The sequence below is a fragment of the Haliaeetus leucocephalus genome, unplaced genomic scaffold (assembly GCF_000737465.1).
Source record: "Haliaeetus leucocephalus isolate CR32 unplaced genomic scaffold, Haliaeetus_leucocephalus-4.0 Scaffold1, whole genome shotgun sequence".
NCBI classification, from domain to species: domain Eukaryota; kingdom Metazoa; phylum Chordata; class Aves; order Accipitriformes; family Accipitridae; genus Haliaeetus; species Haliaeetus leucocephalus.
Window position 1 is genome coordinate 24,107,264 of NW_010972437.1, and position 71,560 is coordinate 24,178,823.

Consider the following 71,560-nt stretch of genomic DNA (forward strand, 5'->3'; position numbering starts at 1 on the left):
TTTTCCAGCCACTTAACACTCAGCAGATTAAAATCAACATGCCATTGCTTACTTGGGAATAAGCATTTTCCTTCTCTTCTTTACACAGGAAGCAGAAAGCCTTAATAAGACAAAAAAGCCCAGCACGGAATGGTTGAGTCTTCAAAATTACCCAAGATTGAACATTCAGCTCCTAAAAATCAACAAGGCTTGTGGTCTGATGGGCTTTGCTGCACACAGAGATGTTCTAACCAGCGTTGAAGATAGGAACCTCTGTTTCTACTGATTATTTACTCCCACAGTAAGGAATTACATACCTCTGTACTGAGAGACGTAGGGTGAAGTTTCTACTGCATTAGTTACTGCAGAACTAACTGCCTTAATGTTTACAGTTGAGTTCTCCATAAACAGGTTTGCCACTGTTACACTCACTGGAAGAGAAGCTCTGCCTTCTTTTACAGGTCTGAAAAGTACAGATGATTGATAGCATCATTTTAAAGTCTCATATAATCCATATGGATAACAAGCTAGATGCACAGACAAGAGAAGATTTCTACCAAACCTCCCTCTCTCCCCTAGCTTCTGCCACCCCACAATGTAGGTAATTACTAAGACACCTGAAAATTAGTTCAAATCTTGCTTAGGAATACATTAATGGCCATCTTTCCAGTAGATCCAGATGTGAATAGGTAGCTGGTAAGCAAAGGCTGTTTGATTTAATGCTAACATCACTCCTTTGTGTGCTGTTGGCACGTAACTGGTATTTTTTTACTGGGCTAACCTCAAGCCATCTGCAGTGTGGAGGACCTTATCTGTTAGACCCTAACTTTTACATGTTCCTATCAGCCTGTGGTGTTATCCAGGCATGACATGGAGAACCCATCCTGAAGCATGGTGAGGATAATTCATGGTATGACCACAACGAATTCAGAAGGGTCTGTTTGCAATGTAGAGGTATCTATGCTAACTGCATCCTGGCTGGGTTGGGTTCAGCTGGACAGCAATCTCCCTGGGGTGAGGTGGAGAACAGCAGTGACTACCTTGTTCCTCAGCTGAACTTCGTGTTGCTGGGATATGCACACAAATACCTTTAAGTGCTAGATTGCGGTAGTGCCTTAAGATGTTACTGTGTCCCATGTGTTTGTCACAACCGCTCTGCTGGAAGTTACTGCCCTCACAACTCTGCTAGAACAACAGTCTGCTTAAGTGCTTAATCCATGGGGTTTGCTGAAAGGGTTTACACTGCTGTGTCTGCTAGCATGCCAGGTTTTGCTTGATGTGGGTTAGGGAGCACTCACAGAGAAGCTGGCAGAGCTCTGGGGACAGTAACGTAACAGATGTGGATGGGAAGAGAGGGATATCTTACAGTGTCTGCCTAGATCAGCAAAGGACCTATGCCTGCAGCTACAGTCACCATAGCCCATTCAATAACATCTTTGCTCAGCCTGCCACCAGGAGAGACCAGCAAATGCACAATGAGATGCAGTGGCCTTCTATAATGAGAGTGTTTCTTAAATTAAACTGGGACTCCAGGTTAGACCTGTTCACAGGAACCTCTGAGTTAACTGTTACAATTTCAGAGACATGTCAGATATCATAGGAACTGCTAGTTATAGCACAGTGCTATATCCTACGCAGTGCTAAAAGTGGGACATGCACTGTGGAGCTCTCTCAGCCATCCAAATTCACAGACATATTGGAAATCCAGGGGGTAAAAATGTCTTTAAAAATACGAAAAGAATGTCCTCCATTAGCAGGAGGCATACTGAACTGAACTCATCCCATATCCTTTCTTAGACTGAATACTCCATGGGAAACAGATTAAAATGGGGTGTGTGGGAAGCATGTACTGTGCAAAAACCAAACTGACAAACTTACTGAATTTCCACGATGACAGTCTGTTCAAAGCCTGCTAAATATTTGAAGGCATCCTTAAACTATAAAAGAGAAATGAATTGGAGTTAAAGGCAAGCAGAAACATAGACCAAAAGCATATGAACCACTGAGGCTTCAGCTGTAAAGTTTTAATCCAGAACATGCTACTATAGGCACAAATAAAGCAAGCTGATTTGTCACATCCACCGTGCAAGATATTGCAGAAGAGGAGCAGTGGGGTGGTGCTGCAGAACAGGGAATATGGGAGAGCAGTGGAGGAATGGAGAGACAAGAGTTGAATGGATGTCAGGCAGTGCATTAGGGTTGACTGGCTGGATAGCTACAGATACTCCCTTGTAGACTCATCGCTTAGAAGGGCGTCTCTGCGGTACCAGCTGTGGTGGTGCAGCACTCCCCAGGCCACATTGCAATGTCAGAACCAACCAACATTGTGTTCTTTTGCAGTGACTTGGGACAATCTGGTACTTTCTTACCCTGCCTATGGTACAGTGAATCAGGATGATTAGGCACTCCCTAATCATACCTGAAACTCCTGTTGCCTAGAACTGTACCTGAAACTCCTGCTGCTTCGATCATGGCCCGCCTTGGAGGGTGCCAGAATTGCCTGACAAGAATTGTGGCCAGAATGGAAATACACTGACCAAAGTCAATCATCTCGCAACCCTGTAAACAGTGATCGTAAGTGAGACCCTTTGAGCTCTCTGGGATCACTGCAGGCTGCGACTCAGTATCTCCCTCTGAGTTGGGATGCCTCTCAGGGTAGATTTCACAAGGATTTTTAAAAGTATATTTCCAGAGGATTTTAAGTAGTAGATGTCGTGAGGATTTCAAAGAGTAGAATTTGCAAGGATTTCTATGATTGTCTGCTGATAGATGCTGACAAAGAAGGGGTCAAATATCGTCTGCTGACAAATGTCGATGAAGGAAAATGGTGACTGATTCACTACAATTAGATTTCCTGAGGTTTTAAAGATCATTTGGTACTAATAATTTACTATAATTGGCCAAGAGAGAAAAATCTTGATTATAGGTTAACCTCTATATCTGTGTGTGTGTTTGTGTGTGCGTGCAATTTGATTTAGGAAACTTTGTAGTGCTGATAACAAACTTTATTAAATCACTCTGATAATTGGCAGATATTATATACTGATAAGTATTGTTAAAAATCATATAACCTAATCTTGTGATTTACTGTAATAGTGTTAATAAATCTTAAACTGCTGCTACCTCAAAGTAATGTAGGATCCATAATCACTCATTCCCTGACAAACTGGCATAGTAATTTAATGGGAGTTTTTCCTTACACTTTGTATCCCTTCTACTAGGCATAAACCGTTGTCCAAGTTGGATCTAGCTGCACCTAAGCTCCATCAGGAGTTTAGAAAGCAAGTGGGCCCATTCTGAACCTCATGATTCAATGGGATGGTCTCCCTTACCCTTCTGCATCTCCGCTCTCTGTGTAAATCATTCTAACTCAATTCTAATTTTATTTTACTTTGTATGTTTCTCCCATGTACTAAGTAATAGAGTAAACCTTGCTGTCAAACTTTGTAATGTCGCACTTTTACAAAGTCACATTAAGAAAATCACTTTTGCTAATATCTTTGATGGTGATTCTTTAAGTGATCTAAACCTCTCCTTTCGTGACACCGACCTATGTGTAACTAGAGGGAAGAGGGAGAATTAGGCATCCTTACAGATGTCATATGTCCCTAAGATGCAGTGAAGTAGGATCATCAGGGGTTGATCTTGTGGGGAGAAGCACAGCACTCCTGAAAGCACTGGGGCCTGGATGAGGTCAGTAGAAAAGTCACTGCTCTCCCTCAGCCTGTGTGAAGCAGGGAACAACTGGTGGAGGCAGCTGCCTCCAACTGCCACACAAGCAGGCGTCACCGTGAGAAAAGGATGAGATGTCTAAGTCAACTGAAATGAAAGATAAACTATCATTCTTTGTAATAAATATTGTTTTCTATGCAATTTTCACTTTTGCATGCTATTGCATATCTATTCTAGTGCTGCATATCATGCCCTTCTATAGCCATGTCATGAAAAGACGTTGGACAAAAAAATAGAGGAAAATATTTTTTAACATTCTGGAGAGGTAATTTTGGGTTATTTTCTGATAAAACATTCATAGGAAGCAATATAATAACATGAAGAATTTGATAACCATTTTTTATGAATTCTGATTAATATTTGGTGAATATATTTTGATCAGCTGTCTGGTAGAGTTGCATACCTCTTCTTCCTTACTTTCAGAAACCAACATAAGCAAATCCACTTGTTTCAACATGACAGTAAAAATTAAACTGTTCGTCTTATTTCTCCAGCAAATCCTTTACCAGATTTTTATCTATAATCATAGAATGCTCAAAATGTGTAATATCCATTTCAGTAATAGCATTAAAATACTAATCCTGGTATGCTTATGGAAGAGGCTTATTATTTAGGTATTTAGACACAGCTGGACAGCCATCCTGAAAAGTTTGTGCTGTGTGGAAACAATAGTTTTCATTAAAAAAAAAAAATAAAAATGTTAATTTTTACTCATACCACCGAGTATTACTGAGCCCCTAGCAAACAGCAGAGATCAGAAACTAAACGGGTTGGAAAACTTCACTCAGCCCCATGGTTTCTGGAGAGGGAATGGTGAAAGATACAGAGCAATTTATGTGAGAACTTCCCAGAATAGAATTGGCACTAAAAATGCATATATTCCTTATTTCAGGTACATCACTTCAGCAAGAGCCATGCATGTACTCATCTGAGGGCAAAAATCAAGTCTTTTATGAATAGGTCTAAACTATTGTGAAGCATTCGCTGAAAGAAGTAGATTTCTCAAGTGAAACCACATTAAAGGCAGCATGTATCCCCTCTGTCTGCATGACATTCAGGATAGCCTTAAATAAACAGAAAAAAACCAAAACATCGTCACTCACAAACTTTGTTGTATTTTGGAACACCTCTTCATACTGCATGGAATTTACAGTTTGAACGCTATCACTGTAAAATCCTTTCAGTTTAATGACCCCTGGGTATATTTTCCCTGGAATGAGAACAGAGAATATTAATTAATTAGAAAGCATTCAACTGAGTCGGGTTTCACCTTAGAGTTCTCCAGCTTTCAGAGATAGGGAAATACAATGCAGAAATCAATCAGTGCTATTTTTCATATACTGGAGGAATCAGTAGCAAACAAATATTTGCTCAATCAATCCAGTTACAATGGGGGATGTACTCTGGCTACCTGAGAAGCAGGCAGGATCCTGGGCTCAACCAAACTGGCCAAACTATGAAACTGAAAAACATCAAACTGTAAGCATGGCCTGAAGCTAACAAAAGACTCCATCTGAGGTGTTACAGCATTTAGTGAGAAAATACCTATATTAAGGACTCCAAAGTTGCAGCCACTAAGCAACTAACGTGGTTCACCGTATCTGAAAAAGCAATTCAGTGTCTACCTGCTTCTTTGGGCTCACAAGTAAATTTGAGAATCCTGCTTGTTGCCACTTAAAATAAGAAGCCTCATTGGTCACATGCTTGGCCTTCAGCGGTATCTCAGAGATGCGTTTCAGCAGGACTGTGATGAGTGTTCAGCAATAGGGAAAATCAAGCCGGTTGTTCATAGGTCTTCATGAGTTTGGGCTTTTTAAAATCCTGGCCACTGATATTGATGTCAGGTTTACGCTTGCATTTTTTTCTGCTTTTGACTCATTTTAATCTCCAGTACCCCTGACAGAGAACTCACCTTCTTTCCCTAGCACATAAATCTCTTTGGCTGTTACTTTTTTGTGAGATAACAATCTAGGTCATTGTAGCAGTGGCTGTCTGCAAAGCAAGGCATTATTCAGCAGTAACTTTCCCAGACTGATTATGTTTTCAGTTATGAGAACAAGGGATATGGGAAGAAAAATTCACCTGAGCAGTTATCTACGAACTAAAAATATAGATTGCCCTTCTGTAACTCACCTTTGTGACAATCCTTGTTTCTATAGTAGAATCCATATTGGCACAGGCAAGTAAAAGTGCTATATAAAGCAACACATTTAGCCAATTTTTCTCCACAAGAGTCTGGGTTGCACAAGTCCCCTGATACAAAGATGAAAGATAGTGACGTCAGGATTTCTATGAAATTGCAATAACCAGTTCATATATAAAGTAGTTCATATATTAAATAGTTCATATATACTTCTACTAAAGGAAACTACCAGGTATGTTTTATAGAGCAGAGATGCATTTAAAGAGCCCATGGCTATGTCTTGTTTGCTTAATGTCTGTATAGTAACTGTTTTCCCTACAGAGTCCAGCAGGATATCACAGTGAGGACACAGAGTAATGCTGAAATTCATTATCTGTCATACTGAGCATTCGCAATGGAACTCTACTTAATACAACTAAAACCAAAACAAACAAAGTATATTGAGGGTTCCCAAAATCAGTGATTAAGTTAGAAAAAGGCAAACTACAATAACCTGTGCATCTTTAATACTGCACTTGTATGTACTTGCATTATTATAATACAGTATCATGGTAGGCTCTTTTAACACAGACACATTAATAAAACAAAGGCTCGCAAATTAATCATTATAGTATACATAGCAGCATACTCTGATATCTATTGAGGTAAGGAATTTGTTGCAGAGCTTACAGCTGTCAACAGTTGTCTTTTTTGTAGGGTATGCCCTTTGCCTAAAATGGCCACAGTTATAATTTCTCTGAGTAGCTATATATTCAGAAAGGATTTTAGAGTATGTATTTCATATCTATACATATTTCATTAGTTTATAAGTAATCAAAAGTTATATTTCAATATACATTATATATCAGATAGTAATTACAATTTTCTTATAGGTCACCAAATTCTGCTTTTCACCCTGCCTGCTTTCATTACTTAAATTCATAGGTATGTTCTCATAGATGAGGCAGAGAGTTTCTGCGCAACGTGGAAAAACAAAGTAACTCTCTTTCATCTCCCCAAAAGTGGAAAGGAAAAAACTTAATGAACTTTCATTGCCTAGAGGGCTCATCTCCAGATGTTATGTTTCCAGAGCTCCTCCTGAAGACGAATACTTTTTCTGGAGTAAGGAATCCCAATCAGAAAGCCTGCAACAACATCTCCAAAATTCTCCCCTTCCAGCAAAAGCCAGCAGGGAAGAGTGGAGAGATGTCACAGCATAAATGGGAGCTATTTATTATCTCCCCTGGAAAGTCCCACTGGGGTCGGACTTTGGCAGAGCTTGGAGGATTGCTGGGATGGAACTCTCCATGCTCCCTGGCCGTGACCCCAGGCACTCAGCCCCATGCTGGTTTGTGCCCCGGCTCCCCCCCTGCCCGTGCTCCAAGCAGCCACAGGAACAACTCCCTGGAGGTCCCAGTCATGGGCTTGCCCTGGGCACCTCCTCTGCAGGGATCCTCTTGCACTCGGGACTGGTGCAGGAGGCTAAGGCACCAAGCAGGAAAAGAGCAGCCTCTCTCTTCTAATCTTCCCCAACACTTTCCCTGTTGCAGCAAAGGCCAACAAGGAAAGAGGGAGGAGTGGAGAGCGTTCCCAGCCTTGATCTAGGCACCTTTGTCTCCCCTGGGAGAGGAACCCGGAGGAAAATGGGAAGGGGGTCTTGCCCCTGCCTGTGGGGCCTGCAGAGCTCCCTCGGACTGAGTTACTCCAATCTATCCTCGGAAAGGGATGACTGAGGCCCTTTGCTCCTTACCTGAAGCTGTTGTCATCACAGGTGTGGTAGTAGTATTTCCAGTGCTGTTTCCTGATGAAAGGAAAAGGAGACGGTAGCACAGCTTAGTGTTGTGTGTTGGAAAAGTCTTGGGGAACTCTGTGTGCGCAGGACAACTCTGAGCAGGTAGAGTGGGGGACTTGCGTGGGGCTGAGCAGCCACAGCCCCGGGCAGCCATGTCCTGACTTTGGGCTCTCCCTGGCCATGATGGCTCATTGGTGTCATTTCTTCCTTCGTAGTCCTTCTCCCTCCCCTTGGCATTTGGCTCCTTCACACCAACAGCATTTTTGTACCCTTCCTGCCTTTATTCTCTAGGCGATTGTGGCGTGCTCAATTGCCAGCATATGCATGTCTCCCTGCAATACAGCTCCCTCCGCCTTCCCAAGGCAGGACCACACGGCCAGTGCTGGCTGCCAGAGCAGGGTCAGGGGAATCTCATTCTCTCATATACTTTAGCCTGAGAGCTAGCTGAGCTGTGACCTAGTGCCAGTGTTCCCTCCTTCTCTTTGTATGTCAATTCGCTTTTTTCATCCCTTAAACAAGCAGTGCCTTTACCATTATGCATTTTCAGTAGTTGCACTGTTTTTAATTAGATTTACATGACATTGCACTCCGCAGTTAACTTTATCACAGTGGCTCTTGAGATTCTGCTCTAGACCTCAGCTAAATCCACAGAAAATACATTTGCTGCAAGATATACATATATAGATACTTTGCAAATATGGAAGATGCTCTCAGGAGAGGCAGCATTAAAAACTCTATATGGACTCTTTCAGAGCAGCAGTGGAAGAATGACTGCCTTTGCTAACACCTTCTCCTATGCTGTAACAAACTCAAGTGGACATTGAAAGCAGAGTATTTTTATTCAAAGAATGCATATTTTGCTAAATTATCATCAGTGGTATCAAGACCCTCTTTCCAGGACTACACTTCCATGCAGTTATGACGGTATATATTATTTCTCTCATTCTTTTCCTTCCTTGTTATAATTCTTTCTGAATAGAGAGAAACCTGGCTGATACCAGACAATAGTTGAAAAATATTTTCCTCACATTCTGCTTTCAGCATTACTTGTTGCTGTGTTTACTCTTCCAAAGTATTTTATTTATTTATTTTTATGATGTTTATTTTGTATTTAAACTGTGTCATTCTTAACTCTTGATGTAAAGAATGTTTGGATTTTTTTTTTTTTTTGGCTAGAAGTAATGAGAACAAATAATAAAACAGCCTTGCTGATAAATATGTGATACTGACAAATGGCCCGTTTGGATCATATGATCTAACTTTAATCTGAAATGGTTAATACATGAGTCAGGAATAAATGTATTTACTCTGAGTTAATGCAGCTGCAATCATAATTTAATCTAAGTCATTAACAGCATGCAGCTGGATGACTAACGTATTTGTGGCTAAAATCCTTGGAACTAACACTCTCTTATAGCTGGTATATTAAAAAAATATTGCAAATCTCAACAGACATTTGAAAAATAGACTCCACTTTTCAAACGCTTTGTAGAGCTTTGAAAATCCAAAGTGAGGCAAATTTTACACAATTTTTTCTTCTGATCAATAAAGCTGACACAGAAAAGGCACATCAAAAACACAATGCTTGAAGTAATCCGTTAGTCTCCTATAGGTGAAGGGGAAACATAAGCAATTGTGCCAGTTCTCTGCCAAGTCTTCTACCTCCACTGGTCATCAAGTCCTATAGGCAGCATTATTTGCTTCCCAGTCAATGTAAAGAAATGTACATTTTTCCTATAACCATGATAACATGAATCTGTGCTGGCCACAGGCCATGGTTTTGGAGCATTGTTTAGACTGCCTTCTCAAAATGGATGTTGGGGCAGTAACCGCTTACAGAGCTAGTCCTTAGTCTACAACAACTGTTAGCCTTGTAGAGGCTCTGGCTAACAGTCATCCAGGAGTATCCTTTGGACTCAGGAAGAATTGTGTCTGTGGTGACAGCAGAGCACATGAGCTGCAATTGAACATGGCTGACAGGCTTGTCAGAGGTAACCTGAGTAAAGGTGGCTATTTTATGGCTCTGTCTGCCTAGGCCTAGCCTTCTGTGTAAGGAAACAGAATGTGCTAATAGACTTAGGTGTTTATTATGGAGATAAAGAAATGGATGTTACGACTGAGGTTATGGAATAACAGAGACATCTGGCTGCTGAGCAGGGCAGGGCCTTTGCCAGTACTATTCAAACAGACACATCCTGCAAACCTTTTACAATATTTACTTAGAATGAAAAAGGTTTCTGGGCAGGCCCATCTTGATGCAAAGTCTGTTCAAGTAAGTGAAAGACTCATGTTGCTTTCCGTAGCTCTTGTGTCAAGATTTTTCGCATCTTGCTGTTACCCACAAGCCTCCAAACAGAAAACTAACTAACTGACAATCTTGAAGACTTCTATGCTTAAAATTTATAGCTAAAAATTGGTCTGTAACATGTTGTAGGTGTTGCTGGAAATGTGTATGTTCACTCACGGTAGTCAACAGAGACCCACAACCATCTGTCACCAGTTGCAAGCTCAACAGCGTCAGTGAAGGTCTTAATTTGGCTCATATCTCTGTAACTTTATCTCCATTATTAGCTGGGAGTTTCCGTCCTCCCACAGCTTCAAGTTGCCACAAAACTCTTCATATAGTTGCCTTAACTCTACTTCTGCCAAAGCCTTCGCTCCCTTGTATCTGTCACTGAGTATCAGGGACAGGAAAGTTTGGGCAGAGGCTCTGGCCCACAACTACCGAATTTGTCACAATGGAGAAAAAGTAGTAAGTGGCTTCAGGAATGACACCTGCTCTTCAGTTTGAATAGACCACGGTGCAACTCTCTGCCACCCAAGTTGGTGGTGAAGTTCCCATTAATTTCAACAGGAGGGAACAAATGGTCTGTGAGCCAGCTCAGGCGGCACTGCTTTCCAGACTGATTGGTTAAGGAGCCTCTGGCCGGAAAGCCAGCGGCAGCACTCCTTTCCCTGGGTACTGGGGTGGAACAGTCGCACCTTTTGTTATGACTGTAATAGAGCTTGAATTACCTGGGTTTAGCATGCAGGTCCCCAAAACTGCTCTTGGAATAGGCTAAATTAAGTTAATCACAAGCACCAGTGATTTTGCATTGTTCTGTGAACAAGGAAAACGGTTGGCTTGCAGTAACATTTTTCATCATTAAGTAACCAAAATCTAGACATGCTGAGTTGTGTATCGCCACTGACCTCCAGCCTCTCAGCAGCTGCTGAAAGTACTAAGTGATCCATTCACTGCCACAGAATAGCTGCCCTGATAAATCCCAAAACAGAAGATAGTGTTTCTTACCTTCCGAAAGGCTCAACATCAGGATGGGCACCACAGCGAGGAATACACAGCGTCTCATTGCCGCTTCTGTTGCTGCTGCTACTTGCTGTTAAACCTAAGAGAAAGTGCTTTTCTCTTCTGGTGTCAGCCTATTTAAGGTCCCAGCCACAGGTAGAGAGTTCAGCCCTGAGCTGACGTCATGGTGGCAAGCAGCAAATGATAGATCCAAGCTGTGTTTTTTCTTCCTCCTCAGGCTGGGAGGAGATTTCTGGACCTGCCGTGTTCTTCCTTTAAGTCATAAATTCTTGAGACCTGTTGACACAAGGAAGTTACTGCTAAATAAGCTGACATGGGAACTGAGAGCACACCAGCTATCCCCTGCCAGCTCTCCATACTGACACCTTCAATGCAAATTAGATGGAGGGTGCTGTATAATCTGTTCTTAAAGTGGAAGAAGCTATCCTATCCCAAGGCATGCTAATTATGCACTTGGAGCAGAGTAGCTGGGATTCACATGCTCACTTTCCTTTGCAATAAATTACCAGTACAGACAAGCTTTATAACTCAGACTCCAACTGTTCTTTCCTTATAAGCAAAATTTTATGCCAAAGCACTTCTTACTGCTCAACAGGTTAAAAAGCAACAGACAATACCTACATCTTTGTCATCAAAGAAACAGGACTGACCCTGGGCCTTCTGGCAGTGATTATGGCTATTTTGTTTGCTGCTATCTTATGTGTGTTACAGGCTCACAAAAGTGGTGGCAAGAGAAGAGGGAGCAGGCAGGACAGCCAGCAGGTGTTTGACTTCATCTGGATGGCAGCCCTCCTTTCTTGAGAGGAAGCATGTTCGTGCTGGGGGGACATTTGGAAGCAGGGATGGTCAGGCTGGAGCAGGGAGCCCACAGCAGATCTTGAAGTGAGAAATAGCCCAGAAGGCCATGGAGCAGGTAACACAGCTATGACACAGGGAAAATAGGCGGGAGACAGAGGCTTTTTGACATTGCATCTCATGAAGCCTATGAAAATTGCTAGATAGAGACCAAGATGGAAGAAAAGGTCTCTGTGGGCAGGACCTGGTTTTCCCAAACCCTCTTATTTTTAATTTTGCCTCACCTGCCCAAGTTCTCTAGCTGAACAGTGTGTTTGTTCTGCTTTGTGCTCTAGTAAAATGCGCTGCTTGAGCCCATTAGAAATTGGATGGCCCACAGTGGTTTTCAGTTCCTCCTTTTCAGGCAAAGGTGTCATTTCTCTCACTTCAAAGGTCTGGGTGACCCTGGATCCTGCCACAACTGCCAGTAAAGTCTTTCTGTGAAATAAACACAGGTTATGCCATCATTATCGGACATGCACAAGAAGGTTGAGCAACCCATTGGTGTATCCCCCACAAAGCCACCTCTAATGTCTGCGGAGCTGGTCTCCTCTGGCAAACTCCACTGCCAGCAACACTGGCAGGTTATACATGTTTCTGAATGTGAAGTAAAACAGCTCTGTGTGTTAAACACCTCTCCCCTTCCTTCACCTGCTTTTGTTTGATCTGCTGTTTTAAGAATAAGACATGCCAGTCTCGTGTGCTAATCTCATATATTCAAGAGGGTGGATGCCCTTGTATGTAGGCGGGTGGGAGAGACCAGAAGTATTACTCAAGTCATTCCTGAGCTTAGGGTTGTCCTAAACTTTTACCTTGCACTGAACCAGGAAACACTGGTGGCTTACGGACAGCAAAAACTGTTGGCTGCTTCTCTGCTGGCACGGGAAACAAGCGGCCTCGTCCCTCTGCGCCCTGCCATGTGGACCTGCTCAGGGCGCCGAGCCCGAACCGTGGGGTGTTTTGTCTGCATCTTCCTTTGCCCCTCTGGCCCCGAAGCCCCTCCAGTGCAGCCTGCTACCCGCACCTACCCCCAGTCCCCACAGTGACCCCCCTGGCAGCACCTGCCCTATGGCAGCCTGGGACTCACCCACAGACCCCCCAGGAAGCCCCATGGCCGACACCCTGTGTGGTCACCAGGGTGGTTATGTGGGGTGGCAGAAAACCCAGACTCTGAGGGGAGGCTGGTATCGGGGTCTCAACGTGCCCCCCCTCGGGGGGGGGTCAGTGCCAGGGGCAGGGCCCAGTCATGGGGGCTGCCCCGGCCTTCCCCAGGGTGGTGGGCCTGCCCAGGGCAGGGGGCCGCATCATGGGGGATCAGGCCAAGCTAGGGAGTCCCTCAGGAGTCAGCGCTGGGCAGGGGCCCCTAGGCCCGAGACAGCCCACGCTCACTGTCAGCGAGCTGCAGGGCTGAGGGCGGTGGGGGACCAGGAGCAGCCAGGGCCCGTCCCACTGCCCCCGGCCAGGGAGCAGGGCCGGCCTGTGAGGGTGGCCAGGGTCAGGGCCAGCCCCGGGGCGACCTGGGGCATGCTTGGGTTCCTCACTCCAGCCACCCCCGCCCCGGCCCATGCTGGATCCAGCTTCTGCCCCGGCTGCTGCTTGCTCCCATGCCAGCCACGCAGCCCGGCCCCTTTGGTTCCTCTAGACCTCTCCTTAAAACTCCCCTTTGCCGGGGAGCTGACAGAAAAAGGAAAGGAAATGCCTGGAAAACATTTGTCACCAGAGTGCTGTTCCCGCCCTCTGCCCCAGGCCACCACTACCCTCCCGGCTTTGCCTCACACAAGGCAGGGGCACCCAAAAACTAAACCCAGACTCTCGCTCAAATAAAGCATTTCAGTCCTGAGCAGACTGGGCTGTGAGCCTCCAGGGACACCCAACACCCCTGGCACCAGCCATGTGGGGAGCCACAGCATGTGCTTAAGATGGAAATCAGTGTGCAGAGGGGGACAAGGCTGGCTGTGGAGGGTGTTTGGCAGAGCTGCCTGCCACTGGTCCTCTGGCAATGTCCATCTCCCATATCTAGACTCTCCAGTGATCACGATACATCCTCATTTTCAGGATGCCGCTTCAGGGTGCAACCAAACTAATCCAGGTCTTAAAATCTCCCTGTTGGCTGTGAAGTGAGTGTGTAGGACCAAGAGAAGTTCCCAGAGCACTGTTGAAAATGAGGGTCGGGTCTTCATCAGGTGTAAATGGTGCAGCTTCGCTGGCTACACTGGTATCTACAGGTTGAGTGCATAGTCCTGCACATTAAAACTGTTCTTTACAGTGAATGCACATCAGGAGCTGGCATATTGACTAAATTTTTAGAGTTCATTTCCATTCTTACTTGGTTGTTCATGTTTATCATGATCACAGTTTGGGAAGTGTGGATCATTTGTAATGCAACGGCACTAGTTCCTCCAGAAAATAATGCGCTGAACAGACACACCCCGTCGCATACCAGACCTTTACATCTCTGCATGCCCTTCCCTGTCCATTTTGTGACACACCGGTGGTCACAACTGGCTCTCCCTGGGGAGAAGAGGGGTGACAAGCTGTATGTGCCCCATTGCTTGCCAATTTGTGGGGGAATTAGTAATAGAGATTTGATGGTTTAGGAGAACAGACACAGAATTACCAAAACAGGAGAACTGATGTCAATGAAACATCAGCAGCTCTACTGCAATTATTAATGACGTTATTAAGCACCTGTTTGGACAATAGATAGTTGACTGTTATTCCAGACAGACTTGCACAGCCACAGCAGTTGTGATGTCCTGTAAGAAATTACAGAGAAAATTTTCTTTGCAGAAATAACTAAATAATTTTACAGAAGCTGTACTGACATATGAGTATTATGGAATAAAAAGTGTGCTATATTTAGTAACAAACACAGAAGTTGTTCTCTTGCCTTGATGAGTGTATCAAAGAAGTATCAAAGGTAAAAGGCCTTGTTTATCTATTGGAAGGTACATAGTCCTGTGTGGCCTCATTATTTAACTGTAAGTTGCATGTAATCAAGGGGCAATCATACTGTCAGAAGACGTATGTTAAAGTAGGACAAAGTGTCTGTTACAGCTTTTCATGTGCGTCAGCCTGATACTTTCTTCCTGCTTATTTTTTCAATCCTATTCCTTACTAGATTCCTGTACATTTTGCTATCTCGTGTAAATTTGGTTCATCCACTGTATATTACATACACAAGTAGAAATATATGTTGTAATTAGCTAAAAGTTCAAAAAAACCCTCCAGAAAGTCTAAATCAAAGTGCTATACATACAGATTCGCTTACAATCGGGGAAGCAGGTGCACTTTGACTTCTTTTCAGGTGGTTTCCAAGATGGTTGAGGGCACACACTATGGATGCATTTGATGGTCTCAGAGGCACGGATATGCAAATCTGAAGTGGGCAGGACTGTTAAATCATGTCTTGCCCATAACTGCAAAGGGCTTTTGCCTAGTCTCATGGCAATGTTGTGACCAGTCCTTTTGCACTGCCAATTTCCTTAAAAGATACCAACATCACACAGAAAATAGAACAACTTGCAATAGTATTGGTAACAAAACTGTTAACAGTCCTTCTCTTGCAAATGAACAGAACCCCAGGATTTAATCGAGTTATTGTCTCCTCTATTTTTCCACCAGTCTTACTAGACAAGGAGCAGGCATATAACACAGTTCTGTACTATATCACAGTAGAAAGTAGACTGAAGTTTCAGGCTATATCAAGAAGTATGTTCTAGACTCACCACTTCTCTGTGAGTGGCACTCACTTCATCTAGGGCAGCTGGCTCGCGTGGGGTCTTGTGACACTGCTGTCAAGGGTAAGGGATATCTCACCATGGGGTGAGCTACCCTCTGTGGATGCTTGTCTCTTTTCATGGCTACTGGAGGAGCCAGATGGTGGGTTCAAACTGGCCACCTAGCTTTTGGCAGAGCAGATGAATTCCACCTTAGTCCCATGGGATTGCTGTTGCAGTTGAGTGTTGTACTCCTCTGGAGCAATATAGGAAAAGATTGTCCCAAATGATCATACCTGCCATTACTCCAGATGCTCTTCCACATCACGCCTCTTCCCAGCAGCCTAGGCTGGACATTGTGTTCATCTGGATTCAAAGTACCCTCCTTCCCCTGAGAGACACTCAGCTGTATATTCTTCACAGTCCCCGGTGGCACTTACTGAGGTAGGACTGATCTCACTGCGGTCAGGTCCAGTCCCTTGCCCTTGGAAACAGCCCTGGTGCACCAACCTCTCCTGAGATTTTCCTCTCCTCCGACATGCACTCAGACACACAAACACACAACTTCACCAATCCTCTTGCAATTCCAGCAGGATGAAAAATTAAATTGAGGAAAAAATTAAACTGAGTTGCTTAAAGCTACTGAAATAAACATATCAGAATACAACTTGTATTTCAGCTGAGCAGAAGTTAGTTTAGCACAACTAACAGAACATAACCATCTCGTCTTTGCTTTTCATTTTAGTTATTCAATCACCAAGCACCACCAGAGGAACAAAAGAACTATAAAATTTCTTATTTTCTAGATTAGATTTCTAATTATAATTAAAACCATCTAAAAGTTGCGTATGTATCTCTTTACAGGGGAAGTTAAAGACAATAAAAAAGCTGAGACGTAGTAATAGTCATAGTTTTATTGTATCCTTTTATAATACTGACTAGAACGCCAGATTTAATAATATTGGATGCAGGTATAAAAAATAATCCAATCCTTAAAAATTATATTTTGCTACTACAGTACTGTATAATTAGTGGAGGCTGAAAATATGATACAACTTTAAATAATACTGGTTTGGAAAATGTCCTCAGAACCCCAGCAACTTGGAAACAAACATTCAGAGATACAGGGAAGGGAACAGGGCAATGTCAAGAACATAAAGCAGGTTTACATCCAGGCTGATAAAAGAAGCACAAACAAATGCTGAAGATTTATCTTTCGAAATAGAGCTCACAAAAGCTGAGCTTTACTACTGCAATCTGGAAGCTGCTCAAATAAACCATTAAGTTTTTACACACCAAGTTTGACCTTCTGTTAGGAGAAAGTCCTGTAGAATTTAACAGGGCTTAAAACAAATGACTGAGTTTAGCAGAATTTCCTTTAAAAAGGGAAACTATTAAGTATTTATTCTGTTGGGATTTTTTTTTTTTTTTCATTAAAATAAACCCATCCTAGCAGATTTTAGTGGAGACCTTTTATGGCAGGTGAATTCTATGGCACTGTTCACGAGAAGTGATCAGTTTTTAATGTATTCCACAGGACTTTTCCATATAGGATTTTGCAGATCTGGGAGCTACCCGCTGCAGTCATTAACCCAAGCAAGACTCCCATCCCTTCTAGCATTTTACCAGAATAAAGACCAAGGGACTTAGCATTTACATACTACTTCTGAGGAACATCAGGCACCCTCTCTAGGTTTTCCCTCAACAAGGGTATTAGGCACATTCAACACAAACTAGACACAGAAGAGGTGTCATCCCACATACAACCTTCCAGTACAGAAGCCACACTTGCTTTAGACGTTTACTTCTGCAAAATAAGCACATTCTTTTCTTCTTCTTTTTTTTTTTTCCATTTCTTACCCTTTCATGGATTTCTGTCCTGCTTTTCATTTTCAGCAGTTCAAGGGAACAAAGAATTAAAAACACATTGCAAAGTTCCTGAAATCTTACAAGCACACAGCACATACCCCTTTTGAAACTGGGAGATCTTGCTTCATTTCTGAAGGGACAAGTAAGAGTGAACTGAAGAGTAGTTCTTATCTGTGACTGCAGGAAGCACCTCTACATCCCTAGAAGATCTTACACGATAGGAAACAGGTTGGCTGATCAGTAAAACAACTACACAAAATTCACATTCATTCTCTTCTCAGGAAGGTGTTTCAGATCTTGAACCTGTTTTGTTCAATCTCACATAATACAGGTCCTGCTACAGTAATAAGAATACTTTTAAAAAATAAATACAACATAGAAAGGCAGCAACAGTGTCACAGAAATAGGCAGAACACAGAGCCATGGGAAAGCATGTACTACACACAGGTGGCCCTGGTGGTGGAATAATTCAGGCCTAAAAGAAAAATCTCATTACAGTCCATGGGAGAGTTACCCTGGTCACTGTAATGGATGATGGATTAGGTCCTTTGTGGGTAAAGAGGAAAAAACTTTAGTCAGCATAGGAAGAGCATTTAAGTAAAATGCATCCGTTCTTGTTAGTTTAAGGAAGAAAGCTAAAGATTAAACATCACTATGAGGGAATGAGAAGTCCAGCTGGATTTGGAACGGATATGGTCATTGACCAGCGTTAGAGACAAGTCCTGGGGAAGCACTTGGCATGTCCGTAGCAATGTCCAAATCCTCTCTGCTGCTCACTCAGGTCCCAGCAAACAATTTCACAATGAGAAATGCCTCTCTCTAATTGCAATTTACTGCTATTTTTTAAAGCCTTTTACTACTGCTCAGTGTGGGGGCAAATATATTTTAGAAGGCTGGTCACAAGGGGTGACTTCATACATGACCATGACAGTGGGACTTAGGGGAAATACCACAACAGCAATGCTGCTGTGTTACCTAATCCTTTAAATATGGAGGCCAAAGGGCATCAGAATGCCCCTGTCCTGTTTTTATCTCGTATAGCCCAATTCAGTGTTGTGAGGTTTCAACAGTATGCAAAAGGCTCCTGATTTTTCCACTGCAGCTGGGAGGGCTGGCCAGGGCAAGCAGTGGTGCATGGCAGGGACACAGGAAGGCTGCCCATATGAGCCTCCCTTTTGAATGATCCCTCAAATTTGCGTTTTGCTGCTCTGTTCACTGGGGCTGCCTCTCCTAGGCTGGCTGCTGGAGGTATTTCTGTGGGTGAGGGGCTTTTGTCAGCACAATTGGCAGAGCACCATAGCAGCAAACATGTGCCTCCCACATATTTTCCTGTCAAGCAACAGAATTAGCATTTTTTCCAAAGTTAATCAAACATACACCCACACAACTGCCTACGGGCCCTTGCTGACTGCTCCCCTAGCTTTCCACAGCAGCCAGGAGCAAAGGCCGGTTTCTGTGCAGTGTTGGTGTAGTTTTTCTTCCTTTCCCCACATCTGGCTGAACCACTTGCACCCTCCTTACAAGAAACATGCAACTTCTATCTTATCCTCTTGGACAGTAGAGAGCAATTCCCCTCGGCAAAAACATCCAGTATGCCCAAAATTTGAAATTCTGGGTAGCTAAAAGTAATCTAAATAGTCTGAGAAATAAGCTGCATTTATTTAGACATCCTACGGGGAGTTAGGTACTGAACAGAGAGGCATCCACATCTGAAAGTGGGCTTGAGGGCATGTGAAGACCCCTCTCACATCCAACACGAGCGACAAACCCCACTCCACTGCCAGAGGGTGCTTAGTTTATGGCAGAGATAGAAGCAGACGGAGAGGATCCCAGTGGCAGCTTTAACAGAGGCAAGCTACACAGAAACAGGTCCCATCCCTGCTGCGGCTGGGCAAGCCCATAGCTGCCGGGATGCGGTAATAAATAATTGCAGTAAAATAACTGTCATAAACTGTGGCAAAACACACTGCACTGCACCCACCCCTTCCGCCCTAGCGGAGCTGGGTGCCGATGGGACTTGGGTGAAGATGGAAGCATCGCAGCAGAGGGAGAGGCTGGGCTGGTGGAGACCCGGGGGCTGAATCACCCTCAATAATGCCAGCTCCACAAAGAACTCCTGGACCACCGCGTGGGAAAGCACCTGCACTCACCCTGCTGCTGACTCCTGCCTAAATCTTCTCCTGCCTGCTGAGTGGGGCCGAGGACACCCAGAGAAGGTACTGCAGGTCAGGAAAGACTTTTCCTACTCCTGTGGATTATGCATTGGCTCTGTGACTCCTTTCTTATCAAATGAAGGTCAGGTTGCAACGGATACATTCTCATAAGAAATTTCCCAATGTTTACCTCCTCTGGCAGAGAGAAAATTTCGGTGCAATAAAGTTCTTTCTTCTGGAAAAGGCCAAGTTTTGCGGTCCTCACTCAGAAAATCCTGCTGGGTTTACTGAGACCGTTTCACTCCATATACAGCATTAAGAAGAATTTGAAGATCATTAAGAAAAGAAAATTAATTACTTGCAAACTTTTGTGTGATCTAAGTTAGGAACAGTCCTATCTCATTTCCACTCAAATGCCTTGCAATTTGCTATTTGCTGTGAGATACAGACCAGGAGTTTTGTTCATATAGTCCATGTTACTCTTTATATAGAAGGATTGATCTGCATTTGTGAGTTGATATTTCTTACGTTGTCATTTGTACTTGGCACACAGAGGAACATTTCCCAGTTGCTAACCAAGCAATTAAACCTATTTGCCTATAAGCATGTGCCTAAACTCTTCCCTGATGAAATGCTGGCACGTGGTTAAATCCTACCATCATGGCTGGGACATTCTTCCTTTTTGGTAAGCTGCTTTAGTAAATAGGGGCAGAGCCCAGTGCTCATCTATTTGCTTTGGATTTAGATTTAGCATTAATCCCAGCTTCCTCCTTCCTTTTGTAACACAGACAAAACCCTCCTCCATACCATGGGAAAGGCAGTCCTTTCTGTCCTACACACTCTCAAAACCACAGGCAACTCACCTGCACAGAAACAACCCTGCCAATGTCCTCTTTGAAGGACACCACAGCACAGCAGGGCCAAGCCCTTAGTTCCCATCATGCAATGGATCCTGTGTAATTAAGACATTGGCTGCTAATGAAAGGGAGAAGAACATCATTTAGGGACTGGAAACACTGATCAGTGTGCAGGGAACAGCTAGTTCTTGTGCTTTACCTGTTAGACTATTTTGGATACTGTAATTAGAGTTTGTGTTAAATATAGCTCTTTAGGCAGCTGTACTTCCCATGAGCATCCATTCATTTCTTCCCTACACCTGAGATAAGCTGTGTACTACCACCTGCAAGGTTGATTATGGATCAGGCATGAAGTTGCATGCATTGTCACCATAAGATCATGTAACTGCAAAGGATACTGCCCTAGGCATCCATAAAGATCTCTTTTTCTGCAAGCTCACACTGCTGTTTCTACATAGTAGATAAGGGGTGAGGCATAAAGATGCTGTGTTTGTGTGCTATGACTGGTGCACCAAACTATGTCTTCTCAAGCCCATTTGTGGTACTTTTCCTGCCTTGCAGTTTGGAAAAAATAGAAGTAAATGTGAGCAGGGACCAGAAACCTCTTAGCCCACACAGCTGATGATTGCCTAGTGCTAGCTCCCCTCCCTCTGAGTAGCTGTTGCTCGCTTTTGATAGGGAACACAACAGCATTCGAAGTGCTGGGAAAGGATCTGAGGACTCACAGCATCTGTAGGATGCAAGTACTACCTGATCCCTGATGGAGGGCTCCTCATCACCCCAGGTTTACCTCTGGGGAGACACATCAGCATCTGAAGGATGCAAGTACTACCTGATCCCTGATGGAGGGCTCCTCATCACCCCAGGTTTACCTCTGGGGAGACACATCAGCATCTGAACTGCTGTACTCACTTGGGGCTAGGCACTTTTGGGGACACATCCCATGGTCCTTAGTGCTTCAGTGAGCTGAGCTACATTATGAACTTACTTCTAGGCACTGTGTCTTTTCAAGCACTGTGGGGGAAAAGGGAATATCAGAGGGTATGTGCCCTTCCGTGAAACCAGCTTATGTATGCACTACAGAGATGGTGGGTTAATGCCTAAGGAATTGTGCTACTTATGTTCATACAAGCAGCCACCTTGATTAAACGCACAGTCACATTCAGGGGAAGGACCTGTATCTGGACCCTGTATGCGGACAGGGTTTGGATGACTCAGGTTAACACTGCAGTAAAGATAAGTAATAAATACACTTCATTAATAAGATCTCTTTCAACACCTAGCTCAGGTCAGAACACAGTCCATGAGCTTTCAATCTGACCTTTGGTGAGAAATGTAGTAACTTACATTCTTCAGCTTTTGCTGTGGTGATTAATATGAATTAACACACCTAGGTGACAAAATCTGCTTGGTCTGAATCACTCAAAACTAGGATGCAAGAAAGCAAAACAGTTCAACATAAGTGATCTTTGCTCCTGACTGCAGCGAGCCTTATTTTCCAATGTACTGAAAGCCTCCACAGCTCCTACAGAAGTCGAGGTGGGCTGTGGAGGCTTCAAAACTATGTCCCACCTGCAGTGCCCAGAACTGAGGTTCCACCTGCCCAGCCATCGCTATAGCATTATTGCTCCTTCCCAGATTCCTCATAAGAAGCATGCTGAATTCCCAGCTTGTCTTTTTCTTCTCTGTGAGCAATTATTTAACATTATACTGCTGTTTCTACAGGCATTTAAATCCCTGCAGGGAAACAGAGCCTCATGAGATCCTATATGGAAGCACTATGACGACGTGTAGTGGCATCATTTCTAAACAATGTTGATTGACAAAACAACAACATACTTGGATTCTTCCCTATATATAGGAAGTTTTCAAAGTGGTGCATAGGATCAACTGTGTCTTTTTTCAGTTAAAACTGCAGTAGTATGACTAACTTTCCTGTACTCCTTGGAGACAATCAACCCATGAATTCAGCCATTGCCAGACACCAGGCTTCAGCAAGGACCCAGCCATTTGGAGAACTTCTACCAGTAAAAAGGTGAGGGCTAGAAGACAAGCCAGCTTCGCTGTCGTGTATGAAGCAGAAAGCAATGCAGCAATGTAAAAAGGAGTGGACAAACTTGCCCTACCAAAAGCAGTTGCACAGTGAATCTTTGCATGAAGGTTGGCTAAGAAGACAAGCACAGTCAACAGTGAACAAGATCTGTAAACAAAACATTCCCTAGTGGTATTTAATGCAGAGTGCTGGGCACAGTTCATCTGCCTGTACTGATTCATGCTTGCCATGTAGCGTAAAGAGTGAAGAAGCAGTACACAACAAATTCGGAGTACATGTGTTAACTTCCACCTGGGTCGTTTAGTGATGTGCACCTTGAGCCATTCCCTCCTCCTCCTTCTCTCTGCTGCTCAGCAAGTGTAACCGTTCGTCAGGGCAGCAACACTCGGCATGAAGTTCAAAGTCCTTCCTGTTAAATGGGAAGAGTAAGATTGATGTGGGCTGAACTGCCCAGGAGACAGATTGTACCTGGGTATCAAGGGCCACAAAACTGTGTCAATCTTCCACTCCCTCTCCACTCCCTGCTAAAAATAGTCTCTTCTTCTGGTTTCGTCACTAATGAAGGATGGATTGTATTGTCCAGGGTAGATGCATGAATGTCGAGATCCAGGCAAACCAGTGTAGGGAGGGTAAAGTCCGTTTCTTTCCAGTTCAGGATTTCTCAGTCCAGTTGGCTGTATTAGCAAAAAAATTAAATAAAAAGGATCTTACTCTCACACTCAAATCCTCCTTCAGGCACAGCCTTACCACCTTTCCCAGCAGTTATTTCAGTAGCTAGAAGGAACAACGTGATCACTAATGATCTCTATAACCTAGAATGATTTTTACTGTGGGAGTTATGCATTGCCTGAAGGGATGATTCTGATGCAATTGTTTCGACATCTTGCCAATTAGCAGACTTGAAGTTTACCTGACTCCACCAAGTGCAGACTAAGTGCACAGTTAATTTTTAATCCAAGAGAATTGTGCTGATGAGCTCAGGTATTGAAACAACCCTCGTGAAAAGGATATTGTCCCAGAGCCATCTTTTAATGAAATGCTTCTAGAAAATCAAAGTTAGTCTCCTGCTTTGAGTATTACCTGGGAGCACTTCTCTCCCCATTAACAGGCACATGAATTATAGGTCAAATACAAAGTGGTCCAACTTTCCTTTCTCTTCCCTTCTTTTACTTAAGCAAATCTCCTGGGGACACTTGGTTGAGGAGCTTTTATGTCTAAGACCAAGACTGTACAATCCTTTCACCCAGTAAACAATATCAAGCCACCTGGTTTGATCTGTTACAGAGCAGATCCATGCAAAGCCCTCATCACCTACTGCTTGCTAAAAAGCTCCCCTTTCTAGTTGCCAGCGTAATAGAAGTCTTAAAAAATGTTTAGGAAATGCATTTTCATTTCCAAATCTCTCATTCTTACTGGAAGCAGGAAGGAGGATTATCTCCCCTCATGCTGTGCAACCCAGTAACTTGCTTACTGGAAAACTTAAAATACAAGCCAGAAAAAAAAGTATTGCTCGCTGCTCTCTGCTCTGGGAAGCAGGAGTCCAGAATGTGTGATTTGGGTGAAATCCTGCAACCTTCACTCACATGAGTGACGGGCACACACCTTAGGTACATCCAGTATGTTGCTGTAGATTAGTGACAGATGATACACCAGCATCACAGCTCTGGATACAGACATTAGCAGACGGTACTAACCATGACAGCAGGTCTTGTGCTTGCGTCTCTCTGTGCCCTACACAGCCTATTACTCCTCCACCGCTTCTTCCCTGCCACTTGTTCCCTCAGAGCTGAAGGAATGCTCCTTATGCACCCTTCCTGCTGCAGGAAGGGGCCCGTACCCTGGAGAGGGGAGGAGTGGAAGAAAAGAGGAGTCCTCAATCACCAGCGTCTTCCCATCTTGGGGTGAAGTCCCGCAGGCAGAGGTCTCAGCCTTCCATCATCATCAGTGGTGGTAGAAGGGAGAAAACTACCCACAGGGTTCCCTAGCAGTCCGTCCAAAAACCTTTAACTATCCTTCTTACTCTAGGATTGGGCTTTTGGGGCATCTACCAAAATGTTCCTAGACATTTCCCTAGCACTCTTCCTAATGACATCTCTTTGTGATATTCACCACGTGTAATAGCTAGAGCTCATAGGACTCTCAGTGCCTTGCTGTCTATGGAAGTAATTTGCTTTGCTCTTTTCTTTGGCAGGCAAGGGATCTGTACTTCCAAAAACAAAGGAATGTGCCTTTCCTATATGAGGTACAAGGGGTAATAGTTAAGCTACAGATAGATACCGAATAATACACATCTGTCATCTGCAACAGGTTCTTGGTGCTTCCATTCTCCTGCATCTCGATGGTCTCTCTGCCCCACTCCTGTGCCCGGGGGTTCTTTGGATATTCAGCATATGGTGACATCTGGAAATCCCCACTCTTGAAAATGAGTTTACTTATGTCATTTTTATTCTTCCTGTTTATAAAAGAATGAAGGTAAGTGAAAACATACAACTCATCGTGCTATCTTGTATGCAATTCTGATATGATCTCAGGATATTTATTTCCTGTTATGAACCTTGACTGGGAACAAAGATCACCTCAGCAGGGCTATAGTCCAATCTTCTGCTCCAAGGCAAAATCAGGTATGAGGTCAGATCATGCTACTCAGGGCCTAATCTGGTGGGATTTGAAATCTCCAAGGATGGAGATGGCATAACCTCTCTGAGCAACCTGTTCCACTGCCTCACTATCCTCTTGGTGAAAGAATTTTTCCCTACATGCAGTTTGAACCTCTCCGTTACAACTTACGCCTGTTGTCTCTTAGTGTGTGTTCACCCAAGTCAATGAAAAAGTCACAGATATCTAGGAAGAAAGGAAAACATATGGGAGCCCCCATGCTATTCAAGTCTCCAAGTGCTTAACTACAGCACTTCTAGGCACGATGTTAATCCCTAAGAAGGAAGACTTGCAAGGGGCTGGTCAGAATGACACCAAATGCCCCTACATGACTACCATGTTGTACGAGTGGACTTTGGTGACACTTCCAGTTCAGAGTACCCTCCAGGAAGTCACATAACCTGCCAAAGGCCAGGACTCATGAGAAGATCAGTCCATCCCTGCAAAGATCTGCACTCTGGGGCCTGGAGGTGTACTGGCCATCATACCTCCTGGCTGGGGCTTGCTGGCGTCCCCCTGGCTCAAAACACGCGGGAACGAGCACACGCTGCTGTGCCAACCAGACCACTGCCACATCTGTGTTACTGATAAATCCAGCTGCTGACTTTAATTGGAGAGCTTTGAAATTCTCAATTTGGGGGCTGGAATGGGGAGGACAGAGTGCTACTGCAAGGCAGCCCTTTTCATGTTATATAAATCATGAAGTAGAGCTTCCTTGGCAAGAACATCTTGCCTCTAGTCCGAAGCTACCTGCTGGTATGGGAACTACATGCGTACATGTGTGCATGCGTCTGAGAGGGAGAGACACAGAGTGAGAGCGCATGCAAGACTTGTCCATAAAGGAAAATGAAAATAGCCTTAAATACACTCAAACACCACTTGAACAATGGCCAGCAACCCCTCCTGTTGCCTAAACTTCTCCTTTCTACTTAGCTTGCATTTTTGGAGACTGCTCCCTGGCTGCCTTACAGCTCTGAGCTCCTTTGCCTCTCCACCCTTAGAGGACATGATTGCCAGGTGCATCCTTAAGAGACACCCAGTTCAATTTTTTAGCCTGGTTGCTGGCAAAAAAAAGATATGCCCCAAATGAAAGCACAAGGTAATACTTCAGTATTTCTGATTAACCCACTTGCTCAGCTATCCTATGTCTTCGCTTATGTTTTGGTCCTTCAGGGTTCATGTGTGGAGCACTAAGTGTGGTGTAACCCACTGAGAGGACACCACGCGAGCCAGGGCTGGTGGCAGTACCTACCGGCAGCAAGTGACAATCAGTGCTATGCCCATGATAAGCAGAAGTCCCCCTCCTGCAGCCGCGATCACCACAGTGATGAGCTGATACGCTACAGATGGGAAAGAAAAAGATTCACTTAGAAACAGCCATGTGGTTGTAAATACTAATGTAAACATATCCACAGTCCTCATGCAAAGGGATTAACTGTTTATTTCCCATCTTCCCTCCCTCTGTAAGCAATACTGCCTTAAATTTTCAAGTGAAATGAATGGAGTGGGTGATGTCCTGCTGAAGGAAGAACAAGCTCTTGTTTGCCTAGGGAATGGATTTCTTTCACTGACAGAGCAGAATAATTCAAATCATATTTCATGGATTCAACTTGAATATCTTGCTACAAGAGTGCCCACTATATGTTCTATCGTGACAGACTATCCGGAGAAAGGAGATTGCCTATCCTTAGGAGATAATATTAAGTCAACTTTGTCAAAGAAGGTCAAGAAAATAATTTTCAACAGAAATGAAGGGAAAAAAAACCACTGACAAGAGTAGCGTGTACCTACTGCATTTTAGACATAGTTATTTGCAATTACTTGTTTCAAATTTCCCATTTCTGACGCTGCGGAGATTAAAAGAAACAAAACTCAGTACTTACGGTTTCCACAGTTGAATCCACCTAAGCCAAACGGGCAGCTGGTGACAGAAAACAACAGGGAGTTTCAGCGGCTTAGTTGTGCCAACAGGTCGCCACAGCAATATTAAGAAGGACAGCGGGGTAGGAGAAGGGCACAACAGGCACCATACCTCACACAGGTCTCGTTTTCCAGCTTATATCCATCTTCGCAGGCTAAAAACACAGACGAGAGAAGGGCCATGAGCACCGCGCAGTGGTGCCGGGGAGGCATTTCCCATCGCCGCTTCCCACGGCAGCCTCACCCCAAACAACCCTGCGGACCGACAAGCCGGTCTGGGCCGCTGGCACAGCAGGAACGCGATGCACTCTGACGTGATGCAATATCTCCTCTGGTTTAGGCAAAACACCATGCACTTAAATTCACCTCCAGCTGGCTTTGACGGGACCATTTCAGGGCTTCCCGGCAGAGCTAGCGTGGAGCGTGGCACAGGGTGGGGCAGCTGGTAACGTAATTCCCAGCAGAAACTCTTCTTGCCCAAACCTAAACTCGCTGCACGCTCGTACAGCTTCCCACAAAACAGCAGCGTAAAAACCTGCGAGCGTCTCCAGTTTTTGTTTTGAAACCTCATTTGAGCAGTGCTACTTTAGCACTGATGCACGTTATTAATTACTTTTAAATGTTAGGATTGCAACAAAATGTTATGCAAACACAGCTGGGGTAACCCAAAGTGGTGTGGTATGTTTTGCCTCATGTCACCTTTTTTTCTTCTTTCAAATTTGGAGCTAAATCAAATTTTGAAATATCATACTTTACTATAGAATAGAAATTAAATTTACTAGGTCTAAATAACCCAGAAAACTGCTATGTACAAAATGTTGGTGAAAAACTGAAACCATCGCTTCAAAATAAAATAATTTCTGTGCTTATGGACAGGTATCTGATCACCTGAATTATCTGAGAAAAATTATACTACCCTTCTGATGAACAGCAAAGGTGATGATACGTTGGACATACAATTATGAGCTTCAGATTACTGATAAGATCACCGCTTTTCTCAGCGACAGTCCCACCAGAGCTCCTGCAGATCTGCCTTTTGCAGAGGCAGCGAAGGTGGTCGCTCAAACACCTGAGTACGAGTGACACGGATGGAGTCGCTTTGGGCAGAGGGACAAGCCAGGGCCAGCACATGCAGCAGCCCTTGGGGGTCTGCAAGACATCACCCAGGGGTCTGGGAAACCCCTGCAGCACACTCCACAGGGAATAAAACTAGATTGTTGAGTGAAAACAAAAATGCTCATGGAATTTTTTTTCTCCTCAAACCTGATATGCTCAAAAATGGTGAGATAGCAGCTCTCAAGCCCTCTTCTCTCGCTCTCTCACCACAGGAAAATCCCACAGCCAAAAGCTCGGGTGTTCTCTAACCTCAGCAAGTGCAAGGAAATCTGCGGGGAGAGGAGGGGGCTTCCAGCAGACGTTCCAGATAAGCAGCAGCAAAGCCCTCACCTCCTCCTCTGCTGCTCCCAGCACACCAGATGCCTTTTTCCCTCTGGCACAGCCAGTGACTGTATTTTCAGAAACACTTAGCCCAGAAAGGGGAAGAAGGAAGAAAAGAAGGACAAACATGTAACATTGTCCACTAGGACAGGCTGGCAATATCATAGTAAACCAAGAGAGATCGCTAGTATTCTGGCTGGATTCAGAATTTTATGGCTCTTCCAGCATCAATAACAAGTGATATTGATGGCAGCAGGGAGCAATGTGACTGTGACCTCCCCCTCATAATACAGGTCACAGAACTTCCCTGAATTTAATTCCAGTTTCAAATCAAATAGTTGAACTGGAGCTACATTTTAGAGAACCATCCAAGATTGATTTTAATATTTTCAGTGACAGACAATCAACCACAGCCCTGGGTCAGATGCTCATAAAGTTAATTTCCCCAGCCATTAAAAACATTCACCTTCTTTCTGGTCCGAATTATCCCAGTGTCAAATTCCAGCCTTTGGATGTTTACTTGCTAGATTGGAAAAGGTTATATGATCACATTTCTCCTCCTCACCGTCAAATCACTCATTTGCCTTTAATAAAGCCAAGTGCACTGAGATCTTTGAGTCTCCCTGGTTATTGCAGCTTTTCTCTGAATGCTCACAGGTTCTCTTTGATCCTTTTGATTTCTGATTCCCAGAAATAGATGTCGCAAGCCCAGGGATAACAAAACTTCCCTTCTTCTGCCTGCCCATGCCCCCTAAATGCACCCAGGGACCATATTAGCCTTACAAGCCAGAGCTGGGGACCTCTTCTTTACCTGCTAGGCCCCTTAGCAGCTCTGCCCAAGTCTCTGCTTTCCAGGAGATGCAACCCACAGTGTGCCTGGCACTCTGCTCTTGGATGCCCTGCCTTGCTTGTGGTCATATTGAAATACTGTTTGCCTATATACCATGTACTAAGCGTCTCATGTTACTCAGCATGTCATTTTCCCCACGCAGTGTGTGGACATAGACGAGTGATGCAGTCACATCATGAATATTGCAGCTCTAGGCACAGACTTGCCGTAGCAACCGGCACCAGCGATGATGGGAGGGCTGATGTCCACGACAGCGGGTCTTGCACCCCTTTCTCTTCCCTCTGTAGCCCCACTACTCTTCCACTACCTCTTTCACTCCATTTAATCTCCCAGAGCTGGGGATGGGGAGAGTAAGGCTCTTTACGTAGCGCCCCTGCTGCAACTCATCATGATGCTTTTTGCACTGGATTTCTTTTTCTCTCTCCAAGATGGTTTCTTTGAAGTCAAGGAAGAGACAAGAAGTAACTGGACAAGAGTTAAGAGCCTCGGTCAACAAACAGCCAGGGCAAAAGTAGTAAATCCCAAAGGATCCTGACTCATTCATAACACCGAGGTATCAGCAAAATAAGACTGGATGGGTTGCTCCTTTCACTCACTAACAAAAGCAGACCAAAAACATTAAGGAGCAAATGTTCTACCAAAGCAAGCCACAAGATCAGCAATGACAAAACCTGCACTGAAGGGGACGGAGGCATCACCTCGACAGCTCGCTGGAGTTGCCTCCTCTAATGAGTGCAGCAGCCCTGTGTACCCCAGCCCCAGCCTGCCGCTTGTGTGTTGGGAAAGCCTGGAGGAGCTTACAGGCAGATCCTGGAGCCCAGCCTAGTCTCACCCCTCAGCCCTAGCCCAATAATGTATGTAGGGCACATGCACCTTGAGTGGTGTCAAAGCTGGAGCCGTGCCTTGGGCAGGAGCAGCCCTGGGACCCCACTGGCACACAGCTCTCAGGCCTGGAGGTTATAAGGGCAATAAAGAGGAAAAGCAAGGTCCTAAACACGCATCTCTGTCTTACTTAAACGCTCAGTACTTATGTCTTTTCCTCTCCTCACCCTGCCTTTTCCTGCCACTTTGCTTTCTCCTCTGGCATCTTTCCTGCTCCTTTGAACACGCTCCCAGGAGAGCTCGCGCTGTCACACTCACTCGGCAAGCTTTCAAACATGAGCAGGGAACAGAGGAAAGGCTTAAGTGTCAGGGGCCAAGCAAAGCTATCGAGTTGTGCTTTTCTACTCGGGATTCCTTTGCCTTTGCCTTTGCCTTTGCGAAAGAGATTCAGGGGTCTCTTTGGAAACCTGCTTTGCTGCTCCTCGCTTAGCTCCAGAAATGCTCTGTAGTATTAAAAATAGCATGCCCTTGAAAAGCTGGCACATTGGATTTGTGGCCCTGTTTCTAAAACAGCCCTGAAGATACAGGGAAGGTTGAAAACCAGCAACGACCCAGAGATGACGGAACTGCACACCGAGAGGTATCACGGCCAACATGTCAAAACTCCTGTGGCTCAGAGACCCAACCCTTCCTTGGTCCAGGGGATGCTTTTACGAGCATGGCCCAGGGGACACACAGCGCAGGGCAGGACAGAACAATCCCTGGAGGTTGGGGCGGCTGATCCCCTGTGCCCCAGCTGCTCTCCCAGCTGCACCCGCCTTCCCACGGGGGAGACCGGACAGGGCAGCACAATAGCCATTTCCCTCTTTGCAAATGCTGTAACTGGAGTTACCGTGCTACATTTTCATGACCCACAATGAGGGTCGGATGCTCAGGAGACCTCGGTTCCTGTTTAGTCACTAAGAGGGCAGAGATTTTCAAAGAGGCTGGCATATTGTATGCTATATTTAGAAAACAGCCCTAAATACCAAATGAGGACCATAGCTTGGCTTTTGAAAAAGCCTTTAAAAATCCCAACCACCTGGGAACAAAGTGATGCTGAAAATCTGTTATCTTGCCGGAGTGTGGCACCATGCAGCCAGTGCCACCCTCATGCCACTACACTGCAGCCTAAATCCTGCATCAACCCTGTCCCTCAGACACTCTCAGGATGGTCAATAAGATGTTTCCTACCGACAGCAGTGAGCTGAAGGTGGAATTGAGGCCTCACTGTGTGCAGATAGGATTTTTTATATTTTGCACAGCAAACAAGACTTGTAAGTACGGAGTAACCACATGTACAAGTTGTTAGATCTCTTAGCTCTCTGCAACCATCGCATCAGAGTGTCTTACAGCCTTTCAGGTATTTATCTTCACAACACTGCTTGGCAAGAGACATGGACAAGAAAAATGGAGTAACTCGCCCTGGTCCGCACCGTTGATGATGATGCAAGAATTGGGCAAAAGCCTCCCAGGTTTCAGCTCAGCTCCCCACTCACTACATAAGCCCTTCTCTGCCTTTCAAGGGTCAATGGAGATGGTCAGTATTTCCTAACAGAAATCCTTCCCCCAACATACAAGATGAAGGGAGAGAAGGAAAACACAGAGGAGCAAGGTTTCGCCTGGAGCCATGACCATGACCTGGGACCCAGAGATGCCCATCTCCAAGATGTCCATCCCAGAGCCTGCAGCACAGGAGTTATTTCCGAGCATATTTTTCTCACTCTCTAATCGGATTTGGAATCAACAAAGCATCTCCTCCTATTTCAACAGCAACCCAGCAGACGCTGCCAGAAGCAATATATAAAGACCACTGCAATTCTTATTGATATGTCATCAGAAAACTGCATTTCTTAAGAAGCCCTGCAACAACCACTGGAACTAGGGAATGGACACCTTGATCCTACAGAAGTCATTTTGACCACTGGCATGCAGACAAAGACCTTGTTTAAAATGTAGCAAAAACTTATTTCATTATCTGAGGAGTAGCTAAAAAATAATAATATAACCCTTAAGCTTAAAATCTCTATTAGGAACCCAGCTGAAAAATAAATTCATAATCATTTTCAGATACTTATTTTAAAAATATTGATGATGTATTAATATAAGCTTGTAAGTTTAAAGCAATTCTCCTAAGTTCGCTGAGAGTTCAGACAAAATCAAAACAGGCAGAGACGCACGTCATCTCTGCTCTGTGCCACTGAACTGGAGGCCAAAGCAGTCGGGCCCCTTTCTGCTTCTTCTCAATCACTGTGACTCACAGCGTGCTCCAGAAAGAGATAATATTATTCCTAGAGAGAGACTGTATCTTCAGCGTCTGCTGAAAAGTCCCCTAACTAAATAAAAGAAACTGGAGCTGCTAATATTTATTCATAGTATTGAGCTTCTTACATGCACAGAGATACACACACACACTCATTTCCACTGGAACAAAAAGTTTAAGCAAAATTCAGGCAACATATGCCACATAAAGAGCAATACCTCTGCAGGAGTGGTCCATCTTGTTGTATTTGAAGTACCCACTTTTGCATTGGCAGAGCGCGACTCCATCGAAGTCGGTGCATTCAGAAGTTTCCTTGTCGCATTCGGGGTCTTTCTGCTTGCACAAGCTGCCAACTGTTGGGAAGAGGCAGCCAATATCAGCCCAGTACTCTCTGAACCCACCGCTATGCACATTTGCTTTCCCCAGGCATCACATTCAGCTCATGTGCTGCTTTAATCTCTTTTGGTTTTTTTAAAATAATATTTGTTCCATTAGGATACAGTCAACATTACACAATGTCAGCATTTCTTACGTATCTACCATCATTTGTACAGGCAAATAGAGGGGGCAAGTAATAAATGCTTCAGCTTGGAGGCAGAAGGAGAAATGAAAAAGAAAAACTTGGTTTGGCTCAAGCTGAAACACATTTACCCCCTGAGACAGTTCAACAAATCAATTTTTAAGTTTATAGCAAGCAAAACATTTTGCTCAGCCCAAAACAATTTTTTTTCCATTTCAGTATTAAGCACTGCATTTCTTAATTTTTCAGACAAAGAATTTGTCCTTTGATTTACATTACTATGAAGCAGTGTTTTACTTTATAAAGTCAGATTTGTTACAATAAGTATTCAGCAAAACTATGGGTAAATGATGATAATTGTGTCATCGAATTTACATTTTTGACTGGGAGGTCAGACTAAATGGAATGAACAAATGAAAATATTCATGAGAAATAGGATTTTATGGAAAATATGTCACTCATTTGGCATTGACCTTTTATAAACCTCTCCCTGTTAGATGCCTCATCTTTTTTTTTTGATCTGACATCTTTTCATTCAGTACTTACACAAGAACATAACTTGTTCCTTATTCTGCTTATTTCAAGTCAGAAGTAGACTTTACCAGAAGCACTGTATCAGAGGTAATATCAGGCTAGATATAATCTGAGTCGGTCTACCAAAATAATTTAATGCAATCCGTGGTGGAGTGTGGCTTTAAAATATGGCACATTAAAATAAAAGCACATGCTAAATTTCTCATCTTCATGTTTACCTTGCCAAAACGATCCGAGGGGTTTCCCACTACACCCAGGCTAAGCACTGCCGCCCTTCATCCTCAAAGCCAAACCTCGAAGCCTTGAACGCCAAAGTCACAGAGCTCTGCATGCAGAAGTCTCCCTGCAGGAGCCCATCTTTCAAGGGTGCTCACTCCCTGCATCCTGCAGGTACCTCTCACGCCCAAACCTCCTCTATCACCCCCTTGGAAAGGGAGGACCAGGAGGCGCAGGGCACGGGGCCGCCAACACAGATAGGGTCCACCTGGAGAAGGTCCTGCACAACACTGATGTACTTCTCCAGGTCTCTCTGTGCCACAACCATATTCCCCTTCAGCAGGTAGAAGATTGGTACAGAAATCAAAAGCTTTTAATTGTGAACCATTTTTACACCCTGCAACATTGAAATTGGGCAGGCAGGAGAGCGCAGGTCCCCACATAGATTCCAGCAGCTCGAATCAACTTCACCGGGGGGTTTTGTCTTTTGGCTTTCATGCGGTTTCCCCGACCGTGCGGGTGGAATTAAGACTTATGGGGTTTTGATCTGGCCGGGGCCCGGTGTCACATCCCAGAGATGAAAGGCTGCCCTACAATGCCTCTAATCCTGTGCTGTGTGATGTTTTCACAGAGAGGCAGATTTCTCACACATGTGTTGAAGATAAGGCTTGATATCTGTGTCGCTTTTGTACTGCGAGGCTCTTAAGATGACTGCCATTTAAATAAGATAAAAAAGATTCAGAGGGGTTTTTCCAAACGCCAAAATCTTTCTCCCCCTGTTATAAAAGAAGCCAAATAAAACATCCCTTTCCCCTCTCATCACAGTCCCTCCAGATATTTACCTCTGTGGAGTGGTTTCAGGCTGGAGATGAATTGGCAGGCTTCGGTGGGGGATTTGCAAGCTCGAATGTAGCTTTTCACGCTGCTGACAATGTCGTAGAAAGTCACGTTGGATGCTAAAGAGAACGTGGATTGCACTGAAACATGCACAAAATTTGCCTCCCTAACAGAAAACAAAACAAAACAGCCCTGAGTACCACGGGTCAGTCTGATGTCATCGTCAGCACCTTATACATAGGACTCTTATTAAAGCAAGCGATGCTTATCACAGACACAATATTACATACATACTGAAACAGCCACGCATTGTAACAGACCTTAAAAACAAGACAAACTTACACAGAGAGGTAAATTTGGGGCTGGAAGGGGTGCTGGTAGCTCACGTTGAAACCAGCCATAAATCCCTCCTTTTGCCAGCTCACAAGCCCGTCCCCAGGCCGCTCAGGCCCCGAGAAGGGTACCAGGAGAGCTGGGCAAGGTGGTCAGGCATTCCCCACGCCCTGCGCTGCCGCTGGGCCAGATTGAAGCAAATCCAACACTGACTCAAAATGGAGAACGTGGATCTGAAGTTGAACATCCCAAACAATCGAGTTTCTCATTCTTCCCCTGGTAGCCTTAGCCTTACCTGGTCGCCTTAACGGTGGAGTGGTGGTACCCTGGCAAGCCCGACAGTGATGCATTGAGCTGCAAGGAAGGAGAAAGCAGCTGTTAGTGTCCTGGGAGATGATGGAGGGAGGCAGCCCAGCGGGACGCAGCACAGGACAGCCCTCCTGGGTCACCAACACCATCCCCTGCATTCGCCAGAGCTGCCTGCTGAGCCTGAGGGGGTTCTGAGCATCCCAGCAGTTCATCTGCTCAATAAGAAAGATGCGCCATCCCGTTGCTAGCAAGGGACGGCCAAAGTCACCATCACGCAGCCTTGGACAGGAACGACGACCTGGGGATTTTGACGCGAGCATCTGCCTGGAGCCCCACTGTGCAATGACTGCAAAGGCCAAGGATGAGCCAGAAGCCAGTGGGGACAGAGCCCCGTGCGAGGCCGAGCTCAAAGCGGCACCCTTGGAGACTGCACATCTTCCAAGGAGCTTCCCTCCCCCTGGATCCGCGCAGTTGTTTATGTTCACTCCTCAGCACAAGCCGTGCAGGCAGCATCAAGGCGACTCACCGCAGCTCCCCCCTCCTTTGGCAGCATCTCCAAATCACCTACTCCAAAAAGAGCTGGGATGAACAGCAGCCAGCCCAGGAAATGCTAACAGGACAAACTCATGCATGCAATGATCTCGCTAAAAAGTGCATAGAGATGTACCTATCCCCAGCCCAGGGGTCTTTTTGGAGCAACGCATGGCACAGCATATAGGGAAGCCACCAGATCAGCCAGAGCTTGCTCTCAACTGACCGAGGGCCACACGGTCGCGATAGCATGGCTGGGAAACTCCACCAAAAGGAAAGTATGTTTGGGTGGGTGCTGCTGCTGTGCTTCATCCCGTAGGGTTTGGCTAAGAGCAAGGTGGCATCACCTGCAGTCCAACCCACCCCAGCACCTGTGAGATGTACTGATGAACGGTGAAGCCCAGAGTTACTGTTTTAATGTTTGACCTTGGAGGAGCACTAATGCCCTTTTGAGGTCTGGAAAAGGTGATGCAGCCACAAGACACTGGGAAAAGATGGAGGCTATAGAAGCGTGAACCCAGACACACCACTTCATGAAAAAGGCTTCAGGATTTTCTGGGCAGATGTGCTGTCTTAAGCCCCATAGGAGCCAGATCACTCTGCTGCTGTCTTGACAGCCAGGGCAGGGCAGGGGAGAGAAGCGTGCTGAGATTTAAAAGTGTACATGTCACCAGTCCTACTTACACCAGACCAGGATGGTTCAACGACTAAAAAAGCTAAATCCATGCTACAGAGTCTTGTGGCTTCCCGTGACAACCGTAAGAGAAGCGAAGGGGACCTGTCCCATCAGCATTGCCAAAGTCCTGGCAAGGACACTCACCATTGACAGGATTTCACCCTCGACGTGGACGAGCTCTGCATACTTCCCATGGGTAATATTAAGTTTCAGGGGGACCTGGCCGATAAATATTCTTACTAAAAAGGAGAATAAGACAAGTTAGTCGGAACATATGTCTCTGTGTCATGTGTAGCTGTGGTTTCATCTGCCTTACGTGAGAGACTGTCTGCATGGAAAACTCCTTCATGCAGCGAACAGAAAACTCACATCTGAGAGTCACTGCCCCAATAAAGCAAAGTCTCAGCCTTCAGATTTTTCCCAAGGGTTGCTGCGATGTTCCTACAGCCCCAGTCAAATTCCAGAGCTCAACGCTGCTGAACAGCCAGCATTTCACCGCAGTGTTCCTACATTGCATATAGAAACACAGACTAATTTAAAAGGACCCCCGAACACAGAGAGAGCTGGGTAAACTTAGTTACAAGACAGTTCCAGGTACCAAAGCTATTTATAATAATTTGGGGTAAACGTGTCAAATCTCTTACCCCTCCCTGCAATGGAAAGAAAGCAAATCAGCAAGTCAAAATAAAGCACTGTAGAAAGGACATTTTCATTTTTCAAATTGTTGGACAGAATGAGCAATGACATTTGAAAAGAGGTCCAAAAGATGCATTTTTCCATGCTTAGATTCATATTTGATTCATGGCAGCAGAATGCAATAATCCGAGTTGTCCAGACTCGAAGAGATAATATCCCTAAATCTTGTATTAAGTGTCATGAGATACTCAGTGGAAATGAGAACTCAGAGCTCCAGTTTTATGTTCTGCCAGAAAAACAAATACAGTTGCAGATAACATTATAAAGCCTCCAATTCTTTCCCATTTTTTCCCATCCACAGAGCCTATCTTCACCACAAATTTTATACCAGACAGTTCTAACGTAACAACTCTGGGTAAAAATTAGATGAGAATCACCTTCACAGTATTTATATAAGCTGCCCGTATCCCAGTTCAAGGCATAATCAAAACAACTCTCTAAATTAGAAGCTGACACATTCCAACTTGAAGAAATGTTTCAAAACACCCTTCAGGGACACCTCACCCATGTTTCCTTAGCAAAATTTCCATGCTTCTAATCCTCACTGATTAAGGGTCAGAAGAAACTCTAGCAAAACAAATTCCCCTTTACAATGGGACATTGTAAGTCCTCGAGATTGAGAGTCCTCTAATAGAAAGGAAGGGGTCAGAACCTGAGTTCCAACTAATAACTGTGCTGCATGAAAAATGCTAAAGGTACGAAACAAGACCTTGATCTTACAAAGACTTTCACGGCTGCTTAATTTTCTGCACATGGCTGATCCCGCTGAAGCCAGGTTACACAATAGCCCCACTCACTTCTCCCAAGTCAAGCACCGTCGCCTGGGTTTGCAGGGCTGGGAGCTACGATAAGCTGCTGAATGCTTTTTGGGAGTTGTAAAACACATTAGGAACAGAAGGGGCACATCTGTCCTTACTAACAAGCCTGAGCCCCCCTCTCCGTGGCTGTGTTTTTAAGAAACCCTCAGCTATCACTGTGCCTGCTCCCCACGGCAGCCCAACACGACAGGCATTAGACGCTGCACTTGTATAAACAGTAAAAGGCTCTTGTTAAAAGTGGTGGTTGGGAGGAACAGTAAGCTCCCAAAGTAGTCTGAGCCTAGGTTAATTTATTTTAGAAGGTTACAGATAATTATTTCCATCTTTTTCTCCCCTGGTTTTTCACTTTTGTTTTCTTACCTAAATTGCACTTTCCTTTTTCCAGCTCATATCCAAGAGGACACTGACAGATATAGGAGCCACGGGTGTTGTTGCAGGTGGCCAGCGCAGGACAAGGGTTGGAAAGACATTTATCCACATCTACAAAAGCAGAAAAAAACCCAGGCTGGAGTTACAGAATCACAAAAATCATCAACCGTTGGGCTAAAAAAGATCAGCTTGGCTCCTCTTCTGTGACCCCCTGAGCATTATCAGATGCTTCATTGCATCATTTGCACTTACTATTTAGCCTGTTCTTAATTATTCCGTTGGAGCTGAAAGAATAAATACAAACCACTTTCTTGTGAGTATTCATTCAAAAGCCCTCGGGATCCAGTGTTGATCCATGTTAATGTGAACACCCAGCTTGTCTGCAGCACTGCTTATCTGCAGATCTCAGGGTGCTTTTCAAAGACAAACAACCCTACAGTCATGGATGGAGAGACCGAAGCAGGGACCTCGACAGACAGAGCTAGACACGGGAGCACAGGCTCCTTCACCAAACTCCTGCCCTTTTCATCCAAGCCCTGTTTCCGTGATCCAAAGCTAGTGCTTGAACAGTGATGCGGTCTGTAGGTTACCCAGTGATGGTGGAGGCACACCTGGCTGCCCTCACCTCCTTTACCGGGGTTGCAGCCTCCTCCGTGCCGGGCTGGGGATGGTCACAGCAGCGATACCTGTCTGTGCCAGCGCTCATAATGCACTTCCCGCTGGGTGAGCAAGGGCTTAGGAAGCAGACACCGACTGTGAAATATGGAGTATCAGGGGATTAATGACGGTAGGCTCAGATGCTTCGTAGGTTAGCCAACTCCAACTGCAAATTCTGGAGAAGATAGCCAATACTTCCCTTTGAAAAAAAAACATGTCCTGGTAAAAATGTTCCTCTTGCTGTGTGTATGACTCACACAAGCACATATGCATGTCACACATGTGTGCGAGGGCAGACCACAGGCAGGGCTGTGGACTTGTCGGCGACAAAGTGCTACAAGACAAGCAATACAGCTTACACACCACTCGTACCTACTTTGCGGCTGCTGCCAAGCACTGCAGCAGAGGCAGGAAGGATGGGCTTTGTGGTTAAAGCAAAAAGCACAAGAGCCAAAGCCGTGCGTGTATTTCTGACAGTGCCGCGATCCCCTCTGGCATCACGCAGGCCCTGCAGACCAGACAGTCCTGAGCTGACCTCTGCGTCAGGACACACACCATTTGACGCAATGTCCGTGTCTCGACTAGCCTGGCATAGCTACCTCAGCATCAGCGAGAAGGAGATTTTGCTGATCTAAGCAGCCAGAAATGAGTGGGCATATTTTAAAACATTGGCTTTCACTTTGCCATCCTTCAGTGTACGGTGGGGACAAGGGCAGCTTCTTCTCTCACGGCATTGAGTGGCCACGTACAAAGCACCATGTCCAAGGCAGCAAAAGGATCTTTTGCCTTCTGGTAAATGGCAAAACTTGGTATTTAAAGGAAAGAGTAAATTGGCAAAAGTGTGAATCAGTTGGTAAAAGGGATATGTTACCTTAATTTTTCAATTAAAAAAAAATCCAATCCCGTACAGTGAATTTTTTTGCATGAAGCCATAGCTATAATTAAAACTAATCAGCCTGAGGAATAACCTTTAAATACTTAATTACTGGATGAAATATATACTATTTCCAGTATTTCACCAAGATTAAATGCAATTAGCACACACAATATCCCACAGTGGCACGAGGGCCAGGCTCCCGAACTTTAAACACACAGTCGGTTTCCATTCATATAAAACTTTGGTCAATTTATTTATGTGAGAAGATATGGAGCCTGGCAGCGGTAATAAATGATTGTGACAACACACTCAGGAAAGCTACGGCACATAGCCTACCAGGAAAAGCAACAGGCCCTTGAGTAGGAGATTATTTAGTGGGGTGGGGAGAAAACGACCATAGGTCATTATAACAGAAGTTCCAACACAAATACCAAGTGCTGGCCAACGGCCTTTTCTCATGAATAAGATAGTTATTGATCAATATTGATTGATATTGTCGACCGTTCAACAAATATAAAATTTATCCTATGTTTACCTAGAAGGCCAGTCAACTTTGTTTTCTTAAAATTCTCAAATTTCAGCTTAACATTTCTATCAGAAATGTTCACCAAAATGCTCACCCTCTTCCAGCAGTTCAGCTTGATTGCTAAACCCTTAGCATAAAAATACCAACATGGAGACCGAGTTCTTATCCTCAAACGCTGCTGACCACAGACTTGTCATACATACGTACATAACCCTTCAAAGACCCTTACAGTGGCACCCAGGTGTTCCTAGCCCCCTTGTCCCCAGCCCCACCACTGATGAGCACCATTAGACATGTTACCTGTTGCCGGAGACGACATCCTCAGCCTGGCTGTGCTACTCGACAGAGGAACAGTGGTTGATTTGGTAGCAGGCAAAGTAGTTGCCATGCTTACAGTGGTCTTGCTGGTTGGAGGGGCTTCAGAAGGACTCGTAACAGGGATGTTCTCCTCGGTGACTTTACCAGGCCTTGCAGTGGTGGGATCCACAGCTTCTGTGCTTTCACCAGTGGTATACACGTGCTTAGTGGCAGCTGGCGTTTGAGCCCTGTGGGCTTTCACAGTGCTAGCACCACCTGGGGTTGGCTGGCGACTGGCCAGTGTTGTCAGCACAGGAGGATTCGCCGTGGTCAGTGCTACCACAGGGACGGTGACACTGCGGTTTGTTGCGCTTGGTGAGGGACTAAGGGGACCACCCGTTGGCCCAGCCCGCGGGACATCGCTGGCTGTGGTGAGCAGCGGCGTTGCCTTCCCAAAGCTGCCCCCCTGAGCAGTGGCAGCTCTCGGCAAGGCGGTCTCCGTTACCGTTGCGGGAACGGACACGGACATGATGTGTCCACCAAGCTGCTCTGTGGGTGCTGTAGGGAGAGGAGACCCAGTGGAGGTGAAGGCGGTGCTGTTTTGGGGCTGGTGCGTGACATTGTGCTTGTTGGAACCTCTGGGAGAGCTCCCAGCCACGGCGGCTGTGGAGGGCACCCGCCTGACCACAGTCGTAGCTACAGAGGTGCTTGCTTGATCACTGTCGTTGGACTGCGAGACAGAGGATGGTGACGAAAACAGAGGCAGTAAAGATGCTAGTGAATAAGATGGGGAAAGCAATGAGGAAGTGGGCAAGGAGGACGACAAAGCCTGCAGAGGGGGGGAAGATGCCATCACAGAGGATGAGAGTGGCTCAGATGATTCCGATGATGTAAACAGATAAGTTGGTGGTGGTGTTGATGACAGCGAGTGATGCAGTGATGACGGTGAGGAAGAGGCTGGAAATGCTGATGAAGATAGAGATGGTCTACCAGTGGTCAACAACTCAGAGTCAGTGTTGAAAAGAGTTGTATTTTGTACGCTGCCTGCAGAAGCAGAAGTCAACGGTTTGGAAGAGTGTACCAGCAACGGCTCTGTAGATGGTTCAACAAAACTGCCATCGCTGGATACGTTGCTCCTCCTGTCCTGCGCCACAGAAGATTTTGATGAATCAGAAGGGCTGGAAATTTCAGCAAAAAAGGTGGAGCTTTCTGAGGAGTCAGCAGAGGTGCTGCTATTCGAGATAGACAGAAGGGTCCTTTCTCCTCCTCTGGTATATGTGGTTGAAATGTATGTGCCGTCCGTATGAGAAACCGAGGTCCTTTTCTCAGCATCAATGCTACTGACTGGCTGATGGCTACTTGAAAAGCCTGGAGTAAAAGGACAAAATATATTAGAAAGACAGAGTAATATGAAAGTATTTTGATGTCACATTAAAATCACTTGCTAAATACATAAAATGTTCTTGTCAGTGAACTGGTCCATGCTCTTCTAAAAATTTAGAGCACCATCCAAGCATGGATATTGAATTAGGAGACTTCTGCACTCCTTAACTGATTCTAAAATGATGAACTCAGACAGACAAAAGGCTCCCGTGAAACTCGTAGTTTTCTAAAACACTGTTCTTCCAGTATTGCTTTTCTAATGTGACTAGGCACTTATCGTTCCATGATATTTTGTGGCAAGCTAAGCAGGAAAAACCATCTGTTCCCTTTATCACTCAGAATTTATGAAATTCATATCCTCTCCCTCTCATCCTCCACTCCCAACTAAAGAATATCCATCTTCTTCAGTCGATTTGTTTTTAGACACAGTGAACTTCATGCCTCTGCAGGATGAAATTATTACATTATGTTAATTTGCAGCTTATCATGAACTCATTGATTGAAAACTTTGCAGTCAGGAAATCCTAAATGAGTAGCACATCAGTCTGCAAAAAAATCAGATTATTTAGCATAAAAGGTGCAGTCAATCTTCTAATACGAATTTCAGGACGTACAGCTACGTTCATCAATCTCTAAAAATAAAAAATAGGGTATTGATAATTTGGTTTAATTCTAGAATTGACTTAGGTCATCGTGAAACATTTCTGAAAGCATCACCCAAAAGAACCCGGTTAGGATGCAAAAAAATAATGCGGCCATCAAAACAGAAGAGTTTCCCTGCTCAGGTTCACGGCTTCACTTCTGGAATGATTCCCCAGCTGGGTGGGGTCTGGCTTTGAGTCCTTTGACGAAAACAGCCCCCTGAGTGAACCCGCAGGTGGCATCACGTGTATTAATGAATGAGAACTTTGTATACAACATAGATAAACGCAGGACAATGTGAACTTCCCCCTCCCAAAATGTACACCGGGAGACACTAACTTGTGAGATCGTTTTGGAAAGAAGAGTAAGTAGGTATCTTGGAAGAACGTGTGAAGAGCGTCTCCGTCGCAAAGCCCGCGAAGCCCCCACTGCTGGTGGAGGTGTTGGCTGTCCGGCTCTGCTCCGCTGACGCAGGCTGAGCCGGCCCCGGGGAGCTGGTGGTTTCGGCGTAGGAAGCGGAGCTCTCCGTGCCACCGGCCAGCATGCCATCCGTCACCGAGTGCAGCGTCCTTTCTCCACCGCCAGCAGACGTGGATGAACTGTACGCAGGAGGAGTGATGGAGCTGGACATCCTTTCCCCAGCACTCGAGCTGCTTAGGGAGTGATGGCTGCTGCCCACGGCTGGAATAGGATCAAAAAGCAGGCATCTGATTTTATCATCTCAGAGCAGAGAGCACGTGTGAGTTTTACAATAATTCTGTTCGGAAATGCAGATTAATAAAATTGCACAGGTAAACACAGATTAAATACAGATTAAGTAGGTCTTACACATCTATCACCTTAAATGTGGATTTAACACACAAAGCCTACTCCAAAGAAAAAGGACTGTCCAACTACAGAAGGACAATTGGTATCATTACAGTCATAATGGCATATTTATGTTATTTATAATTATCACCCCAACCCAGGCAGATAATAGATGTGTCCTACAGCAGAAAGCTACACATCTCATACCTGAGACTTTTTTGTTAAGCATCAACAGCTGCAGATATACAACACCAAGGTGCAAATGACCACTGCTTATAAATCCTGCCCATGATACCTGCAACAGCTCTGACACACTTTGGTGGTCATAGCAACCCCGTGGAAGAGGGGAAGGGAGAGGCAGTGGGTTTTTTCCTAATTCAAATGCCATCCCGGAGTTCAGAAAAACTCACTGGAAGGTTCACCAGCGGCTGAGAAGTAGGTGGAGACCCTGGATGAAAGGGTGACCTTGGGGTCTGGGTACCCTGCTTGGCTGGAGGAGACGTGTCCCACTCCAGGCCATGCTGTGGAGGATGGGAAGGGGCCGGTGCGGGGCTCCCCGTCTGTGTCCGGGTGAGACGTGAGGCTTTCCGCTGCTGTGCTCCACGTGCCACGGTTAGCTGCAGCCTGAGATGTCCCCTCCTTCTGGCTGGAGAGTGTGGTCGAGATGTACGTGGTCTCAGTAGGAGCGCCAGAAACTCTTCTTCCTCTCTCTGGAATTGCAAAGAAAAGATATACGTGGATATATATGTAAAAATATATGTTTTGTATATTGATAATACCTTTGAGGTATCTACAGGGACTAAAATCTGAGTATTTCAATCCCCACAGCAGAGGTGGCACTTGGTGATCAACATCACTTATTTGCTAAGTGGGGTTCCCAGGCAATCTGTACTTTTCCCCTTTACACCAGAAAAATAAAACAGATTGGGGTGCATGGCATTTCCGAAGGAGAACAGTGGCAGGGAGGTAGGACCTGGTCTTGAACGTCTTGCAGAAAATTCCCTTCAGCGGATCAGTGGGTTTCAAACCAGCTCTGTTGGGACCGTGGCAGCAGAGCTGAGGCTGAAACACACGATAACTGGGATATAAGGGACGGCGAAAGATCTATCGATCCCTTGCCACATCTTGTGCCAGGCTCCCCCGGTTGGAGGGCTGAGGACAAGGCTCCATAGCAGCCTTCACATGTGGCCCAGAAGAGCTGCCTGGCCACCCAGTTCCCAAGAGGAGAAGCGCTGCCCCAAGTACCATGTGGTGAATAACTCACCAACCATGCAGTGCTCAGATGCCCTTCACTAGAAACCAGGCTTACTAAAAAGGCAAATCTCGTTTAAAGCTAGAAAAAGGAAGGTGAGAGCTCAGGAGGAGGGCGAGGAGGAGGGATGTCCTCCACAGCAAACGGGAAAACCACAAGACCCACCTGAAGCACTTGGTGAAGGCGAAGGCACTGAAATGCTGGGAGAAAACGCAGGCACCGACTTCGTTGGAAGCTCACCGAGTCCCGCCCCACTCTGCGAAACATCGCTCTGCCTCGCAGGCTCTGTTGCCGATGAGGACGGCAGAAGGACCGTGTCCAAGGAGCTGGTGCAGGGCGGAGCGGGAGGGGAGCTCCCAGCCCTGCTGGATGCTGCGTGGGCGTCTGACACAGGCACCGTGCTCCTCTCCCCACCGCTGGTGGCTATCACTGAGCTGGGCGTACTGGTGCGAGGGGTGTCGGGCAGGCGTCCTCCTGTAGCTGAGGTCCCTTCTGCTGTGAAAGGGCAAAGCAAAATGGATTTATACACCCTAAGCTATAAACAGGTGGGCGTGCTCTCTTCCATCACCACCCTTAGGCTGACAGCACAGATACAACGTGGCAGATGATCCAAACATGGAGAAAATGCTAACTGGAGAAGCAAGGCTTTCTTGTGCAAGGAGGGACTGCTCACAGGAGGACACCCTGCAGAGGGCACTAGGAACAAGTCATGGGAGTGCGGTTGGGTTTGCTTCTCCTCCACCCTGCTCCCGGTGCCGCAGCCCAGCTGCGGGCAACATGCACCCGTGGTGAGCGAGATGGGGATACAGCGGCACGGATACTCGAAACAAAGCATGGCAGGCTTGTATGGGATCAGTAAATACCGCATATGCATCCCAGGGCAAGAGTAAGGAATGACTGGAGTTGCCTTCTGTTTGTATAAACACAGCCAACGGGGCAGTCCTGAAATTGTGCTGTCTCAGAAAACACACCAAAACTTGGGGCCAGACTGCTCTTGCAGTAAGGCTGGGTTTTTCTGGTGACTAAATGCAAAAAAACAGCTAATGCATTTTTCTCTGGAAGTTGAAATTTTCCTCCATAATGCCCAGTGACATTCTCCAGCATCTTCTAGCATGGCCTCACTCCTCCGTACAAAGCAGACGTTTGAGGTCTACAGGTAAAAGCCCCACGGGGATGGGCAGAGCTCACCTGGGGAAGCGCTTTCCGAAGAAGATGGTGAGCTGGTGAGCAACAGGTCTGTGGACAACATGGTGGCACCTCTGCCGCCACCACCCTGGGCTCCCAAAGAGCTCTCCTGCTCTGGAGAGCTGATGTTTTCAGTACCAGTGGTGGAAATCTCTGTTGTTTGGGCCAGTCTGGTGCTGGCTGGCAGAGACCTTAATGTCCTCCCTCCACCCTTGGTGGCTGTCGTGGAAACAGAGGTACTAGTGGTAGGGAAATCGGTTCTTCTCTCTGTTGACAGGATGCCGAGTGACACATGGCTGCTTCCAGTAGCTAGGATGTGATAAAGAAACAATTTACATTTTTACACATGTGAAACTACAAATAAACAGATGAGCTTTCTTCTAGTAGCAGCCAGAGGCAGCAAGTACATGCACAAGTAGAAAATATGAGAGGATGTCAATCCAGAGAAAATAGGAAATTTGCAAAGATGTGAATCCTTCCTACAGAAATTTGTCTTCTAAAAACCACGGTTTGATGCCAAGAAAAGTTCTGTTACATAAAACCTGTTGAACTACTAATGCTGTGCACTTGATTTCACCATTATGTGCCTAAGTGCACTCCATGCTGCTAGAACAAATACCCTAACAACCCAGAAAAGCCTGGAAATCAGTTCAGACAAGGCACAACGCTGATCAGTGTGAAGGTCTTAGAGAAGAAGTCTGAAGAAATAGGATCGGGGGATCAGACCCCTTCAGCACTGCAGCGGACCAAACAGCGGCATGAAGGACCTCAGAGAGCACATTCAAAGTTGCCTTAAATTTGTTGAGCTGGTTCAATTTCTGGGAAGCAGCATGGTCCAAGGGGTAGGACAGAGGGCAAGAACTGAAGTCTGGCCCCTGGGACTGCAGGGACACGGTCTAATCCTTGCTTGCTTAGTTCTCTTGCCTATAAAATGGAGATAGCAACTGGAGATAGTAAAAAAAGAATCGTGATTTGAAAGTTAATTATTTTTCTTGGCATAATGAAACTTTCCACACATCTGCCCTTTCTGTAAAAAACCCAAACCACATTTTTTGGTCAAGCAAGAGCTGAAATATTTCAGACACAAAATCACACGCGTCCTTCCAAACAATATATCCTGCATAGCAGAGAAGAGTCAGGCAAGTGTAAGACACAGTAACAGTCCTCTTTTTACTCACAAGAAAAATGGTATTTCACTCCTAACTTGAGCTCACCTGGGGAAGGACCTTCAGAAGGAGAGTGTGGTAGTGAAGGGTCAGCCACCCACTCAGTGAAATCCTTGATTTCTCTGGACCCAGGAGCTCCGTAGGTGTCTCCCACAGAAGACGTGGATGAGGATCGGATCGTGCCCAAGGTCCTGTACATGCCACTGCTGGATGCGGAGGCTTCTGCTGCCCATGGGCTGGTACCTGTGGCAGACCCTGGGGGCCTCCCGCCGCTGCCGGTGGCCGTGGCTGAAATGAAAGTGCTGGTGGGAGAGGAAGCAAGGGGGTTCTTCTCTGTTGTTGAGCTGTTAACTGGTCGGTCGCTGCTTCTGACACCTAAGATACAATAAAACCAGGTTTGATTTATGCATATTGAGCTATACCTTTGAGGGATTGTACAGCATACATTTCTACACTGTTCATTGAGAAACTGAATAGACCAAGCTCTCAGGCTGGAAAAGGTGCTGCTCTGGGAAGAGGTGAGTCCCTTACGTTCAAGCACATGTGGCTTACAAAAAGTAATGAAAATCTCAACTTAAACCCATGTTTTTTAGCTGCAGGCTGTGCACAATACCCAATTTACGCATTTAAGCTGCCTTTGAGCCTGTTTAAATAAGGAGTATACACCTCTAACTTCAAATCTAGAGGATGAGCTAAACCAGGCCTGGTTTACATTTTCTAGTGACAGTCCAGAGAGCCAAGCTGCTGTCTTAGTGCTGGGCTGACGGCACGGCTGTGGGGCCGAGTCCCCCCCAGCACCGGGCACGCAGGGCTAGACGCAGCCTCACCCATAAGATGCTCAGAAACCCCCCGGTGCCCCAGCCTGGCGTTCGACCCAGCCTGATTTACCCCACATTTAGCAGGCGTGCTGCCCCAGGGCTCTCCCAAACCGCAGCACTGGGGATGCCAATATTTCACCAGCTCACCAGGAGCAGGAGCTGCACTCACAGAGCAATGGGCTTAATTGTGAATTGATGGTGAATGGTGGGGCAGAGCTTATTTGGGACCACTCCAAGGGCACAGGGCGAGTCAGCACTGTCGTGGCTGTGGGGACTCCCAAAATGCCGCCGCTCTTACAGACCAGCCTGCGTGGCAGACGCAGCACCAGGCGATGGCTGCAAATCCCCAGCAAACGTGTCTCTGGCAGGGAAAAAGTGCATGCACTTATTTCTAACCGATGGCTGCTTTTCCCAGCATGGGAGTTTCATTAGCAATGAGGACACTGATGTTTTTCACTTTTTCACCCAAAAGCTGAGATCCACTCCCACCCTTCCCACCAGCCCCGCTGCCAGCCCGACGTAGCCAGTAATAAAAATATCCATGTATCCAACGGTGACTGATGGCCATATCTAAAGAAAAACAGCGTGGGGGTGCAAAATCTTGTCCAGCCCCAAAGCAGCCAGCTTTCAGACTAACAAATTTACCTCTGAAAGTACTTTCGGAGGCAGAGAGGGAGCTTGTGAGCAAAGGCTCCCCAGGAGACTCTGGGAGATCGGTGGCTTCCCGTGAGCCATTAGGATGGCGTGTCCCCGTCCCCGAGGAAGAGAGGGTCCCCTGCAAAGAGCTGGTGGGGTCGGTGCTGGTGTCAGAGCCCCTCGTCACCCTGGCTGTGCGGCTGTTTGCGGGGGACCCCGGTGCCCCCGCTGCCACGCGAGGCGCATCAGCGCTGCGGGCATCCGAGTGCAGCGTTGCCTCTTCTGCAGCAGGGATGCTCTTGGGTTCATAACTGCTGCTAAAGGCTAAAAAAAGGAGAAAAGAAATATAAAACTGCATACACTGTGAATGAAAACAGCTGGGTAGGCTTCATCCTGCTATCAGTAGATGTAGACAACGTATGTGTGAATATTCAATACGGAAATATTTAATACTGGGAAATCATTAAGACAGGGAAAAAATAGTCTCTATATAGGAACTCATGAAGTTACTGCTTGCAAAATTCAACTGAAAGTTTTCAAGGAAAATCTATCCTCCTCTTCCAACAAGAATAATATTTATCCATACTTTCATTTCTGTGAAATGTTTTTAAATGTACAGAATGTGCCAAATACAATATTATTCCTCCTTTCTTTAAAATAAAAAGGATGTATTTTGTTTATAAAGAGTCTTTAAATAATGTTCTGAGTTATACAGCTAGCTATCGAAACTCACTCGTGGAAGCGCTTTCCAAAGCAGACGGTGAGCCTGTGAGTAACGGGTCTGTGGCACCTCTGCCACCACCACCCTGGGTTCCCAAAGACATCCCAGGGGACTGGGTCTGGTCTGAAGAGCTGGTGATTTCGGTACCAGAGGTGGAAATCTCTGCTGCATCGGCCAGCCTGGTACTGGCTGGCAGAGACCTTAACGTCCTCTCTCCACCCTTGGTGGCTGTTGTGGAAACAGAGGTGCTGGTGGTGGGGAAATCTGAAACTCTCCTCTCCGTGGCTGAGACGTTGGATGGCTGGTAGCTGCTTCCAATGGCTACGGCACAATAAAAAAACCTGGATTTATACATATGAAATTATAAACAGATGGATCCATTTTCTTCCCAGATGCTTACAGCGCACATGCAGATATTAAGCATAGGAAGTTTTCAATCTGGACAAAGTGCTCTTCTGGAAAGGCATGAATCCCTTCGTCGCAGGAAGACCTTGCACAAAACCCGGGGCTCGCTGCCAGGACAGCACGGCTTCATGAGAGCCACGGCGGCTCGGCCAGCGGGAAACCACATGGGACAAGGACTGCGGGGACTTGCCTTTAAATCCCACCTTTGCTCTAAGACTAGTGGAAATAGGCTCAAGCACTCTCAGTTATTTTTTTGTAGCTTGAACACAGCATCAAACAACGAAGGGGGGGAACCTGATTGCGGCCACATTCCCATATGAGCCTGCAGCTCACTACACATCCCCGGGCTTAATGGGACACAAGGAAAAATGCTTAAGGAAGCACGAAATAGGGTAAAACAACAAATCGTAGACTAACCGAGCTCACCCGTGGCAGTGCTTTCTGAAGCTGGGTGAGAAGGGGCGAGCCGGTGCTCTGTGGAGGCCCCAGGGAAACGTTGCCACACTGGGGCCACCGAGGAGGGTGCCAAGGCCAGGGACTGAGCCGCGGAGCCGGGCGCTGCCCTTCGGATACCGGACTTCGGGTTTTCTGCAGCCCCAGCTGCCGTGACAGAGGGAAGGGATGCATCAGTGTGAGAACCCAACGCTTTCAATAGTTCATGTGGAGTGGGACAAAGTCTCCGTTTCTGAGCGCTCCAAAAATTAGCTGCTTGCAAAGCAAGCGAGGGGAAGCCGCAGAGCCCAGGAATCTCGGGGGTTTTGTCCTGTAAAGGTTGTTGAAGCACAGGCACCTCACCCTGTCTAGCCGAGAGCAAACCCACCCGGCATGGCCGTGAGCATGGGTTACCAACACAGCTCAGGTGGGACACAGAGCTCAGGTGGGGCTGGGACCTTGCCTTTGCTCTGCAGCTGGCACTGAACCAGCCAAGATACTTCACAGCTGCAGATGCCCACCCTGCAGGAAACATGGTGATAAGGTCCAAAGATCCTTTTTTTTTTTTTTAAGTGGAAAATGTTGGGGGTTTTTGGACCAACTGATTTTTTCCATTGCTTTTTCCTTCTTTCAGCAGGGAATGTCAGCTAACCATCCAAATAATAACAGAGCGCATGCAAAACACAGCACCTTCTCTGTTTCAAGAAAGGAAAAGCTATATAAAGGCTTTTTAAAGCTACAAAATAAATCTATGGGCCAGCAAAGCTCACCTCCAAAAGCGCTGTCTGTGGCAGGCGATGCTGTGAGCAAAGGGCTTGTGGAGTCTCCCGTGACATCCCTGGGGTGTAGCATGACGTGATTTGCACCAGTCTGGGTACTGGAAGCTTGGGAGGAGGACTGGGGCTTTCCAGAAGAGCCAGGGAAGGGGGTGCTGGGCAGGGGCTGCAGCATCCCCCCGCCGCTCCCCAAGGGGCTGGGTGAAGTGGCTGCAGTGCCCATGGGAGGGCTGCCAGGTGGCTTCGTGCCCACCCAGCCTCTTGCCAGTTGAGAGGGGCCGCCGGTGCCTGCAAGGCAATGGGGGAAAGCAAATGAGAGCACAGAGATGGGCTGAGCTGCCCACCCAGCATCCTCCGCTGTCACCCTCCGCCTCCCCCTGCAGCCCACGGTCCCCTCGTCTGTACTCTGCCTACAGCAACTTTGTGTTTGGGAGCTGCACCAAGTAATTCATAATTTTCAAGGCCAGGAGAAGCCACATGGATCCTTCTCTCCATCTTCGTGCACGAAGTGAGCCACAAAACTGCCCTGAGCACATGGTGAGGATGTAGGGCTGGATCCGGCACACAAAGCTCTAGCAGTGCAGGGGAGCCAGGCTTAACCGATGCCCAGTTTTTCTGGGGAACAGCATCCACCTTGTTACCAGGCTGAACTAGGATGGCTCACCTGGGCGTTGAGTCTCCGCAGATGAAGGTAGCAGCACCGTCCTCGTTGCGTTGTCAAACCCCACCACATCCTGGGCCCTGCCATACCCGCCCAGCACCCTCTCAGCCAAATCGGTGCTGACGGCTGCCAAAACCAGTGGCGTCTTCTCGGCGGATGGAAGGGTGCTGGGAGAAGCCAAAGCCCTCTTGTCTCTCTGCCGGCTGCCTGCAGCATGGTGATGGCTTCCAGCGGCTGGAAAGCAACACAGAGAGGGTCATGTTCCCCCTGGACAAGTTAATTTGTCTCGGCTGGGGCAGCAGCAGCATCACCCGCAGTGGTATCCAGCCCTACCATATGCATTAGGTAGGGTCACTGCTGCATCCCCCAGGTTTCCTCTATTTAACACAGAGCACACGGCAAGAGGGATTGCTGGGAATAGAGGGTCTCTGGCACAAAAAAAAAAAAAAATCGGCATTTCAAAATTTGTCTTCATTTGTACATGGCAAAAAAACCCCAGTTTTTTTTAAAAAAACATTAAAAATGCAGAAGGCACTAAGGAGGTTACATCAGGACAGCCAGCAGCTGGTAGCCTGGGCATGCCAGCTCCACACTTTAGTCCCTAAGCAGAAAAAACTGAAGAATTAAAAAATTAAAGAAAGCCTCTATGCTCATATCTCAGCAAGACACTTATTTCATCCGGGCATATTAAGATAAAAAATAAAGTGGGGACAGGGCAATCAGCACAGTCTTGTCCTTCTGGTGCAGGAAATAGGTTTTGGTTTAGTGCATGCTTAAAAAAGTACACTGGTTTACTCACGACCACAGTCCCACCAAATGTGAAGATTATGAACAAGCCCAAAGGTAAGCGTTCACTTGCACGATTTCCACGCGAGGACCTCAGCTACAAATCCTGACACAGCTGCTCAGATATTTTTAACTCAGGCACTTATAATCTAGGTTGGGTTTGTGATGGGGTTCAGCTCCTTCTGAGAGGAGGCACGGGGATGCCGGGGGTCTCCGCTCTGTACGCAGCCTTCAAGCTCCGTGGATGGGCAGGACTCTCTGGAGTGCCGCTGGGTGGTGAATAATGACAACAGCAGCTCCCGAGAATCACCTTCACTGTAATGTTAAAAACCCCCCCAGCTTTCCTGGGACTGGATTTCTTCCAAAAATCTGAATTTCTAGCAGCAGGTGGGAATACTTCCTAACCCACCAGCTACGCTCGGTCCATGGGCTGGGTACGGCAAATGGGGACACTTGCATCAATAAAACTCACCGGGAGGATGGCTGTGGGCAGGCAGGTGGGTCACTGTCCCAGCAGACAGGCTGTCCAGGGATCCTGCTCCTGGTGGGGTGACATCCCCACCACCGGTGGGGGGACCAACATGCCTCATGACCCCACTCGCCACTGGGACCGCACCATGCCTGGCAGACAGCGATGCCCGCTCCCTGCTCCCAGCCAGCATCGTCACCAGCTCCACACTGTCCATGAGAGCACCAGAAGTCCTTAACTCCATGTCCGAACTTCTCCTCGCCTGATGGCTGCTTTCGATGACTGAAAGAAAAAACAAGAAAAAAAATTAAAATCCCATCAGCACAGGACGTGCAGGCTTGGCTCATTGGAGTAACACTGAGGCCAAGCTCTGATCTCATTTACACTAGAGAAAATTTTGCATAATCAAAACACAGACATGAAATTTATTTTTGGATTCATACCAGTGGAAATTAGATTGGTCTGTGGGGCCAAATGCCGAAACCCACCTTTGTGCACAAGATTAATGCAATTCAGCACCCCCATGCTTTTTGTCTGTTAGGAGAAATAATCTTTAAAGGAGCAAAAAGAAAGTCTTAAACAAATAACTGATGGAGATACATGCAGTGTGGAGTCCATGGGGGGAGTGTGTAGGTCTCCAGAGCTGATGGCCAGCTAGAGCCCAGCACAGCCCCTGTGCCCCATCCCGAGGGAGTGATGGGAGGGGGCCGGGCCCCACAGCTCTTCCCCTCTCTCCGCTCGGCCAGTGCTCGCTGGATGCCTCATCTCGAATCCCACCACCTCCAGAGACCCGGCATGAAGCTGGCTGAGAACTGCAGGGCAAACAGGAGGCTTGGCACAACCCATCCAGCCACCACAAGGCACCGGGACAGAAGAGATGAATGTATGGTGTGGATTACACTGGCCATCCAGGTGCTGAAGCACCCCAAGGTGATGGACATTTTGGTGTATCTGACATTAATGTCTACGAGAACATGAGAAAAAAGATGGAGAAGTTTGTGCACCTGCAGGTCCATTTTCTGTGAGCAAACACAGCCGGAGCCCCTGCTACAACCTAAAAGTGTTCGGTCTGCTCTCTTGCTCCTGCTGGAAGGCTGCTCCAAGTTCCCACCTCTCCCATCACCCAGAATAATTTTCTTATTTCATTAGAAAATGAATAAACAAACACATTTATGGAATAAATGTTGGTTCCCAAGCCAGCATAACGCTTTAGCTTAGCTAGCTCTTCTCCTCCCTCCACTTGCTCCCCACTGTGCCGATGTATAACAGCAGCAATCTCATCTCCTCTTTGCACAAGTTTCTTCTGCATTTCTACCATCTGCTGTATCTCATGGACCCCAAAATGACTTCTCCCAGGGATGTCAATAGGCATTACATGCTTTACGGGATCTCCAAAAGCACACAGATGGCTGTGTGCAGCTCTAGAATATAAACATGTTCCCAAATCAGGTCTTAAGACATTACTCAGTAGCCAACTTCTTGGCTCAATCATTAACACCGACCGCCGGCAGCAGCAGCAGCAGGACTCGGCGCGGTAGCTGTAGCTTCAGCCTTGGCTCTGTCATCCAGCCTGATACTGCCTGGAGCAGAGCATCTAGTGACAGCTGCCGTAAGCAGTTCCAGTGAGATTTGCCGAGGGAATCGGGGTTTCCAGCCCATGGTACCAGCCAGAGCTGTGCAAGGATTTCCCTGCACGTCGGTCACATGAAAACCAGCAGCAACCATCCCTGCCCTATGTTAGAGCCACGAGGCTTGGCTGGTACTGCAGCCTCAGATGCTCTTCAAAGCCCACAACAAGTCAAAGCGAGTCCAAATCACGGCTGTGTCATCTGAAACAGCGAGATCCCAGTTTTACCCATCTTCCTTATAACCAAAATGCAATCTCTGGGCTGAAATAGCCCAACGTACACTCCACTTGCTGAGTGGGCAGAATGGGAGCCTGGCTAGGGAAACTGCAATGTAGGGTCTGAAGTCTCTCAAGAAATTGAGAAAAATCAGATATTTGGGGAGGGGAACTCTCCCCACTTTGCAGCTCAGAGATCCACGAGGCTATGGGACATGTCCTGCCTGTTGCGCACATGGCATCTCAAAATAGGGCTGCGGGTGATACACGGGCAGCAGCTAAAGGCACCGCTCAGTCTCTGCCCGAAAGGTCTGACGTTGAAGGTTAAGCTTTGCACACCTCTCCCTGGCCTCCAAGCACATTCTGTAAGAAAGCTGTGCCTCAGAGAAACACCCACGGGACACCTACTCCTCCTTGCCTTGCGTGTCTCCTTTGGGGTTGCTGTACCTGCCGCCCCAGAGGTGGCAATTTCAGGAGCGGTCTCCTCTACCCATCTGCAATAGCTTCGGTGGGAACTCAACAAGAAAAAAAGAGACACGTAGGTAGGACAGTCTGCATTTCATCCTGGCAGTCTGAGCACCACGAGGCCGAAGGAGACAAGAGCTGCAGTGGAGCAGAGCCCCTTGGGTGCCTTTACTGGGAGCCCTAGCCGTGGCTGCGCTGCCCACCTCGCCGAGCACACCGAGCAGCCACTGCCGCCTGGAGCCCACTGTCAGCCACCTCCTGTCCCATGTAACAAGCGGCTCCTTGTCCCCATTTGGATGAGGGGATGCAAAGTCACAGGGGACGCTTGCTACGCTCATTTGCAAGCCAATACCCAGCCTGTAATTGTAACCCGCAAGTCCATTTATAGCAGCCCCGATGCTGAAAAAATCTGGGTGTGCTGGAGGGCGGCGCACTGAATTTCTCTCCGTTACGCTCTCGCTAAAAGCTTTCAGCTGTGTAACCCATGCTTACTGTGCCCCAGCAGCCGGCTTTGCTACACAGAAAAAAGGCAAAGCAGCAGATGCTTAAAGAAACCCTTAGGGGATGAGTGTAGACAGGGAAATTTGCTTTCTCAGGTTGCCAAGTCATATGTCAACAAGGGCTCTCGCCAAGCACACTAAAATATATAGCGGGGCACTGCAGCAGGCATTTAATTGCCACTTCTTAAAAATAACCCTGGAAATGCCAGCAAAAACCTTCAGCTACGACCCTTGATTGAATGCAATCTGTTCAAAAGTAAAATACTGCTGTTTGCTTGTCTGGTGGTTGTTTGCCCTGCAAATCCACCTCGGAGTTTTCTCTATCCTCTTTTGGCTCTGCAGAGCAGCTGGGAATAAACCAAAGCAAAACCCTTCCCCTTATCATGGGCGCCAGCAAACCTGGCTTTGAGTGCAGCCACGGAGTGGATGGGATGAATAAGAAGGTATTATTTACACAGGCTTTTTAGAGTCATCTGGCATTTTTAAGTCTGCCCTGCAAGGTACACCAGGTCCTGGTGCAGGGAGAAAATACTCTCGCCAGCATGGGCTCAGCTCCCCAGTTTGGTGGGTGCAGAGCATGAGCTGTGCTGGAAAAGCTAACCCACAGCATGTAGTAAGGAAAGCTGAAAAAATCAGGCTGTTCGACAAAATAGACATGAAATCTCAGCTCATCACACAGCCACCAAGCCTGCCAGAAGTGCAAGACCACCACAATCATCTCCTCTTTGACTTGCCTGCAGAAGTTAGCCTTCAAAGATGACCCTTCGCCGAAGCAGGTGGACCAGATGCAAGCTTCTTCCAAAAAAATACACTCAGGACCATCTGGCCTTCCCTGATGCATTAAAGGCTTAAAGCAGAGGGGCTCTTTAGCTCAGGTGCCCATTTGTCACTAACAGTTTCGTCACATCCTAAGCTGCCAACTACTTTCCGCTGTTTAACTCCACGTGACCGCAGCTGTCAAGAGAAATATTTGACTTCCAGTGCAAAACCCTCCTGCCACCCGCCGGACCAGTGTTTTCCTTCCCAGTTAAAACTAGCAGTGATGCTCACCAGACAGGTCGAGGCTTGGAATTACTTTTTCTTAGCAAGCATAACAAGTCCACGGCTTGCTGGGAGCTGAGTTATAACGCGGCCAGGACAAACAGATCAAGTTCCAGCTGATTTCTCGAGGCTTTGGGTTTGCCCCTGGCAGCCCAGCTGGATGTCTACCTTGTGAGACTCCTGAAAAATCCTTTTTGGACCAGCGATTTTCTGTCTCCATCCCTGGGTGCAGCATGGGCACTGCCCTGGCCAGGAGGTGGCTGCTGCCAGGGCAATGTCATGGTGATGCTCGAGGCTCAACCATGGGACAGCACAACACCAAAAAGGACAATACTGCAAGTTTTCAGCAGCAGTTGTGATCGCTTATAGACATTTTAGGGCAGGGAATGAGGAGGCATGTATCCTGCTAACGCCAGAGGAGCAGGATCCCTGCAGACAGCATTTGGCAGGAGCATCACAGCCAGCCAAGGCACACCACGAGCTATATCCCAGCCCCGCTGCCTTCCTGAAGAAGGAATTTTTCTCCTCAAAGGGCAGAAAAATACTCCCTTGACCTGGGAACGCAAATTTAATCTGTGTTTGCATACAAGGAAAGCCAAAGGCAGTTGCTTGGCTGCCCAGAGCAGGCCTTCACCCCAGAGCAGTCCCTCCTCAGGAGGGTGGCGATTCCCTGGGGACCGATCCCGGTACGGCCGCCCATGCAGCAGCTCTTTTGCCAGGGCTACGGCCACCCCAGGAGCATCCCATGCTGAGCTGAGCACGCGTGAAGCTAAAGCAGGCTCCTCCCGAGGATAGGCAGCTATAATTATAAAGCCCACATCTGTTAACGTTGCATAATCTTAACATCATCCAAGGCTCGCGGAGGGAAAAAAAACGCATCTCGACTTCGAAAACTCCTTGCCAGCTGTAGGAAAAGGTTAGGAGGAAAGGCAGGCTGCGAAGGAGGAGAAGCGGGGAGCAAAGCCGGGGCTGCCGGCCCCGCAGCGGGTGGCACGGGTAGCTGCCGGACCCCGCCGGGGCTGGGGCCGGGGCTGGGACCAGGCTCTGTGCTCTGTTTTGAACGGCTGCTGCGGATGTCGGGATCATGGGTGGAGGCCGGTTAGGAGCCAAGTGAGTTTGTGCGAACAAAAGCTACAGCCCTAAATCTGGACCGTCCAGGGCTCTCTGGGATTTTCAATTTCCTTCCTTGTTCTTGCCCTGAAAGGAGCAGTTCGGGGGGGGGGGGGGGGGGGGGGGGGGCGAAATGGAGCTTAAAAAAAAATTTCATACTTGAAACGGGTCAGTTGAGCGTAAACACGCTGATAATATTGCTCAGGGAAGGTCCCTCGTGTGCACTAAGCACGGGAAGAATGCGAGAGGTTTTTAACCACATGCGGTCAACCCTTTTTTGCTAATTCTTTCAATATTAATAAAAGGAATTATTCAGGCTGGATGAAGAAAGGTGGCGAGAGAGGGTGGATGGGGAAGAGAAGAGGTGCAGGAGCCCTGCCAGTGCCTCCCACCCTGCTGCAGAGCTCGGTTTGGATGGGGTACCCTATAGATGTGTCCCCTGGCAAAGCCTTACTCTGGTCCTCGTGCTCCTCATCCTCTCCCCACTGGGTCCCAGGCAGAGCAGGACAGCAATTCGCAGGACTTTAAATCATTTTAACCATAATACGAAGGATTTATCGAGCCACCAAAGGTGACTAGAGCTTTAATACATCAGCTCAAGAAAGGTGATGGGGGCTTAAGGCCAGCAGCAGGCCCTGCAAGCTCTGAGTGCCAAGGTCCAGGTAGTTATCACCTACCTGGACACTGTGGGTGATGGGTGCCCACGGGGCTGGGGACAACAGCATTGTCCTCAGCCCCTCCTATGCAAGGCCATGGCATTTTGCTTGCAGTGCTGCTTTATGAGACAAAAACACACTGCACTTCCACACCACCTCCTCTCCGGGACCTGTAAAACCAGGGAGGATGCTAAAGGCCATTTTTACTTCCTATCCTTTTATTCATGATCCCAGAGCCTGATGCTCAGAGATGCCATAAGGAAAAAAAAGGATCCAATTATTGCTCTTAAAAGCAGTACCCTAAAGCAGAGAAACAGGTACTCTACAATAAAAAGCACACAGAAACCTGTGGTCATTTCCAAAAGTGTGGGATGCGTGCATACGGCCCGCCTGCAACTGGGGATAAAACCTACGCAGTGCAGAGACAGGATGTTGTCTCGCTTATCCAGTGGTTTCCAGCCTCTTAGTTTTGGTGTCCTAAACATTTCCCTGGGGAGGTGCAGGCTCCTGGATCACCAGCTGAAGCCTGTGAAACCCTGAGTATCTTACTCATCTTTCTTGGACAGTTTGGGTTCACTCCGCAGATCTCTGGGACCGCATGGACCCATGCTGCCTGAAAACCACCAGCCCAGGGCGCAGAGCAGCGCCTTAAACCTCTTTTCATGAGCTTTTGTTTTTAAACAGCTTTTGGCAACTGAATTAAAAAAAGATTCCTGTTTTATTGTCGAGTCTTTGGAAAACGTGTTCAAATACAAGTCCACTTCCAACAGGGATAAGCTGTCTCATGACTCCCCATACTCCTAAAAAAAACTACAGCCATGCCAAGGCTCCAGTAAAATCTCAGTCCACCCATCCCTACGGCTAGTGAAGAGGGAACCAAGCCTCCAGGCCCATAGAGGTGCCACAGGGCCCCAGGAGCCATGTCCCTGCTGCCTTTCCTGAGCAGAAAACCCGAATTAGCTGTATTTGCTTGCTTGCCACCTCGTTTATTTTCTACCTCAGAAGTGTCCCCTCTGGCGTTAATGTGGGAAAAGCCCCTGCAGCCCCCCGGGGGTGTGAAGTCAGCTCTGCCACAGCACCAGCTGACAGGGCCCGGGAGCACTTACCAGAGGGATTTCTTTCTTGTTTTCAGTAAACATTAATAAAAATAAGCCAGAAGAAATCTCACGAATAGCACAGCTCTCTGAGCACTCACACCTCCTCTCCGTCCTCTCTCCCGCTGCCCTGCGATGCTGAAATGCCTCCAACCACCCTGCCTGCACCGCGGACCCCAAATGCTGAATCCCAGCACCGCCTAATTTGCTTCTAAAACCCTCCAGGCTTTTCCGTAACGTCCTGCAGAAATGTTATAGAAAATATCCCCCACACAGCACTTCTCCTTCCTCTTTCCAGGGTTTTTAAAGTCCCCTGGAAGCTTTGCTCGGCGGGAAGGCAGCGGTACCCTCGGCGGCACTCACGAGGCTGGAGCAAAAGCCGTGCAGGGACCCAGCCCGGTGTCATTTTAACTTGTGCTCCCATCTGAGGGCAGTGCTGCTGGAGACTGTCAGACGGCTCGGGGAGGAAGTCTCCTGGCAGGGCTCCACCAAAGTGGAGTTGCTAGGTCACTGGAACAATAAAAAGGCAAGAAAAAACATCCTGGCTGCAAAAAAGAAAGGGGGGAAAAAAAAAAAATGAAAAAAAGCCATGGCAGTGCGTACAGCGCTGGTTGAGTGGAAAGAAACAGGGCTGGAGAGAGCAGGATGATGCTGTTGCTGGCTTTTGTAAGCCAGGTTTGCAACTGGTAAAAATCTCACATGGGGCAATATTTCCAAGGAAGCTAGCCCGCTGCTGCTATGGAGAGACTGATTACCCTTTGCATATTAACCAGGGCATCACAATCCATCGTATGACTTTCTTGCACCATCACATGCCCCCAGCAGCTGCCCACGTTCATTTAAACTGGTAATGTAAGAAAACTGCCTCCAAGCAGGGCTATATTTCAGTGATAAGAGGGTGAGAAGCCTCACAAGGTACAGAGTACTGTGCAGCCCCCAGGGCTTGGGCTCCTCTCTAAGGAAAGGTGCTAGCAGCTTAGAAGCTGCAGGATGAAATTTTGCTTCCTGAAAAGTTTAATTTCAAGGCCAGAAGGGAGCATTAGCTCATGCTGTCTGACCTCATGTATAACCAAAGTCATTCCATGTACGTTATTTACTCCCAATATAAGCTCAGTGACTTGTATTTGACTTAAATGGATTTTGCAGGGGAAAAAAACCAAACTACTGGTATTTGTGATTATTAAGGATTGTGCTTAAAACCATGAGAACTATGGGCTGAAGCATAGACTTTTCTGCACAAAACCTCACTGCACATCAAAAAGCCATACCCAGCGGTGTGAAGTGTACGTGTGGCAGGAGCCGTCCGCCCCAGGAGCTGAGGACTCTGGCCCTTTGCAGACCCAGGAGGAAACAAGGTGGTATTTTCATGTCAGACTCTGGAAACAAAACCACAGGTCCCTGCTCCAAAGTGGTCTGAGCCCAGGAGCTGCTTCCTACAGCCAGGAGGGGACAATAAATACAGGCAAGATGGAGAAGGGAGTAGGAAAAGGAGTGCTGCCACATTGAGAGGCCACGCTGGGAGGTGCCACGGGTCCCTGGGGGCCAAGCGATGCTGCCCACGGCCACAGGGAGGGCTTTGGTCCAGGTGTCTTGACCAGAGCCTTGCTCCAGCAATGCACTTAAGAAGAGCTCCCCAGGGAACTATTCTCCATGCTTAATGCTAAGCACACACCAAAGAGCTTTGCTGGCTGGCGGCCACACCAGGGATGATGACCAGCCTGGGAACTGAGCAACTTCTCAAGGACATGGTGGGGACGAGAGGGATGAAGGGCCCTCTCAGATGCAGGAGGATCACAAGGCCACCAAGGGGTGGATGCAGTTTGGTGACGCAGAGATACAAGGCTCGCTGGATTCTTCCCTCCACGTAGACTAGCAAAATCCAACCCCATCCCAGGGGAAAACTGATGGCAGCCCAAGCCTTACACCCAGCTCTCACCTCCCAGCTGAAGGTGGGATGCAGGGCATGGTGTCGTGGCAGTGAGAACCACGGGTGCTCTCGTGGCTCCTACTCTTCCAGCAAAGGACGGTGAGACTTGGGAGGGGATGGAGAAAAAAGCAAACAGGCAAAAAACTAAAGCAGCTTAAAGAGAAATTAATCCCCAGAAGAGATAAGGGCCCCCACCTCCCTTCCCCCATCTGCTGCGAAAGGATGATGATCTAAATCGCATTTCCTAGATGACACCGCACCGATCTGCCGCCGGAAGCAGCGGTGGCAGCGCTCAGGATGGTGCCGGACCTCCTTCTTCCAGGGACCAGCCAGGTCCTTGCCCGCTGGCCGGCCACCACTGCCACCGCAGAGGAGCAGGGAGCCCCGGAGCCGCTGGAGCAGGCGTTCCCCCCGCTGCCCCGCGCAGCTCTCCCACCGCCTCTGCAGTCACATGTTTCCTTTCTGAGAACCAGGGGGGAAGGGATTTACCATTTCCAGGGCCTTTCTGCCTGTGTTTCGGGGAGGCTGAAAACAAGACGCCTTCTTTCGGCTGCGTGGGGGTCTCTGCTCTGCAGCAGGCAGCCCCGTGGCCGAGCCCTGCGGCCAGCAGTGGAAAAGGGTGATGGAGAAGGGCAGGATTGGGCCGTCACCCTCCGAGCTGTCACTGAGGACTCACAGGAGTCAGGGTCAGGTCACAGCCTACCTTGGTGCGTAGGGGCACTGTGTGCTGACCAAGGCAGCGCAGAAGATCAAGAGGCCAGAAATCGGCCCCCAAACCCCGTCTGCCCACACACTGACCCATATTACCCAGCACAGAGCCACCTCACACAGACTGCCTTGGCATGCTCTTGCCATCAAGTGATCATCAACTTTGGTCTTAACCCGGCATGTGACACGGCTTACCCAGCACTGTACGATCTCCAGGCTATACCAGCAATTTGCAGAACAGGATTATGAGGATCTCTCTCTGCACGGTATGGACCGTTCTGAGGCCACGAAATTGCTGGTACTCCCACTCCCCAGGTCAGAAGCCTCCTGGTCCTGATTTGGCTTTGTTCATGTATCATATTTGCTCCATGTCTCTCAGAAAAGACCATCTTCACAATTATTCTGCACTCTCTGATCAAGTTTCCCTCCTAAGAAACATCCTTTCAAAGGGCTTTTATCTGCAGGGTTGGCTGCCACTCTAATACTGCAGCCCCATTCTGTATTTGCTGAAAGAGCTGATAATGTCCTAAAAAGAATTAACATTTAGATGTTAGTCCTGTAACTGAATCCGAATCAAACAATGATGACTGTTCAAATGCCTAAAGCTACTCAGGGGTATTTTCCTTTGAGCTCTTCCAAGCTTGTACCAGGGGTAAGGAGCTTTCTAAAGATGCCTTTGTGAGCACCAGCTACTGAAACCCTTCTCCTTGTCCCTCCAGACACAGATACAATTATGCCCAGCTCCGGCACAAAGATAAAGGCTGAATTACAAGAGCAGTATTATGCTCCACAATCAGGGTCCTTGATTCCAACTGACAAGGAAAGCAAATCATACGCAGTTGGTTTGCTGATGTTTCCAATCCGGGAAATTCATTCCCATCACAGGGGAAGAAATTAGTTCAATACACAGGGTAACCTTTTGCGCTACCTCCCCAGCTTGTTAAATTACCTTAACTTGTCAGTTCATGAGATCTTACAAGTTACGCAGGGTCAAACCTGGCCACCACTTGTATGGGATATCTTTCTTTGCAGAAGGTTTAACCACCAGCTGCTACAGTTTCCCTGATAAGAAAGTGTTTTCTTACCTATAATGGCATGGATGTAGTAGGACAGCTATTCAGAGAAGCTGTGCAACCTTTCTCTGGAGTAAATTCTTAAAAACATGTTAGATAAACATCTTCTGGGGTGATCCTGCAAGGGGAGATGTCTTGAGATCCCTTGGGAGATATCTTGGGATCCCCTCCAGACCTGCCTTTTGCTTTTATAGAGTGGTCGAAAAACCAAACCAAACCAAAAACCCCTCAAATATCCAAACTCCAACCTCCACCCTTCAACTTACGTGTACTCCTCCCCCGAAGACAGGTCCTGCTGCCCTGGGTGGGCTGCAGTACCCTCCTGCTAGGCTATCACAGAAGGTATCTTTCCAATAACACATTGAAGCCAAATCTTCAACTTAGTGTGATTCATCCCCGCTTCAGCGACATTCAACAGAGTGTGATGTTTCACGCTGGTCCTCAGGGCTTAAGAGATTTTCCACAAGAGGAAGGGTGTTAACGCCAGCATCCTAACAAGTGGTGACGTGGATAATTGTGCTCTATAGATCCAAATTCCTCTTGTCACTCCAGATGCAGAAGTGCCTTTTAGCGTGCTCTTCAGGGAAAAAAGAGCCCTCCTTTGCTACTGGCTAACCCGAAGGAGCCTGTCCATCAGCCCAAAACTCCTGCACAGAGTTTCTTCCATGGTCTGGAGATCCCTGAGGGAATCTGAGGGTGGTTCTGGCAGCAGAAATGACAACTATGTCTGCCTTGTTATAGAGGCGAGAGGTCAGACTGATTCCTGTAAAGGCCTTTAAAACCTCTGCCATCACACCACGCTGAAAAATGCTGAGAAAAACGCCCTGAATGTGTGTGTGCAACACGATGTCCTCTGGGAGATGCAGCCTGTGCTGCATCTCTGGGACAACCATTAACCCTTCCCAGCTAACAATTCATCTGTCAGACCATTTCAGATGCTTCCTCAGCCCTTTCCCAGCTAAATTAGCTCAGGGTTAAAACAAAACGGGTATTTTCTCCCAGGCTTGAGCTGCAAGATCCTTGTTGCCATCTAACCACTGTGCAAAAGGTCCCTCAAACATCCCCGTGTTTGCCTTGGCAAAAGAACCACAAAGGTCACGGCGTTTCCAGAGGACTTTTTGCAAGCACTGTCTTGGGAACCCAAACTGGGGTGCTCACGCGGGGGGGGGCAAAGGGAAGGACCTGCAAGGAATTGGTTGCATTGCAAGTGACACGGTCACCCTCAAACAGCTTAAACTGCCCACAGCTGAGATGCTGCAAAAGCAGTTTTAAAAGTGTTCCTAGCTTCACATCCTTGCAAAGAATGAAAAGGCAGATGGAGCTTGCTTCTCCCAGCAGACAGTCAATCTGCCAAGGTCAAGGCACTTGCACAAGGTATTCGGACAGCTGGACAGAAAATAACTGAGGTTGCACCCAATTTTCCTGCTGCATTGCCCTGCACTTCCTTGCGCACCCTCTCTTTGCCTAGCAAAGTGAGACAATTAAGATGGTTGCACTTCTCCTGCAGACACACAGGCAGAGACCTGCCAAGCAGGAGTGTCTGAAATGGCCCCTCTGTCTGGACTCAAAAGCCTCTGGAGATCAGCTTTGAGCTAGTGGTATTTTTAAATACAGCCAACCTGGACTTCTTGTGTGTCTCCTGGATTTGCAGCTCACATTTTCAAGGGGTTTTTTTATCTACCACCTTGACAGCCAGAAGCTCTTTTTCTCTCCCCCCTAAGCAATTCTCCTGTAATGACAACTACAGGAGTTGGGGTTTTAAGGAAAGGCAGCCAAATCTTAGGAGCTCTCGACACAGATCCTGACTTTTGGCAGCAGCGCTCCTTCGCCCACAGCCGAGATGCTGACTGCAGCTTGGGAGATGCTTAAGTAACCAACTGCAAAACTATTTATCAAATGGTTCAAAGTCAAGGGCACAGTGGATGCAGAAGCAGATATAACCCTTCTCAACAGCCCTGCCTGTGCAAAGGACAGGCAATGGGAAATACCTTCATCCAAAGCCATGGGACAGACTGGGGGGAGCAGCACGGGAGCAGGGACAGCTTGTAGGATATTTCCTATAAGCTCCTTGCTTATAGGAAATAGGTTGGATTTTGCATTTCAGGCCCTTTAAAAATGATATTTTTATATCTCATGCATTTTTTACTGGATTCTGAAGAGATGAAGCTCCTGAGACAGCTTCGTCTGTCCTCCTACTTTGAAACAAATTAGCCTGAACGGCAGAGACCTCCAAGACAGCAAGTTCCTACAGACTTCATGAAGACCAGCACTTTGCTAGAGAAGACTCTAGTGAGTGTTCGACTTGGAGAGGTGCTGCACCCATACCAAGGAGAGTCCCCGTGGTTCGACCCATGCCCCAGCCGTGGGACCCATACACACTCAGCACCCACAGAGCCCAAAATAAACCACGGCACACACTAACGCCACACACCCTGTGGCGAGCAGAAGAGAGCAAACCACAGAGTAACTTTATCACATGTCTCTCCCTTGCATGGGTTTGCCCAAACACTGACAGCTCTAAAAGTGAGCCTCTTTCTCCCCTGGTTTTACACAACCACACTTTTGACCCCAGCACCCCAGTGAGTGGAAACCTCGCATCATTTTACCTTCCTCCAGTTGATCCCTCCGTTCACCCTGGCTCTGCCTGCCCCTTCTCCAAGCTCTTCAGGACCAGGGGTGACCATCACCCCATTCAGCACCCAGCTGAGATAAAAACCAAATTAACAGCAAAGAAGGGATATGACCCAAGATCCTAAAATGTGTATTATAAACCTGACAACATTCGGATCCTACAAGAGGTCCTCATTTTAAGCAGGAACTGGTTCTTATTCCCTTTTTCCCTTGTTCTCTCCTGAGCACTTCAGTAGACTGGGTCTCACAGCAGCGTTACTATAACACAGGCAACAGCTACACTAACAGCTTGGAGGAGCTGAAGTTTACAGAGCTTCCTTTACTCAAGGGGACTGCATTTTTCTAAGATTATATTATTACTTGGGCTGGTCGCTCAGTAATGCAACATCATTTCCCTTTTGGGTGGGAAAGTTCTCTCCTTGTCCTCAGACGCGAATGATTTCAGCCCGAAAGGATGAATGCGAACACTGCATAATCAAAGAGCCATAAATGAACTGTGCCCCTTGCTGAAGCAGCAGGATGTTATGGTATAGCACCTGGGCATTGAAAAAAATATATGGTGATGGGTGTACATGCATCAGCTGTATGTACGCAGAAAAGGGTGAGAGGGAAGGGTGGCCAGATACCACAAAACCATTTTCTCCTGATAGGCGCCCACGGTCTTCACTCTTTCACTGAGCCTGTTCTCACAACCCTCTTGCATCTGTTCTGGATGGATATCCCAGCAAATGAACCTCTAATATTTATGGAAACAGCAAATTGCAATTCAAATGTCACAAAACTGCTCAGAGAAATACAAATTTGAATTTATAAGCAGTTCTACTGCCACTGAAAATTGGGTTCTGCCTTTTACGCTCAGCCGATCAGCAAAGAGAAAAAACATATTGTATGACCTACATCTTCAATCGAATGTAAATAACAGGGGCTGTGGTTGGGGTATTAAGGCCTCGTGACGAGCTTGCTCACGAGCTACAGACTATGGATTTTGTATTGGACATTATGAGGGGAATATTACGAACAACCAACCTTTAATTCGCTTGGAGCGCCTTCTGACCCTCTCGCTGGTCAAACTGCCCCGAAAGCTTCTTTGCACCATTGCAACAGCAGAAAGTCACCACAACAGGTGTCAGGATCTGGCCATGCCTGTTTCCAGAGGAGCTCCATGCATGTCTGAGTGGATCGGCCCAGGAGTGAGCGGTGCTGTTCATCTGCCCAGAGACACCCTGACCCACCCAGACCCTCCTCACCCCCCCACACCTGAGAAACTCTCTTGAAGCTACGTGGAGAAGCAAAGCCAGGATCCAGAGGGTTTACGCTGGCTGTCTATGATCCCTCCAGCTCCAGATCATTTCCCCAGGGTATTGAGGAGGTTGCAGCCCTGCTCTGAGCACCTCACCTCCCTCCTGCCTCCCCACAGCAGCACAGACACAGGCAGAAAGACAGCGGTTTTGTGCTGCAAGAAGGCAGCAGGCTCAGCCATAGCTGAGCCCTACCACTCTGTACCTATCCTTATTTTGGAAATGGTACGTAGCTACCGTTGATGGGGAGCTCACAGCACCAGCCAATGGGTCCTTCCAGCAGCGACTCCAGAAGAGCTGCAGACTTCGGCGGTGCCTTAGTCTCTACACCACAGCACTGAAACACTATTGCTACACTGATAGGTTTTATTGCCTTGGTTATCTCGTTAACTGAAATAGTTCCTTATTTTGTGCTGCTTTTTATTAGCTCGGATGAACGCTTCATAAATAAAACCATCGCAACCAGACTGATGCTACTGAGCCCTCCGTCCACTTCTGTACAGCCGTAAGAGGAGCCAGCAGGACCAGCAGCAGCTCCCGCAGCAGCCGTGCATGGCCCCGGAGCCGGGGCTGGCCAGCGGCAGCACCCAAGCAGGCAGCCAGCACGCACCTACAGACGACTGGACTTTGGTCTCCACTTTCACCCAAGGGACAGCTCAGTGCCCGGTTTGGTAGCTAGCGGCACAGAGCAATCCCCTGGTCCTATTGCCCAGACACCTCCCAAAATCCCTTTTGCATGCAGGACTGCCTGAAACGCTGCGGGTTTGAAGAAGCGGCTTTACATTTCGGATGCACAGGCACAGTCCCAGCCCTGGCAGCATCCCTTCGAGTTTTGTACTACAACCACATCAGGACTAACTGCCTTTCTAGCCTGGTACCGCACCCCCTCCGCCAAATGAGCGCAATCCTCTGCCATCCCCGAGAGATGTGATGGTGATGGAGCCGCAAGCCTCCACACGGCGCTCGGCTGCTGTGACATGCCCCCTGTAGACGAAGAGGACAGGGAGGATGGAGCTTGGGACCTCAATCATGGAGGGTTTCTGTCTGCCAGCCCAAAAATTGGGATCTGAAAGAGCAAGTGAAGGAAGCAAGTTGTCCCAGAAACCCCATGCTCCTCTAAGCTCAGCAATATCTGCGACTTTTGATACTGAAAGTAATATTCCCTCAGGAAAGCCCCCCTGCACCAGCAAGGCTGGCATCAGCAGACACGGTAACAACCACCCGTCTCCCGTGTCCTCCCAGCCACAAGAGAAAATTAAAGCAAATTAAATTATCCCTCTGAAGTGGTGACGGCTGGTGCAGCAAAGCATGCTGCTAATGCCTGCTGAACGGGCACAGGCTGGCTCTGGTGGTTTGCTACTGGGAAATTAAACTTTGCGGAGAGCCCAATAACAGGCTTTGGGTACAGCTATCCCTTTACCTGCTGTGCGCTGGTCACAGCTTAGCAGCCTCATTCTCTGCGTATGGAGGTGTAAATCAATACGCATCTCTATGTGCTCCCTGCCAGTCGGGTTACACAATTATCTCTTGGACCATATTCATTTACCATTTAAATAGCATGCAAAGTGCTTTTACAGACTGATGCAAACCCAGCCTGTCAGTGTATGACCCTTGTTACCTTCAGGGTCTTGGGATGGGGAACAGGCAGGGAAGCCGATCTCTTATCTCCCTCCTTTTCTGAAATGCTTTTTTTTTTACCTTCTCTTTTCTTTTTTAATTACGTACCCCAAAGGAGGAGAGCTAAATCTATACAACTCCAGGGACTTCACATTCGCAGCACACCAACCAAATCCACTTACAGCTCACAGAGAGGAGCAGTGAAGATGCCCAAGAAAAGAAAACCCTGCAGCCTACGGGTTTTTTGATAGCGATGCAGAGGCACGGGAGGCGATCCTTCCTTGTCCCTGTGCCGCAGAGGGAGAAAGCATCCTTCCTGCACCGCCGGCGGTCACCTGAAATCCTATCAAAGCTAAACAGCAGCATGTTAGTCCTCTCTGCATCGGCGTGACTGCACAGAGAGCCGGGCTTCTGCCCCCCAGGAGCCACAAAATCCATGCTGTGAAATTTGAGGCAGGTTTTGAGGCAATACCACACTTTTGTGCAAACAGGCATCCTCATCATCTTCTTCCCTCACTCCTAAATTTTCTTCTTCCACACACAGAAAGTTTCAAAGATAGAAAGTCTAAAAAAACCCCGTAAATAAATGCAGACTGTTCTGTCCCTCTCTTAGGGTTGGGAAGTTTCTCCTAGCAGCCAGCCTAAATCTCTGCTGCAAGCTAAGCTGATTGCTTCTCGGGTGATTTCACACCTTATTTCCAGGGCTCCCACTGGGGAAGCTGCAAAGAAAGGCAGCAGCTGGCACAGGAGAGAGGGAGAAAGGACAGAAGGCCAGACACAGATGGCAGAAAAGCAGATCAACTTCTCAGGGCAAGCCCGTTGCCGGCAGCCCTGCACTGTGCCGGGCGGCATGGCAGGGCACCGGTGTGGGTCAGAAGTAAAGGGAGAAGGAACATTGCAGAAACCAGGGGAGACCCCGGCCATAGTGACTCTGTGGGGGGCTCGGTGCCACCTCCGCTGTCCCCGTGGTGTCACTGCAATTATTCCCATTTTACAGATGGAAAACCTGAAATAAGGAGACCTGCAGGAGGACAGAGCTTGTAACCGAACCTCCACCCGACCCAGGCTGGCAGCAAATGGTGCCCTTCGGCTTGTCCGGTGCCCATGTAAAACAGCTGCCGGGAGGAATTTCGCAGAGGGGTTTGATGATGCTTTAACTCTACTGTCACCAGGTTTCTCACTTCCTACTTCACCTATTTTTTCCTATGTTTCTGTGCCCTGATTCAGCCTGTACTTTAAACAACACACGAAAGCCATCTGTCCTCCTATCTTCAGCAGACAAGCCCACGGTGGGTTTGGCGGGGAGGGACGGCGGATGCCGTCCGAGGCGCAGACAGGCCAGGGAAGGCAGCTCCGCAGGGCAGCCCGGCTCTAGCCCCACTCCCTCACCCCACGCTTTGTGAGAGGCTCAAAAGCCCCATTTCTACACCCACTGCCTCACCATCTGCTCGCTAAGCCCTGCCTAAGAAAGGGCTTTTGCCGCCTAACCTCAGACTCATTTCAGATGTAATCTTCATTTCCACGTAGCGCCGGGGTGATGGGTTTACAAGAAACGTTTCCCGCCCCGCTTCAAGCAAGCGTTTTCAAAGGTGAAAAACATCTCAGAGGGCCAGGAGCGGCAGTGAGACAGACAACAGGGATTTCTCAAGTGTCTACAGCTCAACCTGAGAGTGATTCAGGAGATCCCGTCAGCCTGCTCCCATAACACCAAACAATTCCCTTGACTGACAAGCATAGAGCTGTAGCTAACAGCGAGTGAATCGTGGCTGTCAGGACCCAGCATAATTCATGATGCCGTTTGCTAGGGAGCGAGCTACTGCCGGGCTATTCATCACTCCTTCACGATGCGTCCCCCGTTCCTTCTGGATGGGGTTGACATGATTCACGAGCACCTGTAGCTGTTGAGCACAGGCTGCACGGAGCAAAGCCTCTGCCGCTGAGCCAGGCGGCCAGACGCTGGTAGCCAGACAAATGGCTTTTCCAGCATATGGACAGATAGTTCGAGCTTTTCATACTCTTAACAAAGGAAATGCATTCCTCCACTGACTCTCAGGAGTCATCAAGGTCACAGGAAAAGATGCCAGATCGAAAGCTGAGATGAAATTAAATAGTTTTTTCTGTCCACCGAGGAATTTGTGCAGCTCTCATCAAATAATAGGCGAGCACTTTGCTGGAAAGTTGCAGATTTTATCTTCACAAGGTTGACAGCAGGTAAGACAGCGTTATTCTCTCCCGGTTTGGAAGGCAAACTGACACTTGGAGTGGCACAAAGAAGTGGCTGAGCTGGCAACAGACCCAAATCTCCTTCATTTCGGTGCAGTATCCTAGTCACCAGGCTGCTCTCACACAAACACTGTTAGCTAGGAGTTTTCTAATCCGCTGCAGGGTACATTCCAGTTGATATCCCCAACTATATATCTGGTCTAGTGGGGATACCTCCTACAAAGGTACGCCTTGGGTTTGTGAACAAAACTAAAATGTTATAGATGTAGTTTTGTCACATTTCCTGAAATTGTATAGCTCCATGAAAGTAAACTTCACCCCAAGTACCAAGGCATGATATTCTCTCCACTTCAGAAATTAAAAGATGAAATTTGACAGTCCAGCTCAGGCAGGTGATCAATCCTAAAACCTACTTAAAACCTACACAGGTCTAATTTGACATACTGGATTTCTTTATACCACCTGCAGACACCCAGCACTTTCCAAACTCATCAAGAATTAGTCATCCTTAGAGCTGTGTGTCTTATTCGGCGAGGAAGCAAACCAGTTTACCGAGTGACACTTGAAATGAGCCCTGCTTGTTCTGGGAAAAATATGGTTTATCCTGTGCTGAAACCAAATTCAGTGTCACTTGTA

At 47.2% G+C, this 71,560-nt stretch overlaps 2 protein-coding genes across 2 annotated transcripts in view; both read right to left on the reverse strand.

Annotated features, from left to right (window-relative positions):
• The window catches only part of MUC13 (mucin 13, cell surface associated), a 19,370-nt gene extending 8,395 nt beyond the window's left edge, over positions 1-10,975 (reverse strand). Inside the window, exons 1-4 of the mRNA XM_010569948.1 lie at positions 10,918-10,975; positions 5,845-5,964; positions 4,815-4,921; positions 2,427-2,538 (exon numbers count right to left, since the gene is read on the reverse strand). Coding sequence (XP_010568250.1) covers positions 2,427-2,538; positions 4,815-4,921; positions 5,845-5,964; positions 10,918-10,975 — 397 coding nt within the window. The remainder of the gene's footprint in view (positions 1-2,426; positions 2,539-4,814; positions 4,922-5,844; positions 5,965-10,917) is intronic.
• Positions 10,976-22,402: 11,427 nt separating this feature from the next.
• HEG1 (heart development protein with EGF-like domains 1) lies at positions 22,403-52,982 on the reverse strand. Its single transcript, XM_010569961.1, has 15 exons — positions 52,886-52,982; positions 51,487-51,717; positions 42,964-43,305; positions 41,639-41,967; positions 40,603-41,329; positions 38,234-38,353; positions 36,504-36,598; positions 35,139-35,197; positions 34,516-34,676; positions 32,622-32,756; positions 27,105-27,147; positions 26,956-26,993; positions 26,325-26,412; positions 24,695-24,869; positions 22,403-23,091 (listed from the first exon to the last, which is right to left on the reverse strand). The coding sequence occupies exons 1-15, from the start codon at positions 52,980-52,982 to the stop codon at positions 22,942-22,944; spliced, it is 2,790 nt and encodes a 929-aa protein (XP_010568263.1). The 3' UTR covers positions 22,403-22,941.
• Positions 52,983-71,560: the final 18,578 nt, after the last annotated feature.

Bases quoted from the DNA above. Each gene is read 5' to 3' on its own strand.
- HEG1 (XM_010569961.1), bottom strand. From the start codon at position 52,982: ATGGAGTTAAGGACTTCTGGTGCTCTCATGGACAGTGTGGAGCTGGTG. The intron at 24,870-26,324 runs GTAGGTACTGCC...TTTTATAAACAG, and splicing joins CTGATTGTCACTTGCTGCCG to GAAGAATAAAAATGACATAA. The intron at 23,092-24,694 runs GTATCTATCTGT...TTGCTAATACAG, and splicing joins TGACAGATGTGTATTATTCG to CCAACTGGACTGAGAAATCC.